The sequence below is a fragment of the Podarcis tiliguerta genome, assembly GCF_965153285.1.
Source record: "Podarcis tiliguerta genome assembly, chromosome: 5".
Lineage (NCBI taxonomy): Eukaryota > Metazoa > Chordata > Lepidosauria > Squamata > Lacertidae > Podarcis > Podarcis tiliguerta.
In genome coordinates, this window is record NC_139538.1 from 4,608,243 (window position 1) to 4,678,292 (window position 70,050).

General features: G+C 48.8%; 3 protein-coding genes across 4 annotated transcripts; 1 reads left to right on the top strand and 2 right to left on the bottom strand.

Moving 5' to 3' along the window:
- Positions 1 to 3,313: 3,313 nt before the first annotated feature.
- Positions 3,314 to 31,827, bottom strand: PDE6D (phosphodiesterase 6D). The gene is made up of 5 exons (XM_083442474.1): positions 31,602 to 31,827; positions 10,094 to 10,182; positions 6,837 to 6,962; positions 6,499 to 6,604; positions 3,314 to 4,071 (listed from the first exon to the last, which is right to left on the bottom strand). The coding sequence occupies exons 1-5, from the start codon at positions 31,652 to 31,654 to the stop codon at positions 3,990 to 3,992; spliced, it is 456 nt and encodes a 151-aa protein (XP_083298600.1). The 5' UTR covers positions 31,655 to 31,827; the 3' UTR covers positions 3,314 to 3,989.
- A 4,874-nt stretch (positions 31,828 to 36,701) lies between these two features.
- On the top strand, positions 36,702 to 53,878 carry COPS7B (COP9 signalosome subunit 7B). Of its 2 annotated transcripts, none has more exons than XM_083442422.1 (7): positions 36,702 to 36,840; positions 43,554 to 43,730; positions 44,616 to 44,691; positions 46,770 to 46,858; positions 48,473 to 48,675; positions 48,787 to 48,892; positions 52,505 to 53,878. In XM_083442422.1, exons 1-7 carry the CDS (start codon positions 36,787 to 36,789, stop codon positions 52,661 to 52,663), a joined length of 864 nt encoding a protein of 287 aa, XP_083298548.1. In that variant the 5' UTR covers positions 36,702 to 36,786; the 3' UTR covers positions 52,664 to 53,878. The 2 variants fall into 2 exon arrangements, with proteins under 2 accessions (XP_083298548.1, XP_083298549.1); XM_083442423.1 differs by lacking the exon at positions 36,702 to 36,840 and adding an exon at positions 42,254 to 42,407.
- A 4,368-nt stretch (positions 53,879 to 58,246) lies between these two features.
- On the bottom strand, positions 58,247 to 69,118 carry NPPC (natriuretic peptide C). Its single transcript, XM_083441243.1, has 3 exons — positions 68,816 to 69,118; positions 66,817 to 67,210; positions 58,247 to 58,874 (listed from the first exon to the last, which is right to left on the bottom strand). Exons 1-2 carry the CDS (start codon positions 68,906 to 68,908, stop codon positions 66,854 to 66,856), a joined length of 450 nt encoding a protein of 149 aa, XP_083297369.1. The 5' UTR covers positions 68,909 to 69,118; the 3' UTR covers positions 58,247 to 58,874; positions 66,817 to 66,853.
- Positions 69,119 to 70,050: the final 932 nt, after the last annotated feature.

Genomic DNA, 70,050 nt, shown 5'->3' on the forward strand with positions numbered 1-70,050 from the left:
AGGCTAGCCAGAAATAAAGGAGGGACCCTATTCTTCTCTGCAAATCAGGAGTCCGGCTCAGATAACGCAGGCATGCTTTTCCAATGAGAACATGACAATTTCAATGCAGGTGTAAAAGCTAAGGTGAAGGACTGCCTCTATTATCAGCCTGTGCAATTTTTAGTCCTGAAAACCCCACTTTTGTGAGTTTCCCCACTGCTATAACCAAGTAAAGTTGCCTTAAACATCACAATAGTGTGGTTATTGAAGATACCCACTACAGCTCCAAACCCTCCCCCCCCCCACTTGATTGATCTGACCCAAAACATATGGTGCAACTTGTTGAGGCAACTTGGAATTCTGTCTGAAGTCCTCCTAAGCTGCCTGACCCAAGGCAGAACAGCATTTCTGTGACATCACAGCAGCTAAGCCAATGGCAGCCAGCTGGGTTGGGAGAGTTCTGTCGGCAGTGGCTTGAGCCGAGGGGACAACGCGAGGCAAGGATGTTCAGGAAGGCGAGTGCTGGACAGCCAGAGGCAGTTTAACAGCCTTCATGACTCTTGTGGGCCCTGCTCCTAGCAAGTCAGGATGCATGTGTGAATGCACAGAAGACATTCCAGATTAACTAAGATTGCTCTAAAGTTCGGAGCATAGACCACGTGGGGCTTGGTGTGGCAGCTGGTGGCGTCCAAATTCCATTTCTCGATGGAAGAACGTAAAGCCGGTTGCAGATGTCCCGGTCGCTTTTCTGTCCATCTTCCTTGCTTTTGCTGGATCAGACCACGTGGTCCAGCTCTGCCTTTCCAACGGTGGCCACTTAGATGCCCCAGGGAAGGTCACTCAGAGGACTTAATGGAGCCCTAGCTGCCCCCTCTGTACATGCACACAGATGTTATTTCTGGAACTCACCCAGTGACCCAGCCCCACAAACAGCTGCTCCCGCCTGAATCTCTGACGGGACTGTTGCAAAGGCAGCGCCATGGCAACAGCGTGGAACTAAGGCAGCCCTCTAAGGAGGCAAGTCGCCCGGGGAAGCAGTTTCTATAGGAACCGACGAGAGCAGGGGAGAGTTACGTAGCCACTTCCAGAAAGCCACAGAGGAGCCCGCAGCCCGCCTCGCTGTGGCGGGATAATCAGGCTTCAGAAGGCGGAGGGCACACAATGCACCACAGAGACACAACCGCTGCTATGCAAGACCCCCTGCCTTCATTTCTGCAACGGGGGCCCTTGGAGATACGCTCTGTGCAATGGGGGGGGGGGTGTTATGGTCTCAGTGCTCTGCCCCAAGTGGCTCGATGCTATCTGGGGACAGGGCTGTTGCACTTTTGGGGTTTCCCATTGGGGTACCCCTCTCGGCCACTGTGACAGGAGACTATTCTGTTCTTGCAGGTCTAAAAAAAATAACGTTTTCCTGCATGTTTCCCTCTAGGCGCTCTGACCGCAGCTGCGCCTGCCCCCTCTCCACCCACTGGAGCGCTTACGCTATTTGGAGCACCTCTAGAGTAGGATGCCTTTCCCCAGCACAGCTGAGCCTGTTTTTTGTTCCACCACCTGAGATGTGGGGGGAGAGAAAAAAGGCTGGAGGAGCTATGTTTGTCTTACTACTTCAATTTTATTGTTTCAACTGGGTTTTTTTTTTTAAAGTGTCTAATGCTAAAGGGGGGAGAAAAAAGCAGCCTAACAGGTGGTTAAAGCGTGTGCCAGTAGCTGAACTGCTGGGGTGCCACAAAAATATTAATTAATGGCCCAGGGGAGTTCACACACACACACACAACCAGCCCCTCATTCCACAGCCTGTCCAAGTGTGTCTGCAAAAGGCAAAGCTCTGATCCGCCCCCTTTCTAGCCAGCCTTCCCCAGCGCCGAAGAATTCCACATTCTCCCTGCAGCATGTGAGATCAGCTTTTTCAGATTCAGAGAAAGAGGACTGCTTGCCCTCACAGGAGGTCAGTCAGGTATCCGCACAAGGCGATGTGCCAAGTTTACGTACAGAGATGCAAGAGACAAACGGCTCTACCAATGGGTCGTTGAAAGTTTTCAGATAAAGAAATGTGCTTGTGCTTAGTTACCGGCGCAACTGATACCAGCGTACCACCCTTCTCGCCCTCCTTAGAAAGCTGCCTGGGGCCTACAGAACACGGAAGGAGGTGAAGTCTGTGGGCAAGGCAGTGGCATTTCCCAAAGGGAAAGGAAGAAGAAGCTGTGGCCATTAGGGCTCCCGGCTTCCTGCCCTGAGCATGGCTTGTCCTTCAGAAAGGAGCAATGGTCCACCTTACATCTTACCTGGAGCTGGGACTGAAAAGTAAAAGCAGAAAACTTCAAGCTGAGAAGCCTGAGTTCAAGGGCTGGGCCAGATTGTCACTCCACAGCACTCGGCAGGCCTCAACTCCTGCTGGGAGTTGTGGCCCCTAAGTCTCTGGAAGGCCCAGGCTGCCCAAGACAGACCTAATATGTTTGCTCTACCTGTCCTGTTTCTTTCTATGCTCTAGGCAACGTGTCCCAATATGCATCCACCTTCTCAGGTGGAAAGTTCTCCAAGGCACTGAGGTCAAGCGATGGCCAGCCTTCCACGGACACAGGAAGCTACCCTGGTCTATCTGGGGGAAAACAATGCCGTCCAGGGTTGCAAAGACTGCGGAAAGAATAATTGGGTGCACTCTTCCCACCTTGGATCAAATCTATGCTTCCAGGTGCCATAAGAAAGCTGCAGAGATAGCGCAGGATAGTGCGCACCCCGGAAATTATCTCTTTCTGCTTCTGCCTTCTGGAAGAAGGTCCAGGGTTATAAAGACTAGGACCAGCCGCCTGAGAAACAGTTTCTATCCAAATGCGATTTTGGTTTTAAACACAGCGTAAGGAAGTCTCTGTGGGAGTATATTGTATTTAATTATGGGGTATCAGAGTTTTTAGGCTAACCAGGCTGGGATAGCAGGCTTGTTGGTGTTTGAATGTCTGATGTAGATTTTTTCAATTTCGTTGTTCTGTATGGGACATTGATAATAAAGATTATCGTATCGTACTAGTTCTATATCCTCTGCACTGACTAGCAACAGCAGCCCAGGGAGTCTTTTCCCATACTTACTTGGAGATGCAGCCAAGAACTGAACCTGGGGGCTTCTGGATGCAAGGTTCTGCCGCCCATCTTCAACCTCTCTGGTATATGAAGGAGCAGTTATCCTTCCTTTGCAAGTCTCCCCGCAACCCTCCCTCCCTTCACACCCTGCAGCATGCCAGTCTCCAGCCTGCAAATAGTTTTTTATGTCCTTGTGTTTGGACTCAGCTGGTCAAGGAGGGGATGAGCCAGAGAGGATTAAAATCTCGCCTGGACCTCCGAGTGCTAGGAATGTTTGCTTTTTAATTCAGAAATGTTTTATTTTAATTACATTATGTAATAATATCAGTCTATTTTACAAGTTTAAGGAGCAAAGGGGTGCGGGAGGGACGTGATGATGTTTGGGCCCCCTATGTAGAAATAAAGAGATGGAATGAATTGAGAGAGAGAAAAAGACAGAGACAGAGAGATAGGAAGGGAGAAGGAGCGAGAGAGTTAACTTAAAACCGAACTGACAAACAGAACAATGGAGAACTGAAGCGTTTTTTCCAGCCTGCCAGGAGGGGAAGCTTGGGTACTAAGATACAGAGACATACAAAGGATTTTTTTAAAAACCTAAACATAATTTACAGTCTTGATCCTTCATGCCCATTTGGGTCTCTAATAAAACAGAGTCCTCAATCCCTCTTCTACCCCCCACCCCATTCTGAGCAGATGATGACACGCCGTGTTGCGGCTCGGCCTCATCCAGCCAGAAGAGCAGAGAGAATGGGCCAAGGCTGCAACTCGCGCCGAGCTGGTCCCCGGGCTCAGCGCCTACGGGAAGAGAGAGACAGAGAGAGAGAGATTCTTCCACGGGGCACTTTTTTGGATGTGGGCTGGGGATTCGGCACCAGGAACCAGGTGAGAGGGGGGAAGAACTAAACCAGGCCCGTGCCCCGCCCTGCCGGGGCCTTCTTTCAAACGTAGAACAGTCTTACTCTTGACGTGCTGACGAGGAGGTCGTCGTCGTAAAACTTGGTTTCTATGATAACGTTCCCACTGCAAAGAGAGAAAGGGGAGAACAAGAAGCGGAGAATCAAAGGGCTGCTCTTAAAACTGCAAGCTAGAGGAATGGCTTATGAAACTGATGGACTATGCTGAAATGGTGAAATGAACTGCCAAATTAAGAGGACATAAGGACAAAGTGTTTAAGGAAGAATGGAGACTACTGATGGATTATCTACCAAATTGTCACTCCTATATGAAGTTGCGGGCAGGATTTGAAATATAAGCAGTGGACTATTGAAAGATCTAACGGTGGCGGGGTTTAGACAATAAAAATATACGTGCTATAGGTAAAGGTAAAGGAGCCCTGGACGGTTAAGTCCAGTCAAAGGCGACTATGGGGTTGCGGCGCTCATCTCACTTTTCCGGCCGAGGGAGCCGGTGTTTGTTCACAGACAGCTTTCTGGGTCATGTGGCCAGCAGGACTAAACCGCTTCTGATACTGTGATGGAAGCCAGAGCGCACAGAAACACCGTTTACCTTCCCGCGGTACCTATTTATCTACTTGCACTGGCGTGCTTTCAAACTGCTAGGTTGGCAGAAGCTGGGACAGAGCCACAGGAGCTCACCCCATTGCGGGGATTCAAACCGCCGAACTTCTGATGGGCAAGCCCAAGAGGCTCAGTGGCTTAAACCACAGCGCCACCTGCATCCCGTCTATGTGCTATAAAACAGCTAGGAGCAGAAAACAAACATCAGGAAAGGAGGGGTGGGGAGTCAAGAAGAGATTTTGTATGCTGAAAAGAAAAAATGGTACGTGGTGATAAATGCTTTGAAATATTTTTGGAGACTTGGTGTAAAACAAACCTACATGCTGGGAGGCAGAGATGCACTGGGGCTAAGCAAAACCTGCTTCTGAGGTGCCTTCAGGCGAGGGAGCTCCCAGGAGAGCTAACTGGGGTGGGTGGAAGCCTTCTGAAGGCTTCTAAAGCAGGTGCACACATCCCACTGCAGAACATAGGAAGTGTCAAAGATATAGAATCATAGAATCATAGAGTTGGAAGAGACCACAAGGGCCATTGAGTCCAACCCCCTGCCAAGCAGGAAACACCATCAGAGCACTCCTGACATATGGTTGTCAAGCCTCTGCTTAAAGACCTCCAAAGAAGGAGACTCCACCACACTCCTTGGCAGCAAATTCCACTGTCGAACAGCTCTTACTGTCAGGAAGTTCTTCCTCATGTTTAGGTGGAATCTTCTTTCTTGTAGTTTGGAGCCATTGCTCCGTGTCCGCTTCTCTGGAGCAGCAGAAAACAACCTTTCTCCCTCCTCTATGTGACATCCTTTTATATTATTTGAACATGGCTATCATATCACCCCTTAACCTCCTCTTCTCCAGGCTAAACATGCCCAGCTCCCTTAGCCGTTCCCCATAAGGCATCGTTTCCAGGCCTTTTCCAGACCATTTTGGTTGCCCTCCTCTGGACACGTTCCAGTTTGTCAGTGTCCTTCTTGAACTGTGGTGCCCAGAAATGGACACAGTACTCCAGGTGAGGTCTGACCAGAGCAGAATACAGTGGCACTATTACTTCCCTTGATCTAGATGCTTTACTCCTATTGATGCAGCCCAGAATTGCATTGGCTTTTTTAGCTGCCGCGTCACACTGTTGGCTCATGTCAAGTTTGTGGTCAACCAAGACTCCTAGATCCTTTTCACATGTACTGCTCTCAAGCCAGGTGAATACAGCACAAGATATTATGGGCTGTCCCGTGAATCCGCTGGATGAAATAGCAGAAGAACGTTGCCTCAGGAGAGTAAGGAAAATTCTCAGGGATGATTCACACCCTGGCCGGCACTTTCTTGATCTCCTGCCCTTGGGCAGAAGATACAGAAGCATGATTAGTTGCACCAACAGGGTAAAGAACAGCTTCTATCCGTGGGCTGCTGAATGAAGAGAGAACAACAGGGCAACTGACTTTCGGATTTGGTGGGTGTGCGTCAGTAAACGAGGGGAATTAAGACGAAGAGAGCTGAGTGGGGCGTGCTCGTGTAATCTCACTGTATACAAGTTGTACAAGGGACAATAAAGTATTTCAATTCAATTTCAATTTCTAGTGGGTGGTTCAGGGTGCCCAGATCCCTCCCTAGGCTCTGCAGAAGCCAATTCATCTGCCGCACAGGGCACTGAGCTCAATGGTCTGGAGCATAATTCTGACCCCTTCAGCCGCAGAATAGCTTTACACTGGCACCACTGAAATTGACATGCTTTGTCAGTCTAGCCCGCTCCACACTCCAGGCAGCCCTTGGATCTCTCTTTCTGCAGTGTGTGTTATATGCAGGGCTTTTTTCCAGCCGGAACTCAAGTCAGCACCTCTCAGGTGAGCGCCACTGCCATTCTAAGGGAGGGAGGGAGGTGTTCATGGTGAGTTCCGGCACCTCTTTTTCAAGAAAAATGGCACTAGATATATGTGACAACTCACGTTAGAACATTAGCGGTCATCATCTGTGACTCAGGAGCGGCCTCTATCAAGGACTGCCAAGTGTTTGTTGAGTTGGGAATCACAAAGCCAAACTCAAAGAACCATTCTGTAAAGGGAAGAAGGGGACCGTTATTCAAATGCTCCAATTCCACCTCTCTCTCTCCCCTCACCCCCGATATCACCCACCTAAGCAACAGACTGGGAAGCAAATCTGGACTTCTACCCTACAGGTCATAAGCTTTATCTGTTGCAGAGAACCATTTCTCCCAATCTAAGATCTGCTTTTCCTTCCATATTGTTAGACATCACCTACAGCTACTCACAGAACAGAACATTACCTTCTAGACACTGTCCTTTGAAATACACTTTCTGTTCCAGTCGGAATTTCTCCATCTGCTCAGTCGAGGAAAAGTTTAGCTCCCGAGATACAGCCTTGCATTTCAGAATTTTCTTAGGAACTCGAGCTAGCAGAGAGAAAGGGGGAAATTAGATTATCATTCCGAGTAGTAGGACAAACCCTGCTCTTGCCAAAGGCAGTGACGTCCAAAAAGAGGAGAAAAACACACGTCCGACTTTTGTGAAGCAAACACGTGCAACAGGTTATAACTAGGGCAGTCTGATGCAGAAAAGGCCTGGGCTCTCACACCTCTAATAGTTGTGTAGGAAAGGAGAGTTGGGGGTTTGTTTGTTTTTTAGCAATTAAAGGTACAGGAGCCCTGGGCCTCTTTCGCTCCTACCCACCCCAGCTGTAACATCAAGCACTTTCAGACAGACCACTCATCTGATCTCCTGCATCAGGAAAGTGACCAAGAAAGGAACCATAAATGACTAAATGCCACAAATGACTGGTGTGTCATAAATGACTAAATGCAGTATGTTGGTCAAGCAGGCTGGGCTTACACTACACACACGAGACAATCAGGGCTACGGCTGGGGGTTATCTGGTTTTCAAAACTGTGATATATCAGCAGCTAAATACCACAATGTGCTGATATGTTACAATGTCCGGAATGTACCTTGGCTGCTTAGGGGAGGAAGAAGCAGGCGAGATACAGCCCCCAGCCCTACTGAGCAAGCCCCAATACCTCTCCGGGTACACGAGGCTTCCTTAAACTGCTCAGCTGGGGGGGCAGGAAGGTCCCTGGCCACCATGATGTATTGCCAGCTCAAAATGACTGGTATTGTGATCTGAACGCCATATATACTGGTTTCACACAATTTACTAACATATAGCCCAGCTCTAAAGAGGGCAGGCGCTACTAGACATTTTTTGGCCCGGCTGCATCACATAATTTTTTCCTAAGACCATGGTTTTCAAAGGGTGTTTGCAGCAACCTCAATGCCCCTTGGAAACTTATGATTGAGATCAGCCACCGCTGACAGACTTCTCTGACCGGCAGCTGACCTGTCATGGCTCTCCCGAAGCATGCGGCCACAGGGGAGATGCTGAGTGTGTTCCAGGAAAGGGAGAGGGCAGGAGGCAGATTGGACTTCTGAAATAGGTGATGTTCATTTCTGACTTCTAGTTGCTTAAGGGGTACCATAGTTCCAGCCTTGTCTCCGTCTGGTCCTTTTCCTTTCTCCACGGCTGATTTGCACATGGGCTCCAGTCAGTGGACTTCAGGGGTCTAAAGGGTAAAGGGACCCCTGACCATTAGGTCCAGTCATGACCGACTCTGGGGTTGCAGTGCTCATCTCGCTTTATTGGCCGAGGGAGCCGGTGTACAGCTTCTGGGTCATGTGGCCAGCATGACTAATTCACTTCTGGCGAACCAGAGCAGCGCACGGAAACACCGTTTACCTTCCCTCCAGAGTGGTACCTATTTATCTACTTGCACTTTGACATGCTTTCGAACTGCTAGGTTGGCAGGAACAGGGACAGAGCAACGGGAGCTCAGCCCATCATGGGGATTTCAACCGACCTTCACCCTAGGCTCTGTGGTTTAACCCACAGCACCATCCATGTCTAGTAAAACCCAAATTGGACCCTGCAAGCCTGAAGGCTGCTCATGCCTGTTCCAGGGGCCCTTTCTTGGTTCATGTGGGGAAACAGGAGCCCCCAAAGGTCTGTTCAGCGACTCTCTGGAAACTGCACACTCTCTAGACCCTTCCTGCGAATGTTCTGCAAAGGCGGCAGCATCATATCAGAGAATTGGATGCAGAAGGCGTTCGCTGAGGACAGAGATGATTGGAACCACTGTAACAAGGGTCACTTCAGGGCACGAGGGCTTCCCTCCACAAAAAGCGCTTCCATGAAGTAAGCTGCTTATAGGTCTCTGCATCTAACCACTGAACCTGCATCTTTTTCAGGGTACAGGGGTCTGGGCCACCAAACCAGGCTTTCCATACTCAGCACATGCTGAAAGAACAGACCCAAGCCTTGCAAACCAGCACACAAAGTGCTTAAAGCTTCGTGACTCAGAGACGCCACCAATCAGACTCAGGCCACAGAGGGTCAGGAGGGTTTCAATGATGTGTTCTTGATGAGCGCTGCATCAACTGGGATTTTGACAACGTAAAGAGGGAGAGGAATGTGACTACCAAGTTCCAAAAGGGAGAGCAGTCCCGTGATTCCAAAGACAAGAAGCCAGCATGGGCAAAAAAGGTATTACTGAGTTATCTTTGTGGCTGAATCCATTCCCTGGGGCGGGGGGGAGGGGGGGAGGCGTTAATGACTTCTTTTAGCCTTTCAACTGAGGCATGATTCAGGAGGTATCAGATCCGCTTTTAAGTTATTAAGGTTAGGAACAGTGATTTCCCGCAAAAAGCACTGCATAAAAAGGGCAAGGGATCTGCTAAAGTGGATCGGGGGGGGGGGGGGAGAGCAAAGCAAAAAGCCAGATTAATGGCTTGCCAGTGCACTGGCCCCCATCTGGCCTCACATTTCTAGACATGTCCACAAATATCCTTAGCAAAGCACAAAATGCTAGTACAGTAGGAAGGGGCAAAAAGGCCCCGGAGAACAGAAGGAGCCAAATTTTCCCCTTTTCGAAGTAGCGGCAGGGGTGGGCTTTCTCAAGCAGTAGAGAGTCTACCCTTTTCCTCCCTTTTTAACTGGCTAGAATTTCCTTAGCCAATGCTGGCTAAGCTCACAAAGCAAGAGTTAGGATTGCTTCACACTTAAAGCCAAAGTTGGTGTGTCTTCCTAGATATACACCCTTGCTCAAGAACTGCATCATCCTGGAAATATCTCACTGAATGACAGCGTACCTCACCTTTTGGGAGTAAAAAATTTAGATGGCATGCCAATCTAAATTGCATCCGTGTATATAAGACGACCCACAATTTTGAACATAATTTTTTAATAAAAAACCCTAGCCCTATACACGGAAAAGAATGGTATATGGAAGTTTATTTAATATTTTTATTAAATCTACTACTTCCTTACATTTTAAGGCCCTCCGCCGCATATATATATCATGATATAGTGAGATATTGTGATATTTAGCTGGTGATATATCGTTATCTTGAAAACCAGATATCGCCCAGCGCCAGACAGCACCCCATCAAACAGTGCTGAACCTGCTCAGTATTTCAGGATCCTTCACACACAAACCACTGGGAAGTCCAGCCACACACCAAGGCTCAACAGTACCTTCGTGCTCTACTCCAGGGACGGAGAGGTCTTCTGTTCCTTGCCAGAGAATTTTCCCTGTTTCTGCATCACGGAGATTCATCCAATTTCTGTTTGGAAGGTAATTAAGGAAAAAAGCAGCAGCATTGCGGAACGATACCGAGCACGCCTTTATTCTAGGGTCAAAGTCCTCCTGCGGCACCAAGAATCAAATGGACCAAAACTGAAAATGAACAGCAACATTCAGCTCCCATGAACAAAGGAAACTTCCTTATGTCAGGCTCCCATATCCATCTAACCCAGTATTTTCTTTTTTGGCATGGGGTTCAGGGAAGGAAACGGCCCCACGCTGGCTGCCCGGTCCTTATTTTCAAACTGGGGATGCCAGAAGTGAACATGGGACCTTCTGCATGCAAACCATGTGCTCTAACTCTGAGAACAGTCCTTCTCCACACAAGAAATCGTGGGTGCTTTGACTTTTGGAGAGTGCTCTCCCACAGCAGCTGAGGGAAACCGAGCAACATTCCTGTTGCTCCAATTACAAGCTGCTTTTTGAATTATTCTTTAAAGTATTTCTATGAAGCCACCTTATACTAAGTTCAACTAAGTTCATCTAGACCAGCGGTTCTCAACCTGTGGGTCCCCAGATATTGTTGGACTACAACTCCCATCATGCCTAGCTAGCAAGGCCAGAGCTCAGGGATGATGGGAATTGTAGTCCAACAACATCTGGGGCCCAAAGGTTGAGAACTGCTGATCTGGACCAATACAATTCAACTCTGACTGCAGCCACTCTCCGAAAGCTGCAATCTTTTTAGCTCAAGATGTCAGGAGTCCTGGCATCTTCCGCGTACGAGGCAGGGGCTCCATCACTGAGCTTGCAACCTCCCAGTTCCTACTCCCAAAGGTTCAGCAGAAGGCTGCTGTTTAGGGAAGCACCAGTGTTTAGTGAATAGGATTTACACCACAGAGCTTGGCTGCTCTCTCTTTGGCAGCAGAAACATCTTTCAGTAGCTGCAATTCTTTTTTAGAAAAAGGAAGAAAAGAAAACAGCAGTCGAGAAGAGCGTGAGCAAATTGGGCCTTGTGTACACACGACTGACCAGGAACAATACGCAGAGGGGGAAATCATTCAGAAGCAGGTGAGGAGGAATGACAAGCAGAGCAGGTGACGCCTAGCAGATCTAGTTAGCTGCCTAAGTAACAAGGAAGAAGGTCGGCAACTGAAACATGTCCTGCGGTGCAGAAATCAGACATCTTGAACCAGAGCCACATGTACGGTTATCTCCTAATGTGTTTAATTGGTTTAGCCAGTCTTCTACCTGAGCGAGAGAAAGGCTGCCTTTAAAAATAGATTCTTATCTCAAGAAGAGCAGCCGGGACCTGTAGGCAGAATCCAGAGAGCATTAAGCATCATTAAGTCACTGAGGCCACGTTAGTATGGATATTTGAAGGAAGACTGTCAGAGGAGTTTGGAGGAGGAGAAAATTTGCACCTGGGAGTAGAGAAAGAAGACAAACCTGGCAAGTGGAGGAAGAAACCACAAAGCAGAAGCAGAAGCAGAAGAAGAAGAAGAAGAAGAAGAAGAAGAAGAAGAAGTTTGGATTTGATATCCCGCCTTTCACTCCCTTTAAGGAGTCTCAAAGCGGCTCACATTCTCCTTTCCCTTCCTCCCCCACAACAAACACTCTGTGAGGTGAGTGGGGCTGAGAGACTTCAGAGAAGTGTGACTGGCCCAAGGACACCCAGCAGCTGCATGTGGAGGAGCGGAGACGCGAACCCGGTTCCCCAGATTACGAGACTACCGCTCTTAACCACTGGCTCTCAAAGCAAATGCAACATTCAACCCAGAAAAGGTGTCTGGCTACAGACAAAGGTCAAGTAACCTCCAATTCCTCAAGAACAGACTGCGATGAGCAGCATAAGGCAGGGGAATTCTCCTGCCTCCCAAATCAGCCATGTCTCACTGCAGTGCCCTTCCAGGGCTGACATTTAACTTGGTTTGTGCACACACTTATTATTGTAAAATCTCCCCCCACCTTTCAACCACAGGGACTCCCAAGGTAGCCAACAGAAAGAAAGGCATAAAATCAATACGAAACACAGCTAAGTTTAAACAAAGAAAACAGTCAAAACCATTCGGCAGCAGCGATGGATTCCCACTGAAAGCTAAAGAAATAAACAGATTCTTTGATTGTTTCCTAAAAATCATCAAGCAGAGGACCCAGTGAACTTGTCGTGGGAGAGGTCAGGTCTCACCCCTCGAGGATACTCATCGTGCTTCAGAAGATGGAAGAACTCTGACCAGGATGCTGAATGTATTAATAGGTGACCTGACCGGCTGAAACACAGAACTGGGCCTGTGAAATGCAATTAAAGAGAACAGCAAGCAGAGAACACCAATGCAGCCACCACACGAGATCATTGATGGCCTAAGTTTTGGCAACATCCTCACCATCAAAAAGAAAATGTCCAAGGAACCGTGGTGCAGTGGTTGAGGCTTACCCAGCTGGTGATGTTTGCAGCCATGGGTTCAAAGCCCATGTTCTCTTTGGCCGAAGGGGATCTGGAAGATACACCAGAAAACTTGCCAAGGGGGACACAGCTCAGGGACACAGCATGTGTCCCTGAGCTGTGTCCCCCTTGGCAAGTTTTGTAAGAGGTCCCACATTCGATCCCAGGCATCTCTAGAGATCCCTGGAGCCAGCAGCAGGAAACACCTCTGCCTGAGTAGCTGGGAAGACGCTGCTAACCAGAAGCAGGCAGCAGGGAGGCTAGGGTAAGGTACCTTTCAAATGTTCAGATATTTTATTCTGTACATGTAGTAAATCGATTCAGAAGTACAAACTTTTTCTTGCTTTGTGACTCACTCAGTTTGCATTTCTCTAAAGAACCTTTTTTCCCTGGGATACGAAGCCTCCGTTCCCACGTCTCCATTTAATGCAGGACAGCTGAGGTTTTGTTGCAACCCACATTCAGCTCTGCATCCAGACAGGCCAAATTCTGGGGTAAGAAGTGCTTAATTCTGCAATCCAAACTGAGCAAGTTTGCTTATTTATTTACTGCAATTTGGCACTGCTTTGCATAATGTATTCTGACTCCTCCCCCCCCAATGGTTAGGAACAAGGAGCTAAGCCAATCACTCAAAGCCCATCCCCAACAACTTGAAACTTTTCCTGCTCTTCTAAGACTCAAACTCACATTCGGCAGCACTCTGCAATTCTTTCCACTGTGTTAATTTAAGCCTGGAAGGAGCATGGACAGGCCTTGTCTGACCACAAGTATGGATAGACTGCTTAACCCTTTCCCAGCTCCAAACTGTCCTCCCCAAGGTGCTTTTTCAGATCAAGGGCCCTCCATCTCTCCTCCCTGCCTGGGAAGTAAAAAACACAGGTCAGGGAGGAGGCATTGAGATGGAAAACCAAGTGGAGGAGGGGTTAAGTAGTCTCTCTTCACTCAGCCTTCTGCTATTTGGACACAGCTTACTTAGGATGCTTTGGGTATAAAAAATGCACAGGAGAGAATTGCAGAATCCTACATAATCTGTTAATTTAAGATCAAGATTTCAGCAGGCATGGCCCCCAAACATTTAACAATGGGATCATCCATGTGTCTACTTCAGTGTTTACCAAACTTGGGGCTTCAGCTGTTTTCAGACTACAATTCCCATCATCCCTGACCACTGGTTCTGCCAGCTAGGGATGATGGGAGTTGTAGTTCGAAAACAGCTGGAGTCCCAAGTTTGGGAAACACTGGTCTACTCAGGCTCTCGAGAGCACAACTGCATCTCCAATGTGCTGGCAGACGAACAGACTAGCTGGAAAAAACAGAGATCACTTGAGTCCTGAAAAGATTAACAGCCACTCCCTTTTTGCATTTAAGCCTGAAGTGCCACATATTTTTCCCCCAGACAGCCCAGGGAGTTGGATGGAAGAGGAGGGAAAATATGGGCTTCCAGCCTGCAGTGCATTTGTACCAAGTCCCCTACCCTGCACAGCAATTTCTGCAGCCATCACTATTAAACCACTAACATTATTAGACTGTAACGGGAGGCCAAGCAGAGAGCAACAGCGAATGCTGCAACAGATGGATTTCAGGAGGGAATTGGAACTGCTCCAGATGCATCCATTGTCCTTTAATTGCTTATTTTCTTCCATTTCCCACTCCAGGGCGAAATGAGGGCTCAGCTAAGAGTGCTGCTCCCATCAGACACTTCAGCCTGAGATATCTGCCCATCACCAATTCTGCATAAAGACACCCCTAGAGCTTGAGTGATAGACCCAAGAAAAGGAACGTATTATTGACAGAATGGTTCTCCCAAAGGGGAAACATGCCCAGGCAGAATGAGACCTCAGCACTCAGGATGTCTCCAGAGTCTATGGAAGCCCAAGAGTCCCAAAAAGGTTCCATCAAGCTACTGTTGCTGAAGCTCATTTAAAGGGAAGGAGCTGCAGAATGGATCCAGAATTGCGCCCCCCCCCCACTGCATTCCTGCTCCTCCAGGGATAGTGCAACCCTGTCCACGGCAGATAACTGACCCGATTTCTCAGATCTGGTAATAACTCACACACAGGGCCTCCGTCTTGCCAGGATTCAAGCTCAGCTTACTTTCCCTCATTCTGCCTGGCAAGGCATCTCCTGATGCAGATGTTATGGAGAAGAAGAGCTGTGTGTCATCAGCATACTGATGGCAGCATGTCCCAAAATTCCTAATGACCACTCCCAACGGCTTCCTGTAGATATTAAATAGCATTGTGGATAGAGTGGTTTCTTGTAGGACCCCACAGTGTAACAAACAGGGAGACATAAGGCACTCTCTCAGTGCTACTCTTTGGACTTGGTCATGATCGTGATTGCGGGAGGAAAGGGATGCTAAGCACAAAATAGCTGTTGGTGTTCATGCTCTTTACTGAATGCCACGATTTCATTTCAGCAGAGAACTCACAACACAAGCAATGTGCAGCCAATTAAGTCAAGGGATTTTAGATCCATCATCGCCCGTCTTTCAAAGCAATTCCCCATTGCACTTCTTCACCAACACCTGCCCTCCTTCCTAGGAGCTCAAGAGAGCGCTCCACGCTCAGTGACTGGTCCAAAGCCACTGGCCAAATTTCATGCCCTCTGGGGTCCAAGTCCCACGTCGAAAGGACTTCCATGTCAGAAAGGAAGGCAGCTTAAAACCCTCTCAAAGGGTTCAGAGAAGGAGATTCACGGTTCTCTGTATTCTGGCCAAGCTGCATACCCTTAACGCTCAGCCAAAATAGAAGCCACAGTTTCCCAGCCAGCCCCTGTTAATCCTGGCACAACTCATCTTAGATGAATATGGGGAAAACACAACATGCAAAGTAGCAGAGCTGGGAGGGAGGGAGAGAATCAAAGAGGTTTGTGCAAGAAGCCTAGATGACTGGGATTTTTCCAGCCTTGCATAAGTGAAGTGGAAAGATGACGTAAAAGTAGGGAAAAGTTGTTTCAAAGCCTTAAGACACCAGCCTCAGAATTTTGAGCGTAATATAGTCCATTTCCTTAGTGGCAGCCTCCAGCGTCAAGGAGCCTGGTTTCCAACCTCAGCTATGCATTCAATCCACCATTACTCTCTTCCTTGCAGTTTCCAGGAACACCCCCTGCTCATTTCCTGCATCATGCACTCAACATCATGCCCAGCTTTGTACCCTCACCCTGGTCCTCTTAGAATCATAGAATCATAGAGTTGGAAGAGACCACAAGGGCCATCGAGTCCAACCCCCTGCCAAGCAGGAAACACCATCAGAGCACTCCTGACATATGGTTGTCAAGCCTCTGCTTAAAGACCTCCAAAGAAGGAGACTCCACCACACTCCTTGGCAGCAAATTCCACTGTCAAACAGCTCTTACTGTCAGGAAGTTCTTCCTAATGTTTAGGTGGAATCTTCTTTCTTGTAGTTTGGATCCATTGCTCCGTGTCCGCTTCTCTGGAGCAGCAGAAAACAACCTTTCTCCCTCCTCTATGTGACATCCTTTTATATATTTGAACATGGCTATCATATCACCCCTTAACCTCCTCTTCTGCAGGCTAAACATGCCCAGCTCCCTTAGCCGTTCCTCATAAGGCATCGTTTCCAGGCCTTTGACCATTTTGGTTGACCTCCTCTGGACACGTTCCAGTTTGTCAGTGTCCTTCTTGAACTGTGGTGCCCAGAACTGGACACAGTACTCCAGGTGAGGTCTGACCAGAGCAGAATACAGTGGCACTATTACTTCCCTTGATCTAGATGCTATACTCCTATTGATGCAGCCCAGAATTGCACTGGCTTTTTTAGCTGCCGCTTCTTTAGCTTCTTAAGGCAAAGGCAGGCAGCCCAACCCTGAGCTGCTTGGGCTTCTCAGCCTTCCCTCCCTGCATTGCCACAGAGATTTTCCAAGGCTCCTTCCAATCCGTTTCAAAACTTCGACATTCCTGGCACCGGAGAACAAAATCAGAGACTCTGGCAGAACAAGGACGCTGAGGAGTTTCTCCAGGAAGCCAGCTGAAGACAAGAAAGCTACTCCAGAAAGTTGCAGCTATCCTAGCTGGCTCATATGCCCGCTTCCCTCCAGAAAGGTTCAAAGGCTACAGCCTGACCAGAAAGAGGAGTGGGGTGTTTAGACATTATGCTCCAACAGAACTATTAGAAAGTGATAGCAGTGATATGTATGTGTACATGCAGGAACATTTTATAATGCGATCAAACACATGGTGTTGTGCAGTTTGCCGCAGACAGAAATGCTCTACCAGAACAGCAAGTATCCAACTAAGCCTTGAAAGAGGATAGGCAAAATCTCAACTCTCTATTCTCCAGTCAGGTGTCGCATAGATTTTCCCACTCAATACACCCACTTTTCAGATAGCAGACTGTATAGCGAAGCTGGCACCTTCTAGCCTCGAGGTACATGTGTTCTTGGGTATGGTTATACAGTGGTACCTCGGTTTACAAACTTCATCCGTTCCAGAAGTGCGTTCTTAAACCAAGGCGTGCTTTCCCTATTGAGGCCTCCAGCTGCCCGTGCCCTTCCACCGTTCAGATTCTGTTCTTAGACCGAGGTAAAGTTCGCAAACCGGGACACTACTTCTGGTTTTGCGGAGTTCGCAAACTGAATCATTCGTAAGCAGGACTGTTCTTAAACCGAGGTATGTCAAATCCACGGGGGATGGGAAAGAACAATTTCAAATGAGGAGATCTTTATTGCTTTCCATTCAAGAGCATTTCCCTTCCTTTCCTAGCAAGGGGATTTGTGGATAAAGTATTTTTTATCAAGCCTCCCAGAGTGGTTGGGGAAACCCAGCCAGATGGGCAGGGTATAACTAATAAAATTATCATCATTATTAAAGGTGAATGCAGCTTCTATGACCTGCCAGGTTGTGGCTGATCCTGGCCCAGAAGATGCTAGAAAACCGATTCCAGAAAGACTCTGTGTTGATCTTGCTGCAACAGAGTTGTGGCACTTCTTAATATTAACAGATATGGTGTCACATAAGCGTCTGTGGGCTAGAAACTTCACCAGATGCATGAAACGCTGTCCTCAGCTGGTGCGTGCACACTCACACACACACTTAAAAGTGTGTGTGTGACAAGCTGCGAGGCCAAAGGCCATGGCATATTAATAGCTGCTGTAGGTCTATGCATAACCCAAATGTATGCAAGATAAGAAGAGAGTGACACTTTCACAACAGCAGCAATTGACAATAATATTCTCTTTCCTGTTACTCCGCGCTAATGATTATCGGCAAATCAGATTTATTCAGTTCAGGCTTTATTGAAGGAGGCATTCCCTTCACGTTGCAGCTTTTAAATGATCAAAAGCATGACTAGAAAGATAGCATTATCACCAATTACTGCTGTTGTGAAGAGGTCAGTATTCTGATCTTGTTCACTCTGCGACTGCAGCTTCCGATCTTTCCCGGAAAGACCATCGAAAGGGAGGCCACTGCTGCCGGTTCTTTTCTCTTTCTACACGTTTGTGATGTATTAGCCAGCCAACTGCAGAGAATGCTTCATCATGCACCTGATGAAGCGGACTGCAGTCCATGGCGCTTCAGTCCGTCAGTCCGTGAAGCGCCACAAGACCCTTTGCTGTTTTTAGAAAACACCAAGAGATTTCCGTTTGGTAGCAGCACTTATCTGGACTGGGTCCTATGTCAACTCAGAGAAAGTACAAGCTGGTCCTGGGCCCTTTGAGGAAGTGTTGTGGCTCCATAGTGCAGCCCATGCTTTGATGCAAAAGGATCGCAGTTCAATCCCCGGCATCTGCAGGAAGAGCTGGGAGACGTCCCGCCCAAACCCCAGATGAGCTGCTGCCAGCCAGTGTGGACAGAACAGAGCTGTATGGGCCAATGGTCTGACTCAACCCAAGGAAGCTTCCTAGGTTCCACATCCAGGATCAAAAGACAATCTTCCCTGCAAGAGTATTGTTGGCCCAGAAATGGAAGCATAGAATCATAGAGTTGGAAGAGACCACAAGGGCCATAGAGTCCAACCCCCTGCCAAGCAGGAAACACCATCAGAGCACTCCTGACATATGGTTGTCAAGCCTCTGCTTAAAGACCTCCAAAGAAGGAGACTCCACCACACTCCTTGGCAGCAAATTCCAGCTCTTACTGTCAGGACGTTCTTCCTAATGTTTAGGTGGAATCTTCTTTCTTGTAGTTTGGATCCATTGCTCCGTGTCCGCTTCTCTGGAGCAGCAGAAAACAACCTTTCTCCCTCCTCTATGTGACATCCTTTTATATATTTGAACATGGCTATCATATCACCCCTTAAACTCCTCTTCTCCAGGCTAAAGGAAGAAGAAATCCCAACAGAAGCAAGAAGAAATCCCGACAAAAGAAGAATGGGAGACGAAATTAATGGACTACGAAGAACTGGATAAAATGACATGAAGGATTTGAAACCTGCGGCACCAGAGATTTACAGAAGATTGGAAGAAATATCCGAACTATTTGAAGAGCAACTGTAATCAACAAATTACACTAGAAGAAGTTTTGTAAGGAGGAATATATGAAATATTGCAAAGAAGAGAGATGTTAGTTATGATATTTAAACGTAATAGTAAAAGTTAGAAATGTAAATTAAAGGGAAAAGATTGGCAAATTTTCAGATGTGATTGATGGAAGTCAAAAAAATAGATATAAAAGTATGTTTAATAATTTTTGAAAATGATATGCTAAAAAACTAATATTTTTTTTTAAAAAAAGACAATCTTCCGCGGAAGAGGCAGACCATGACGTGCCATTCCTCCTCCTTTTGTTCTTATCGCACGGCACACATGAACCACTTTGGATCTGCTGGCAAACACTCAGCAGGATCTTCATCTCCAGAAGCAGCGAGTGCCCTGCTCCTGAACAGCAAAGCAAGGATACTGGCACCCTCCCTGCCAGGCATCCTCAGCGCACCTGGGAGAGAAAGCGTGGCAGAACGCCAGTCTCACCAGGGAGAGCTGCTTGTGTCGCTTGCCAAGTGGCACACTGCTACCATGGCGATAGGTGCCAGAGGAGGGAGGATAGGCATCATAAAAAATAAGATGGGTAAACATGAGCCAGAGAGCCACCGCAACGCCAGGCAGAAATGGGCGTTATCTTACACAGCCAGATGCTGAAGCAAGCAGTTTCAAATGTGGGCTTCTGACAGCTGGAATTGCTTTTCCCCTCCACAAAAGCAGGGATACCCTTCTGGGAACATGTCAAAAGGAGTGGTAATACTGCGGCAGGGATGCTAATAAGCTTGTGCGGATCGGCATTTGCACACTGAGCAGAATCTGAACTGTTGCACACTTCCTTCGCCCAGCTTTGATGTTTCCTCTCTCTCTCTCTCCTCACACCCCATTCCCAGAAGCAGACTAGCCATTTACATGAACACATTTAGCAATGCAGAGTGGTTGAAGTTCGGCACTTTATCCTGCTAAAGCCGTGTATTAAAAGGATGGTTCCAAGAGGATGAAATGCACACACACTTAACACGCACCTTCGATCAATTACCCACAATAAATCTGGATTCCAGGCAAGCCCAGAGAATGCAGATGGGCCTCCCGTCCTTAAAGATTTAAACTTATTGAAATTTCACAGCGGACTCACACTGAGCCCTGGGCTGCTGCAGCATCTAATGAGCAAAATAAAAATTCTGATCAGGACTGAGGCAAGCACTCCCTGGGAAACCTATGCCAATGCTGCAATGGGCTTCTATTTGCTGACGAAGCACCAAGGCACGACAAGCTGCCTGCCCAACATTCCCAAGGAAGAACATCAAGCTGGACCGTACAGCACGGCTGTGCGTGCTTTGCACTTAAAAGTATTAAAATACTATGGGAAAGTAACCAAGTTGCTTTCTTTATTTTTATGGGCTGTAGCTCAGTGGCAGATGCATTCTGTAAGCCCCAATGCCTGATCTGTTGTGGTGTTACAGTGAGCATGAGTTCTTCTCGCAAGAGCATCAACTCCTGGGCTCTGCCTCTGATGTTGCAGGCCCACCTGCTGCCTCTGACTCAACTGCTCTGGTGTCAGAGGGTCTAGTCCAGGGGTCAGCAACCTTTTTCAGCCTTGGGCCAGTCCACCATCCCTCAGACCAGGGGTCTGCAACCTTTAAGACAAAAAGAGCCACTTGGACCTGTTTCCGAAGAAAAAAAAACTGGGAGCCGCAAAACTCGTCATTATAAAAATAACTTTTTTGTCACTTTTTTTATTATTTCTTTGTTTGACCCCTCAGAATTACTCCTCCTCATAGAAATAAATGTTAAATTAACAAGTTACCTTTTTGTGTGTGTGTGTGTTCTTCACTCCCCTTCAAAACAGTGACTAGTGTACATGCCCCTTACAATGTAGCGGGAAGGTGACGTCGGGACTAACGCACGCACCGCCCCCATGCGACGTCACAGCCAGTACAGCGCCCGCCACAGTGGGGAGTGTCGGGGCGCACAATGCGCCTCCTCCCCTCGCTAGTAACTGCCCCGGAGCCGCGGCAAAAGTGTAAAAGAGCCACATGCGGCTCCGGAGCCGCAGGTTGCAGACCCCTGCCTCAGACCATGTGGTGGGCCGGACTATATTTTGGAAAAAAATATATGAATGAATTCCTATGACCCACAAATAACCCAGAGATGCATTTTAAATAAAAGCACACATTCTACTCATGTAAAAACATGCTGATTCCCGGACCGTCTGCGGGCCAGATTGAGAAGGCGATTGGGCGGCATCCAGCCCCCAGGCCTTAGGTTTCCTACCCCTAGTCTAGTCTGTCCTGAGGATTTTGGGGGGACGGACTAGAAAGTGAATTCTATGTGAAATTTAACCCCTCACTCCCTTAGGCTGAAACTCCTGGTCTTTGTAAGCACAGATCATCTGAGTGGTATCTGAGTCTTTTGTGAGAAAGGAACAGAAAACTCTTCCTGCAAGGCGGGATATTTGGTGGATGAAGGCACACTATTAGGGCTGCTCTATGCTTGTCTTAGGGCATACTACTCTTAATTTTACATACAACTTCAAAAGCATGCTTGTGGCACTAAAGGAAACCTGCATAGCCCCCCAGAACTGCACCAGAAAAAACCTTCCCAGTCTCAGGCCTCGTTTACCTAGGCTATTTTGGTTTAACTCATCAATACTCTGTGTTTATAGATACCTAGGTATGAGTTAGGAGTGATTAGGAGTCCAGATTTGTTCATGCTAAAGTACACAGCTGGCAAACAGGAAGTCCAAATGGTGGCCAGCACAACACCCAGCACAGCAGTATGTGAATCAAACTTCAGAAACAGAGAATCATAAGCAGCAGTCCAGGGAGAAGTAAGTACCTGCACAAACTGCCCTGTTCCAGTGGGCAGAAGAAACCCAGAACTGACTAGCTGGACTGTGGGTGCCAGAGACACTGAGCCTTATGCTCACACTAAACAGCTGTCTGCACATCCCCCACACCAGTCCTCATATCCAGCTAACCTGAAGCTCATTTTCTGAAGCCTTGACAGTGTTTTGCCCCCAGTTTAACTTCCACTGCCAGACATCACCATAGGGCACCTTCTCTCCCACTGGACTAGAGTCTTGCTTGCAGCTACAGGAGGTATGCATGTGGAGGAGGAGCTGAATCTATGTGCTTCATTTCCACCTGAAAACTTAAAGACTTTTCATCAACACAGCCACCTCAGTCTTTGTTAAGCAAGGCCTAACCAATCCTTTCCTCAGCTGTTGGCTGCTGTGCTCTAGTGAAACATTTAAGAGGACTTCCTTTTTCTTGTTATTGGCCAAAGCAGCAGCCCTAGGAGACTCAAATGTCAATATTCTGTTAGATGGAATAATAAATTCCATGGATTGGAATGACACCTTGAGGTCTAAGCCTGAGCTCCTAGGCAACACACTGGAAAGGGGCTTCTGGAAGTTAAGAAGCTGATTGTTTCTGCTGCTGCCCTATTCAGAGCGATAACAGCCATCTGCAAGGGAGGAAGAGAGAGGATGTCAGGGACTGAGAGAATGGTCCCTGAGCAGAGTAGGCACAGAGGAAATGGGAGACAGATGCGATGGGAACTAACCGGTGCCAGAATGCTGTTGGTCACTGAAGGCTCAAAAGCAAGGTGCGTTCCTCGAACCTTTGTTTGTGGAACAAGCCATTCAGAAGTTTGAACTGACACTTCTCCGCTCTGCCTTCAAAACGGCACACGGCACTTGCGCTGTAGTCAGCCTTAGCTAAGCGCACACTGTTTCTACAATGTCCAGGGGGAATGGGGCATCTCCCGGGCATTGCTCTAGTAAGCCATTCACAACCAAGGCAGGCTCTTCCTGTCCTTAGAACTAACGACACACACAGAGACATTTACCAGTAGTCCTTGCAAGGTTAATGCTGCAGGTGTTAAGCATTTCTGCGAGAGGCAAAACAATACATCAAGAGCAAGACAGCTCCCAAGAAAGCGACTGCGCACTGTGGTACTTATTTATGAACCAGCCCATATCAGACGTTTCTGGTGCCATGCCAACCCTGCTGCCTTACACATTCCTGAACAGCGTGGCCGTTTGTTCCACGTACTACAGACTGAGAGTTGTGAAGGAAACAAGAGCGCGGAGAGTCCCCCTCTGCCAACAGCCCCCTGGAGAAGCCAGGAGCTAGAGAAAGAAAAGCCTCATTCTGCAGGAGGAGGAGCACAGAGGGGAGTGACTAAGACGCTGGCAGGATCTCACGCCCCAGCTCTGGCTGGCTTGCTCCAAGTCTCATCCACAGAGGGAAAAGGCTTGCCGTGTGCAAATGCTAGCCACAAATGGAAATATGAGGGTGGGGGCCTGTGGCCCTCCAGATATTGTTGGATTACAACTCGCATAAGCCCCAACCAGCATGGTGAATGAATGGTCAGGTTTGGTAGATGTTGCTGGACCACAGGTGCTCTATCCCTGTATTACATTTTAGCCCCCCACCCGAGTGCTCTGTCACTCTACCCTCACCCACCCCCAGAAGATCAATTTAAAGAGCTTGAAAATTGCAGGTGGGAGTAATTGGAGAGCTCACTTATGCTTCTCACACAAGCCATCTGTCCACCGTCATTCCCCAGAGAATTGCAAAGTACTCCAACCGAGCAAATGCTATTCAGCTTTACCTTCAGAGTTATTCACGTCCCCTTTCCCCTCACAACACAGATTCTATTTAGTAGTCATTCAAACAGCAAACATGCTCAGTTTGAAGTGCACTTTGGAAAATATTATTTACACCTTCTAGTACAACTGCGATCAATATCAACACATTATGGTGCACATGTTTGAAGCACCTCGAAGCTATTAGCCTGCACCCAAGCAGACACAGGGGTGGCTTTAGGATGAAGCAGCCTGTCTGCTCAGGGCACCGGAGTTTTTGCTCTACATCAAGAAGCAAATGCAGCCTTGCAAAGAGTTTGTGCAAGAGGGTTGTCCACTCCCCTCTCTCCAAGCAGCACACCGGCCACAGCAGGAGACGAGTCTCATTTCCCAACCACTGTGGGCACAGCTTAATTTTCGGGAATGAGGGGTGGGGCAAAAGAAGTGATTGCAGGACCCAATACAACAGTATGTGGGGTAGAAGAGGCAGGGCAGAAGATCCTGGAAACATTAGGAAGGGGGTTTCTCCTGTGACCAGGTGAGAAGCATGAAAGGGCTAAGAGACACAAAGTGAGGACCTCTGTCTCGGTGGCCACAGAACCACACTGCATGGGCCACATGTAGAAATGGAATGCCACTCAAATATCCAACCCTAGCTGCCAAAGTACGAAGTTCAAAGCTGGCAACTACCGGTCATCCAGCCACTTCTTTGCCTGCCTTCGGCATTCCCTGCATGGCCTTAAACCTCCTCAGGCAACTCAAGTGAGCAACTCTGTGTCCTTGGGAGCGAGGAGCCGGCAGAATCTGCTTAATCCAGTTTTTGCTAATATTTTGGGAAACAGCATTATCTGCTTTATTTACCAGGCGTATGCTCATAGCAATCATCAGAAGCATTTCCGTCGGGCACTTTAGTGGAAGACTTATGTCAGATTAAAAGCTCAGCTTTCCAATGAGCTGCTCTTTGGCAGGGGCTTGCCTTGAAATTCAACCACAGCCGAATCCTCTGCTTTTCAAAGGAGGGGGCATTGTTCACTTAAAAAGTCCAATCCTGCACAGATTCAACCCCCGCCCCACCCCTACCGGGGGGGTGAACCATGCAACTCCCATTTTTTTTCCACTGCACTCCCCAGAAGGATGTGCCAAGGTTCTGCCTGCTCTACCTAAAAGCTTCCCAGAATTTCAAATAGTTTTTGCCATCTCACAGGCATGTTGCATACAGCAGTCACAAACCAGAGCGCCCTATTCAAAGAAACATTCACTTACCACACAACCCATATATTCAGAAACAGCTCAAATGGCATGAGCTGAATGGAAGCTCCTGCAGCCAATCGGAAGCCGCGCCTTGGTTTGTGAACGGTTTCAGGAGTCAAACGGGCTCCCGGGACAGGTTAAGTTCGAGAACCAAGGTATGACTGTATAAGACTGAAGCTTTTTGTTCAGTGTACAGGCACAAAAGATGAAACAAGGAAGCACCATAGCTCAGTAAAGGGTGCACACGGTTCAAAGGCAGATGATTCAAGGTTCAATCCCCTGGTCTCAGTACTAGTCTGAAAGACCTCTGCCCAGAACCTTGGATCCAGAACCAGACCAGGAATCATATCAGGCAGCTCCTTACATCCATAAGGATGTTATAGTCTTGGTGAATACTGAATCCCAAATTTTGTGCCTGAAAATTCAAGACCCAGACTGCTGAAAGTTGACAGACAAGCTAAACATGAAAATCAGCACTCACTAACACATGCCTGAAATATATATATCTATTTTTGGGTTATCACAGAATTCAATGTGAGCTGGTGAGCAACTGATCCAAATTAGATTGTGCCAAAATTTCAGGTGTGTGTGCACAAACATCCATGGTGGTGGTGGAGTTAAAGGAGATAAAAGCGGATCAAAAACAGCTGTGGAAGAGAGCCGAATGTTTTAAAAGATGACAGCTGTACGAGTGGTTATGTTCCCAAATGCATTCTGAGAATCTCAGTCTCTTCATCGAGGAATCCTTGGAAGACTGTTTGGATTGAGGCGCCTTTCCTTGCAGCTTATCGGCAGTCTAAGTAGCACATATGTCAGTCCTTTGATAAATGTCTCTCCCTTGCCCTCACACCCAGAAAGCATCGGGATCATACCCACAGGTGCCTCCGTCTCCCTTCTACTGTGTTTGAGGAACTTAAAAACACAATCATGTTATTTCCCTCCCAGCACGACTTCTTCCACTTTGGTTTTCTTCCAGTGGGGGCTACTTCCAGCGTTGGGAGAAAGAGGCAGGGGAGAGGCAGTTTCGGGGGAAGGCACAGAACTCCTCTTCCCAGCTTCTCACACTGTACTTTCAAACCCACCTTTGTAGGGATTCTCAGCAGCAACCAAATTCTGCTATATGAGTCTGTTGCCAACACTTCCCATGTTGGCCTTAAGAGGCTGACCTGTGGATCCAGAAACTGTACTTTGAATCTTGACTACACCATGAACAAATCAGCAAGTCACATTTGGTCAGGCTCACCATCTAATTGCAATAAGGGGATGCTATCAGCCTACCTTATAATCCTGTTGTAAAGCTCACCATAATATACAATAGTCTGCATGAAGCACCTGAAACGCTAAGTAGCACTATATTAAAGCTAAATATTAATAGTAGTAGCAGCAGCAGTAGTAGATGTATTTATATTGGAGGATGCCCAACCATTTCCCCATGCAAGCCAGAAGTTAAACACACAGTTATACAGACTGATAAACACATACATAAGTGGTTGCCTGCCTGAGGCTGTTGGCTGAGGAATTCCATTTTTAGGAACCGATTCAGTTGTCAGTCTTGTTTAACATCTGTAGCACACAGAGCTCACGGCTATACTTCGAAAATAATTCAGGATTTACACACAGTAGAAGATAGAAGTATGGGGATCACGCCCTGGCCAGATGGCTATAGGTGCAGCCTATGTATCTTACAGAAGGCATCCCAAGCACCACCATCCACAGAACACCAGCTGTATGTAGGAGTGACAACGTGACCCACATTTTGGAGGGAAGATTGGTCAGCAGGAAGAAATTTAAGATGGCTACAGAGTCATTTTACCAGAAATCTCAACCAGGTGCACAATCAGATTCTTCAGGTCACTTGGCAGGACCATACAGAGAATTGAGTTTCCACAAGGCGAGAGAACTCGACCCAGGGCAGCCTGCTCACCTGGCTTGCACAGACATAGCCGGAATACGGCAGTCGGAAGCAACGTCCAGGCTGAAATCACTGAAATGACTGGGAAAATCCAGATGTATGGCAACCCATGTTGGAAGTCTACATTTTGCTTTGCTTTTCTTTCTTTCTTTTTTTTTGAGATTCTTTTCACTTTTTGAAATATGGCAACCCTAAGTAAGATAGCAATCAAGTATGAGCTGGCTGTAGGAACAGTCACTTCAACAGCTACCAACCCACAATCTGACCTATTGGCAAGTTATTTGCTTCCTTATAAAAAGGAGCAAATTTCGATTCACACACAGCTGTTAATCAGACCTAACACACACCAGGGCATCATCCCATGCACAGATCTGCTCTCAGGAGGCACACTGTTGTGGGTTAAATTGTGCATGTGGCAGTGGGACAACATGAGTGGCTGCCCACAGGCTGGTGAACAAGCAAATGACCACACAACTATATTATTTTACATAATTTTTATCTCCACCCTTTAGCCCCCACCCATCTCCTACCCCACTGAAAGGCTCCCATACTCAGGCTCAGAATACTGAACAAAAGCACACAACCAAACTGTCCTCAACTCTTCTGAACTCACATTTTCTCTCTTAGAGCAAAGCCCAACCAAACAGACCCAAAACACCACATACACAAATCACATTAAGTGAATATTTACATCCATGGAGTCTGGGCCAAACTATTCAAGCCCAAGGTTTATTCCCACAGAACATCGCTGCATTACTACTGTTACAGAAAGGAAATCACTGTCCAACATGACTGAGTCAGAGGGTGGATTCCCTCAGCTATGTCTATATTCATCACGTCTTGAAAGAAAACTTCCTGAGCGACGCAGAAGTAAATAGAAGCAACTGCGAGAAAGTTTAGAGGACAGTGGCATCAACCACACAAAGAAGAGTTCTGGAAATCCCAGAGCTGGGAGAGTAGTACAATAATAGGCTCTCTCTGAAGTCTCCCACCCAACATTCCCGAAACCTCCTGCTTTGAAAAAGCCTCCACTGGGGGCAGAGGGAAAAGAGAAGAATCAAGCTTATCCTATCCTTGCTAATGTCACTTGCTTCCAAAGAAATTGGGTGAGAGAGGAAAAAAACCAAGGGTGGCTGACACCACTTAATTTCTAGAGGGAGAGAGAACTGTCAAGGCTCATAACTGCTTGGAACTTGCCTCATGTGACCTGGAAGCTCTTATGTCAGATGTGTGGCATGCTGCTGTTTAGTGGTACAGTACTCTGCCTGCTTGCAATTTCACATTTCAGAGCGACGAGCTCTGGCACCAAAAAGGGGAAAGGATGGGAAAGGACGGATGGACAAGCACAAAGATTTAAGGTAGAAGTGAGCAACCCACGACCTTCCAAAAGTTGCCGGGCACCAACTCCTGCCCCAGCTAGCATGGCCAAAGGTGAGGGAGGATGGGAGCTGATGTCCAGCAACTGCAGCGGGGACACAAGTGCCCACCCCTCATCTAAGGCAAGGGAGAATGTGAAAGCTCAGTGAACAGCCCATGCTTCAGCACAGCTGAACTGCAGAGAATATACTGGTGGCTTTATCTCTTCTTTCAGGGCATGGCTTGCTTTCCAAGAGGACAGCGTCAGACTCAGGCTTCCTATCAGAAACAGCTTTGTTGGACAGCTCCACCGAAGCCAAAAGGACCAAGGTGAGCACACTGAAATGACACCAATCCTGACATGGAAAAGCCACAGCACAAATACAGAAATCACAGAGGAGGAATCACATCAGGAAACTTACAAAGTAAGGCTTTGGCATTAGCAAGCTCTCACTGTTAGGAGGGGGGGGGGGTGGCGGATGTGAGAAACTTCTCTCAGGGCCCAGATAAAGAAGGTTCCCTGGCACTATTTTCAAAGGACACCTTGCTGGCAAGGAACTCAAAATGTGGTCTTTAAACTTTCATCAAGCCTTCAGTTCTTGCTGACTATGAATCTTCTCAATCTATCTTATCCACACCTCCCTAGCTCTGAAAAAAATCAGGAAACAAGGGATCATAAACAAGGGCTCAAGAAATTGGTAACCATGATGCAGACTCTCATGTAGTATCCTGGGGCCTACATGACAAGTTACAGCTTTTTCCTCTACAAGCTAGTTCTTAGTTCTCATAACCAGAAGAAAAACAATGAGCCACTTCTGCTAAAAACTGAGGTCTGGCCTTGCAGGTGAATTTCACAGAGTTACTAGATTGCCCTAACATTATACTAGTCCATCAACTGACCAGTATACTGGTCCATCAGCTGAAGATCTTTTGCAAAGTTTTACTTCTTGGTCACCTGGAACAAATTCTAACTCATCATAGGTGACCAGGTAGGCGGCTATTTAGAAGCCTAGCTGACCATGCATCCAACCAAGTTCCTAAAAAAGAAAAAACCAAGAACCCCATATATACTGCAAAGTGAAATAACTATTGAAAAGTCAGGGTAATTTCAAGAGCAGTTGCAATGAAATGTGCCTCTGCCAGCTGGGAGTGCATCAAAACTCTTAGAGACATTAGAGAAAGGCCGCAAGAGTTTCTCAGGAAAGTTATTTACCCAGCGTTACTGAGCCACTCCCTATGGATACTGACTTCTGCCCTGGAGAAGAACCATTCCACTCCTCCAATTGTCCTTTTTCCAATTGTGAACACCAAACAAAAACAGACTGCCACAAACACAATTGGGCTAGAACACAGGTTGTGCAAAGCATACCAATCAAGTACAGGAGTCCTTAGATAAGGCTTTGCTTCAGCCAGAAAACCTGTGTTTGAAACTTCCCACAGTTTAGTAAGCTCATTTGAGCCCACTTTGCGTGTGATAACAGTCCCCAGGCTGCCCAAATGTGCTGTGTTCATACACAAAAGCAAACCAGAGAGGCATGCCGTCCACCTCTTGCATTCTTGGCAACACAAACCATACTGGCCAGAGTTCCCATTGGAGACGAAGTACTGATCCCCACAAATGCCTCCTTCTACCAACTACAGACACTCAGTTCTAATGCATGGCACCTCCCTGAGCTGGAAGTCTGATGGCTTTATACCACCACCATTCAAAACAAGTGGCACCAAAGACAGCAGGGAGGGAGAAGCTTTTGCCTGCATGTCTAACCAGGCCCACCAGTTCTCTCCTTTCAGCTGCACCCACCTACTTGATACCTAATATCACACTTGGCGCTAGGCGTAACCAGTGCTCCTGTTTTTCGGGAAAAGGTTCTGGCTCTTATCATGAAGGTAAGTGCCACACTTTTAACATTTGCGGGGAAAGGTGCTGGTACTGCATACCCTTGAGTGCTGCCAGCAAAAAAGGACTGGGTGTAACCTCCTGGGGCCTCTGGATTTTCGCATCGCCAGCAAAAATAAAGTACCTGTTTACATGACGCTGACACAAAAGCTTTGTTCATATACCATGTAAAAGAATGGATTTCCCCTCTTGCTGCCCGTAGCATTAGAATTTCACTCTGAAAATGACTGATCTGCTTGAATGATTCTTCGACTTGAAAACAGAGACCATGTGTGGTGTATTGTTGCCCAAGAAAAATATTTTAATAAAAACGCATTATATATCTATATGGTGCAAGGTGGCACGCAGATAAAGATGTGCCTGTGACAAAGTGCATAGCACTTTGCAAACACTGGCAGTCAGCTGACTGTCGTGCAGGATGTTGTAGGCATGCTTTCTGCATTTTTCTCTCTCTCATAGGCAAAGAAACAAAGGGGCAGGGAGAGAAGTGGCCATAGCTACTAATAGGTCCAGCCTAGGCACGCTTACTCAGAAGTCCATTCCTGTAGGTTTGATGGGGCTTACTCCTAAGTAATCATACCTAGAACCGCAGCCCGAGACAGCTCTCATTTGAAAGTACAAATTACCACCTCTCAAATCAGGCCGAGTTGGGCCCATTTGCTCAAGTGCTCTGGAAGCCCTTTCCTGCAATGCACCCATTCGTGCTCTTGGCACACTATGATCTGGATTATGTGGGTTAATCCCGCAGAGGCTCCCATCTATAGAATCTTGCAATGGAGGGCGATAGGGCCGGAGCCGCAGCTTCTGGCTCTTTCCAGATCTCCAGTTCTTCTCCTATACAGCCTTGCAAACTTGCCAAGCTCCAGGGCCCGCTGGCGCCAAGCCACAAACAGACACGTCAATGTGCTTCCGAAGCTTACTGCAGACCCCTTTCCAGCACACTAAAACTGAGGAGCATCTGTAACAGAGGGAAAGTCCCCATCTCACATTGCCCATAGAGAGTGCAGAAGGAGGAAGGCTTGCTGCAGACATAAGACCATTCCCAAACACCCCCAAAGACACAAAACCGGCTACTGGCACTCTCCCCGTGCCAGAAACACCTTAAATCACACCCAAGTATATTCCACTGACTCGCTGAACACCCCCAACAGGCATGCCACATTCAACCCAATACTTGCACACACCTACAAGGGAACATTTACACACCCAGCTCCCCACGCCCCGGCCAAATAAGTCCTGCAAGTGCATATCCCTGCAAGCACACCACCCCATCTATGGGTCTTCTTCTCCACCAGCTAGGCGTACCAGACACAGGGCTGCAGAATTGGCTGGGACCCCGGCGGTCATCTAGTCCAACCCCCTCCAATGCAGGAATCTGCACACACCGTAGTTACAACTCTTGACGAATATCACGCCCCCACGCATGCATTGCTTCCCCCCTCCCCGCGCTAAAACCGCCTATAATAATATTTAGCCATTACCGTATTTCCCCGTCTGGCGCGCCCCCCGCAATCTCTCTACCGTAATTACCCCCCCTTCCCCGCCCCCCCCCCCCAAGCCAGGCCGGATACAGCTTGAACCCCCTCAGGATTTCCTTGGCGCGCTCCTCCTCCTGGCCCGACATGGTCCCGCTCCTCGCGGCTGGGCTGGGCGGCCCCCGGCCCGGCCTTGAGCTCCCGCTCTCGCTCCCTCACGGACCTGGGCGGGGGCGTCGGAAGGAGGCGAGAGCGCGCCGGCCCGGACCCCGCTGCGCCCGCCGCTAAGCCGACAGACCCACCAACCAACCAACCCGCTTTGGTCCCGGCTGGCCCCGCCCAGCCAGCCAATCGCCCCCCCGCGCGCGCGACTGGCAACGCCGGTGACCAATCCGCGGGCTTAGCGGCGGCGGCGGTGCCCCCGCCTCCCTCGCCGCTGGTCGCTAGGGCAGGGACGCCTGACTGACTGACTTGACTGACTGCCCGCCTGGCGGAGGGGGAAGACGGGTGTCGCCGCAGGACAATCTTAGGCGGAAGGCGGGCGCGCCGTCCTTCCCGCGGGGAAAGCGGCCGCCTCTAGGTGAAGAGCGCCCCCTGGTGGCCCGACCTGCATCTTCGAAGACGCGAGTCGCGCTAGACACGCGGGGATCTTTCACACGTTATGCGCGCATCGCGTGTGTGGCTTTACGGTAGTTGTGACAGATTGTGTCCTGTGTTGGTTTCTTTTCTTTCAAAGCAGGGGCCACGCTTTTCAGAATAAAAATTTACTCCTGCCACAAAATATATATATTTTGATAAGCAATAGATTGGAAAATAAAAAGGAACAGCTTCCAGCTGTGCTGGATTTATAACATAGAACACAACTGTTTTATAATACGATCATGGGAAATCCAGAAAGTACAAAACAATGCAGCTACATGATAACATGAATCATATCCAAAATATAATTATGAAGAAGTTTCCTCCAGCACTTTGTTCGAACGGCGATTCTGGATCCCAACTTGGATTGTCCTCACGGCTTCATGCTCTCTGGCTCTCATTTTGAAAAAATATATCTACACATATTTTGCAAATAAAAAACATTTCATTTGACTATACTACTCTTAAATGTTTTTTAAACCTTTTTGTGGGTTGCGGGGTCAGCTATATTGGCCAATGACAGCAAAAGAGCAGAGTCCTGTGGCATTGGAACAGGCTAGCAAATTTATGTTTTATGTATAGCAGAGGCTTCAGCGGACAAAGCAGCTGAATGTCAACCCACAAATTGAGAAGCTCAATAAGATTCCTTTAGGGCAGAATGGAGAAGTGCTTTCTTACCTTATTTGTGTTAACACAAGCCGTCTTAGTAACCCTGAGTCAAATGATCACCACAAATTGTTGCCATGCAGCCGGGTTCCGATGAAACCATCACAGGCTGTGCTTTTTGCTTCTCATAAGCGTTCAGGTCTAATCTTACAGTTTTCTCCTCTACACCCAATTTAGGAATGGGAGAATCCATCCACTTGGGTTTCTCTCAGTTTCTCATTTTTCATTTTTCCATCTCATTTTCTCATCTTAAGTTTCAGCTCTTCACATTTCCACAACACAACCAATCTTTTATTTTTCCCCTGCATTGCAGGAAGTTGGACTAAAAGCCTTCCAACTCTACGATTCTGATTCTCTGAAAATTCATTGGTGAATTTCTCCCAATATGCATGGAATCATAGAAATCTAGAGTTGCAAGAGACCCCCAGGTTCATCTAGTCCTTGCAATGCCGGAATCTCAGCTAATGCATCCATTAAAGATGACCACCTGACTTCTACTTAAAAACCCCCAGGAAGAAGGCAAGAGGTGATACCATAGCCCCCTTCAAATATATGAAGGGTTGTCACCTGGAAGATGGAGCAAGCTTGTTTTCTGCTTCTCCGGAGGGGAGGACCAGAACCAATGGATTCAAATTGCAGGAAAACATATTCCAGTTAAATATTAGGAAGAACTTTCTGATGGCAAGCGTTGTTTGACAGTGGAACAGATTCCCTTGGTAGGGGATGGACTCTCCTTCACTGGAGGTTTTCAGAGATTGAGTAGCCATCTGTCATGGATTTAGAATCATAAAATCATAGAATCCTAGAGTTGGAAGAGACCACAAGGGCCATCGAGTCCAACCCCCTGCCAAGCAGGAAACACCATCAGAGCACTCCTGACATATGGTTGTCAAGCCTCTGCTTAAAGACCTCCAAAGAAGGAGACTCCACCACACTCCTTGGCAGCAAATTCCACTGTCGAACAGCTCTTACTGTCAGGAAGTTCTTCCTAATGTTTAGGTGGAATCTTCTTTCTTGTAGTTTGGATCCATTGCTCCGTGTCCGCTTCTCTGGAGCAGCAGAAAACAACCTTTCTCCCTCTTCTATTTGTTAGCTGTGGCTCCTGCATGGCCAGATGGTGGACTTCAATTCTATGATGTTTGGTCATCTTTCCTACCTTAAAAAAAAATAAAAATCCCTTTTTATTTTTGAGTGTGGTGCATGCAGCGTTTTTATACTGTCAAGCCATACATCCCACCCTGTTGGATTTGCTCTTTCACAGAATTATAGGATTGTACATTCAATGCTTGTAATTGATTTTTTTAAAAAAATGATAATATACATATTTTTTTATACTTTGTGTGTGTTTCTGTATATCTTTATTTGTAGGAATATTTATAAACTGCCACTTAAGATAAGAATATCAGCAGGGTGTACAATCAAATAATAAAAACATCACAAGATTATAAAACCTTAGAGCACAAGTGAGCCCCAACACACACGTTTTAGTGCCAGAGGGAAAAGCTTTTTCTTGCTGTTGAGATGTATACAGATAAATGGCAGCAACTCCCCCCCCCCCCCATATTTACCTGGACTGAGAGTTATGATAATATACATCTTTTTTAACCAAAAAAAGTCATGGCAGAATTCAAATGGAAGGATATTGAGCTTTTGCCCTTCAAGCAAGCCAGAATTCCATTTCTCACATAGAAAACAGGCTTGTTGGCCCCCTGATGTTTTTACCCATTTACCCTGTTAGCAGGTCATTAAAAGCAGACAGTCTTCAAGAGCTGAGGGAGCTGTAGCAAAGCAGAGATACTTCAATTTCATCTCTGAGAGACCGATCAATGCTTGTTTTTGTCTTGCAACTGCTGGTCGATGAGCATCCATCTTTTTACTGAGCGAGGTTACCTTAGGAGCCCCGGAAGTCCTCAGAGGGTGCTTAGCCGTAGGACAGGACCGAAGCTGTTCTCTGAAATTAAAGGGATCAAGGCAGGGCAGGGCCCAGGCAAGACACTTTGCTGCTCCAGTTAAAAGGACAAGGTGGTCCCCTCCCTCCTGCCTAATCCCATGTGCAGGATGAACTAACTGACAGCTTAATCTTCCTTCCTGCTGGGATACTGTCCTGCACCACCTGCATAGCTGTTAACTTACAGATTTGAAAATAAGGGACCAGCAGCCTCAAAAATAAGGGATCAGCAGCCAAAATAAGGGATTTTCAGAGCACAGCTATGTTCAACTTCTGAGCCCCTCCAAGCCAAAGGCAGAAAGCCCAGCCAGCAGCCAAGCGAAGCCTCAAGCGGTGGTTCCCACAGCGCAGCAACCCGGCAAAGGGGATGCAGCAAGGGAAACCACCTTCACCTCTCCGCTGGGAAGCGCTGAGCAAAGCTGAGTCCCCAGGCAACGCGGCCGATTTGATCGGCACAAGGCATGCAAGCTCCACCCCCCAGTCGTTCTTAGACTCCTTATTGGGTGAGCAACGCAGCCAAGCAACACAGTTGGAGCCTCCCTCCTCCCTGGCCGGCAGGGAGGGAGGGAGAGGAGCTGCTTCCTTTGAAACCCGGGAAATTTAAGGGACATCATCAATAAGGGACAGCAGCGGGACACGGCACTGGGATAAGGGAGTTTCCCAACAAATAAGCGACGGTTGACAGCTATGACCACCAGACCCCCTGTTGGCTCTGCAACCGATATTCCCTGAACATAGGACACGAACTGCCCTTAAGAGTTTGATACTGCTCTTTTTCGTTGCTGCACAACAACAACAACAACAACATTTGACTGGATTGCCCCAACCACACTGGGTGGCTCCCAACAAAAAATAGTAAAAACTTCCCTAAACAGGGCTGCCTTCAGATGTCTTTTAAAAATCACACAGCTGTTTATCTCCTAGACATCTGCTCGGAGGGTGTGTCACAGGGCAGGTGCCACTACCAAGAAGGCCCTCTGCCTGGTTCCCTGTAACCTCACCTCTCGCTCCAACATTTCTCTGATGAAAATAGGAATGTCCTATTCCATAATAAATAATTTTACTATTTATACCCCTCCCATCTAACTGGGTTGCCCCAGCCAATCTGGGCGGCTTCCAACATATATAAAAATAAAAATAAAAAATACAGGGCTGCCTTCAGATGGCTTGGGGATCGGATAATTCCATATTCTCCAATATTTCTCTGAGGAAAATAGGGACATCCTACCATACCCTCCAATATTTCTCTGACGAAAATAGGGATGTCCTAAGCAAAGCAGGACATTCTGGGATCAAATCAGAAACTGGGACGCCTTCTGTAACTCTGGGACTGTCCCTGGAAAATAGGGACACTTAGAGGGTCTGTGAGGGAACCGCCAGAAGGTCCTTGGAGCTGGACGTCAGTGTCCAGGCTGAATGATGGTGGTGGAGACGCTCCTTCAGGTATACTGGGCCGAGGCCGTTGAGGGCTTGAAAGGTCAGCACCAACACTTGGAATTGTGCTTGGAAACATACTGGAAATCAATGTAGATAGACCAGTGTTATATTGTCCCGGTGGCCACTCCCAGTCACCAACAAATATCCACAAAAAAATCAGCCCAATTCCTCCACAATCGCTTCCTCCCACCCTCCTTTCTCACTCTATACAAGCCTGAAAGTTCTGTGCAAAGGCTCCTGAGATTGCTAGCTGTTTTCCCGCTCTTTTTGCACGATTTTTGCAGTTCTCTTACCTTTTGGGGCTGCTTTGAAGCTTAAATCGATTTATTTCCCGGTGCTTCGCATATACGTGGTTGTACATGAGTCAAAGTGGGGGAAACGCCTTCACATCATTGTTATAATCCAAATTTCTAAGGAACCATTGCAAGAAGTGGAAGCGGTCTCCCCCCCCCCCCCATACATTGAAACCAACATTTTAGCTTCTTTCTGGACCTTCCCACTGCTAGCTGTGCCCTGCCCTCCACCTTTTAAGGCTGGCAACATTGTGGACATCACCAGACCGTGATTTGAGCCACGGGGGTTAGGGGGAGAATGGGATGCTGCCCGTCTTTGAATGTCAAGAAATTTGGTGCTGCTGTTAACCTGGTAACTCAAGGTTTTCTTCTAACAACAACCATACCCTAAACCGCGCTCCTAAATCCACTGGTGTGAATGGGCTTAGGCCTCACGGGGCTCCCAAGAGCATTTGCACAGCAAGATTCTCGTTGCATGCCTTTACTTTGAAGTTAACTATTGGCTTCAACGTGCCCTCCTCCCACAGGACTGTGCCTTACCCCACTTAATTTGGAAGTAAGCCCCACGAAATTCAACAGGACTCATGGTTAGGGATGGGGCTGCTAGGCCGCAACCCTATACCTATTTACCTGGTGAATAAGCCCCGTCGAATGTAGAGCACCCCTTATTTTTGCTTCCGCTGGGTTTATCTGTGCTGCATTACAGGTGCTTTTATTGTGTGCAAAAGCCTTTAAAAAGTAATATGGGGAGGGTTCCTTTTTTTTAAAAAAAAAAAGCAAACATTTATATCATTACATGTTGTTTCAGATTTCTGTGAACTGCTCTGGCGCCTGGTTTTTTTTTTATGAGGGTTGGTGGCGGCATGATAAATATAACAATTATTATTGTTATTATTAAAACCACATTATTATTACTTATTGAAATACAGCCTTCAGATGTGCAAACTCCGGCAGAGTATTAAGGGAGGAGGACCGGGCGGGATGGCTATGCTAGCAATATGTATAATCATAATGAATATTATGGAAGCAGCCCAGAGGGGCTGGATATAATTATAATTATACTTATTTGGATGCCTTCACCTGTTGATCTCAGCGTGGTTCACAGCATATAAATACAATATATCTATAACTATACACTATCTATATCTATGTATAGTGGTGTGGCGGGGATGGGGGGGAGAGGTTTATTGTTTCGTGCGCTTGTTTTGTATTTTTTTGGTTCTGTATTATTATTATTAAATATTATTATTTATTGTATGCTCCAAAAGGGGGATTTTCACCTCTCCCCCTGAGGGCGGACAGATATTTGTTTTTTGTTTTAATGAAATTCATACATTCTTGATTGTATATATATATATATTATATGCTTTCGTAGATTTTCACGGGTACAGGAATGCAGGTTTTGGTGTCCTCGGGTGTCTTCCCGTGTAAAAGTTGGGGTGTCTAGGCGACGTTTCGACGAGGTCTCACTCGTCATCTTCAGGCTGGTGCTTTCGGCTTCTTGTTACTGGAACAGAGCAGGATCTCAGTGTTTGAGTTCCTATAAATACTGTTGAGGAGGTGTGGTGTATAGCCTCCAATGTTCTGGGCAGAGAGGAGGTTCCCAGGCTAGTGTGCCTTTTCTTCTTTTGTTCCTTAATTACTTGAGGGATATCTTGAGTGATTTCTTGAGTGATTTCCTGAATCCCACTTAGGTGGGTCATTAGGTGTGGATTAGTTGCTAAAGCCTTCGTGTCTTGAACTCTTGAACTTTGTGAAGAGTTTTTCTGAGAAGATGGCTGTACTGCACTTGGTTGTGCTCTGGCTTGGCTTCGTGTATAGGGGCGAGCTGTGGTTTTGTGGCCTGTGCCAGCCAGATCTGTGTAGGGATTGCAGGGGGGTGCAGCATCCGGAGGTGCCACCCTGGTTTGGCTACTGGATGGTGTCTGTAATTTATCTGTGGAGAGGGTCTGGGTTTGGGTCTGGTGTGGTTGATTGGTGATGGCGTTCTGTGTGCCTCTGGATCTGGTGTCAGATTTTGTGGGGAGGGCTAATTTCCAGATGTCTGGCAAGCGGGATGTGTCGTCACGCTTGTTCATGTTGTGAGGGTGTTTCTCTATCTCGATGGCTTCCATGATTATTCTCTTGTGGTGATGTTCCATGTTAAAGAGCAATTTGGAATCTGCAAAATTAATTTCGTGTCCTGTTTCTTTCATGTGTTGGAAAAGAGAGGAAGTTTTTTCTTCTTTTTTGACGGCATTCTTGTGTTCTGCGATCCGTGCATTTATTCGTCTGTTTGTTTGTCCAATGTACGTGGCTGGGCAGACTTTGCAGGGTATTTCATAGACCCCTTGGTTTTCCAACTGAATTTTATCCTTGGGGTTTCTGAGGATATTGGCTATTTTTTGGTTGGTGCAAAAGGCTGTTTTGATATTGTGTTTATGGAGGATTTTGCTAATTTTATCTGTAGTGCCCTTGATATAAGGAAGGAGGGCTATGCCATTGTTTTCTTCTGTGTCTTGGTTTTTGGGGGGTGTTTCTTTTTGGATTAGCTTCGTAACCCTGTTTTGCTGGTATCCATTGGCAATTAACACATTTGAGAGATTCTGTAACTCAGTTGTCAAGTGGTCTTCGTCAGCCAGGCGTTTGGTTCTGGAGATGAGAGTCTTGGCTACGGAGTTTATTTGTGCAGGGTGGTGGTGTGATTGTGCATGTAAGTAGCGGTTGGTGTGTGTTTTTTTCCGGTAGATAGTGTGTCCTAGGGAGCCATCAGGTTTTTTGTAGATTAGGACGTCAAGGAAGGGAAGTTGGTTGTTGGCTTCTATTTCCATAGTGAATTGTATTTTGGGGTGTAGGCTGTTGAGATGTGTGAGGAAGCTATCCAGTTTTTCCTTCCCGTGTGGCCAAATTACAAAGGTGTCGTCAACATATCTGAGCCAAAGTTTGGGTTTGTGTTCTGACTTGTCTAAAGCATTGGTTTCAAAGTGTTCCATGTACAGGTTAGCGATGACCGGTGAGAGGGGTGATCCCATAGGTGCTCCTTCTATCTGTTTGTATCTTTGTCCATTGTGGATGAAGTACGTGTTGGTTAGGCAGTGGTTGGTCAGGTCCAAGATGTATTCGGGGGGATTGTATTTGTTTTGAATGGCTGTCAAGGCTTCATTAATGGGCACTTGTGTGAAGAGAGATACAACATCGAAGCTCACAAGTAGGTCATTGGGTTGTAGGTTTTGCTTCTTTATTGTTTCTATGAACTGGAAGGAGTTTGGAACGTGTGAAGAGATGGATTCTGCATAGGGCTGAAGTTGCTTGGCGAGAAATTTAGCGAGATTTTGTAGAGGTGAGCCTATGGAGCTGACTATTGGTCTGAGTGGTGTTCCTTCTTTGTGTATCTTGGGGAGGCCGTAGAGTTTGGGGCATCTGGATGATTTTTCTCTGGGGATGATTCTTAGCTGGATTTCTTCACTGATAGGAGAGGCTTTTACTTTGGATTTGGTGGTTTTTTCCAGATAGGTGGTGGGATCTGTTTTTATAGGTTGGTAGGTAGGGTCTTGGAGTAGATTTGATAGTTTTGCTTGGTAGTCCGATGTGTTCATCACAACAGTGGCATTACCTTTGTCTGCTGGGAGAATGATTATGTTGTTGTCTTTCCTCAGGTTGGTGAGTGCTTTCTGTTCTTCTTTGTGTAAATTGCTTCTGGGTGGTTTGCTGGAGCAGAGGATGTTGGTGACTTCAAGTCTGATTTTATTGGCTTCATCTGGATTGATTTTGGTTAGGCTAGCTTCGACTCCGCATATGATGTTTTCCGTGGGGATGCGTCTCGGGGCGACTGCAAAGTTGAAACCTTGGAGAGTACTTTGGTTTCAGTTGAGGTGAGGATCCTGTCTGATATGTTATGTACTGTTTGTTTCATGGGTTGTTGTGGAGGGTGGCTGGGCTTCTGGCGTTTCTCTAGTTTGTGGAGTTTGTTGGTGTGTGTGTCTGTCTTGTGTGAGGTCTCCGTTTCAGCTCTCCAGACGGCTAGTTGTTTGCATTTGTCCCAGAGTGCAGGGTGGATTTTGTTACAGAGTTTGAGGTGAAGAGTGAGTAGATCTTTGTTGGTTTGGTTTAGTAGGTATCTTTTCTTGTGTAGTTCGTTTCTGATTAGAGATAGTTCAGTTCGTTTCAGGATCCTTTCGGTAGCTGGGGTTTTAGAGTGGAATTTAAGTTGGAAGCATGTGGGAATTAAGTTGTTGTCTCGGCAGTTGCGTAGGAACAAGAGATCACATAAGATGGTGGCTCTTCGGATTTCTAGTTTCTCGTAGGTTCTTGTCAGCTGGAAGGTTTCCTCCCCGTAGAGGTGAGATATTTGCTTTCGTAGATTTTCACGGGTACAGGAATGCAGGTTTTGGTGTCCTCGGGTGTCTTCCCGTGTAAAAGTTGGGGTGTCTAGGCGACGTTTCGACGAGGTCTCACTCGTCATCTTCAGGCTGGTGCTTTCGGCTTCTTGTTACTGGAACAGAGCAGGATCTCAGTGTTTGAGTTCCTATAAATACTGTTGAGGAGGTGTGGTGTATAGCCTCCAATGTTCTGGGCAGAGAGGAGGTTCCCAGGCTAGTGTGCCTTTTCTTCTTTTGTTCCTTAATTACTTGAGGGATATCTTGAGTGATTTCTTGAGTGATTTCCTGAATCCCACTTAGGTGGGTCATTAGGTGTGGATTAGTTGCTAAAGCCTTCGTGTCTTGAACTCTTGAACTTTGTGAAGAGTTTTTCTGAGAAGATGGCTGTACTGCACTTGGTTGTGCTCTGGCTTGGCTTCGTGTATAGGGGCGAGCTGTGGTTTTGTGGCCTGTGCCAGCCAGATCTGTGTAGGGATTGCAGGGGGGTGCAGCATCCGGAGGTGCCACCCTGGTTTGGCTACTGGATGGTGTCTGTAATTTATCTGTGGAGAGGGTCTGGGTTTGGGTCTGGTGTGGTTGATTGGTGATGGCGTTCTGTGTGCCTCTGGATCTGGTGTCAGATTTTGTGGGGAGGGCTAATTTCCAGATGTCTGGCAAGCGGGATGTGTCGTCACGCTTGTTCATGTTGTGAGGGTGTTTCTCTATCTCGATGGCTTCCATGATTATTCTCTTGTGGTGATGTTCCATGTTAAAGAGCAATTTGGAATCTGCAAAATTAATTTCGTGTCCTGTTTCTTTCATGTGTTGGAAAAGAGAGGAAGTTTTTTCTTCTTTTTTGACGGCATTCTTGTGTTCTGCGATCCGTGCATTTATTCGTCTGTTTGTTTGTCCAATGTACGTGGCTGGGCAGACTTTGCAGGGTATTTCATAGACCCCTTGGTTTTCCAACTGAATTTTATCCTTGGGGTTTCTGAGGATATTGGCTATTTTTTGGTTGGTGCAAAAGGCTGTTTTGATATTGTGTTTATGGAGGATTTTGCTAATTTTATCTGTAGTGCCCTTGATATAAGGAAGGAGGGCTATGCCATTGTTTTCTTCTGTGTCTTGGTTTTTGGGGGGTGTTTCTTTTTGGATTAGCTTCGTAACCCTGTTTTGCTGGTATCCATTGGCAATTAACACATTTGAGAGATTCTGTAATATATATTATATATATATATATATATATTAATATTATATATATATATATATATATATATATATATATATATATATATATATATATATATATATATATATATATATATATATATATATAATAATAATAATAATAATAAAAAAATGATGTTTGGCAGCGCTGAGTCTCCCCAGGCGGAACCTTCGTTCGCGGGGGAGGCAGTTCCCGGCCGGAGCGGAGGCGGCGGCGCACGCGCGCGACGCTCTTGCCGGTCCCTCTCCGCCTCCTTCTACTCCGCCGCCGCTGCCGCTGTCATGGCGGCCTGAGGTGCGGCACGGGCGGAGGAAGCGAGCGAGGGGGAGGGAAGAGATCTCGCCGGGCTGCCAGGTAGGGGCTGCGGCAGGGGAGGCGGCCCCGTGGCCAGGGCGGCGGCGCTGGTGGGGCTGGTGGTGGGGCGGAGGGTGGCCCTTGGGGGGCCTGGGGGGCGGGTTTCCCCCTCGTGATGGCGGCCTCCCTCACCGGACGGGGGCTGTGGGAAGAGGGAGCTCCCCAAGCACACCGGCCCTGCGCCCGTCCTTCGTTGCCGGAAAACGCCCCGCAGCGCCCGGTCCCGTTAAGCGCCTCGCAATAACGCCTTTCTCCCATTTCCCCTCCTGTGTGTGTGACCTATAATATATACGCATTGGGAGGGGGCGTGTGCAGCATTATTGTTATTTATTGTGTAATTCCGCCTTTCATAATATATATATATGCAGTGGGAGGGGGCGTATGCATTGTTGTTTATTAAGTGTATTTCGCCTTTCATCCAAAGATCTCAGGGTGGTTCACAGGATAAAAATATAGAATAAAACCACAAAGTACATAATAAAAACAACGTGTGTGTGTGTTACATATATGTAACACGCACACACATATTTATAATACATACAACGGTACCTTGGTTTTCAAACGCCTCTGTAGTTGAACGCTTTGGAACTCGAACGCCAAAAACCCAGAAGTAAATGCCTCGGTTTTTGAACATGCCTCGGAAGTCAAGCAGGAAACGAGGCTTCCGTTTTGAGGTTTCCGCTTTCCGTTTTCGAACGTTTCGGAACCCAAATGGACTTCCAGAACGGATTATGTTTGAAAACCGAGTACCATTGTGTGCTCCAAAAAGGAAATTTTCACCTCTTCACCTGAGGGTGGACGGATATTTGTTTGTTTGCTTTAATGAAATTCATACACTTCTTGATTGTAAAAAAAACAAAGCATATGAAAGAAAGATGGGACAGTAGAATCAAGGGGAAAGTTCACAGCCGTACTTTAAAAGCAATACTCTTCAGCTACTGTTTCCCAACCTTCCACAAGTGTGTATGCAGTTGTGTTTGGAGTTGAGGTGCTGCTGCTTTGTGCATTAGTAAACTTCTCACTTCCGTTGGATTACCTTTTTTAGAGGAAGAAGCAAAGCTGGGACACATTTGCCACCTTGGCCACACTCATATTCTTTCTTAGCAGTGCTTGAGTAGTGATTTATCCCCCTTTTCTCTTTGAAAGGTAAAAGCGTCTAGAATGGCAGGGGAACAGAAACCGTCCTGTAATCTCCTTGAGCAGTTTATTTTATTAGCCAAAGGCACCAGTGGATCAGCTCTGACTGCCCTCATCAGCCAAGTTCTTGAGGCCCCTGGGGTTTATGTCTTTGGTGAGCTGCTGGAATTAACAAATGTGCAAGAGGTGAGTGTGACCGATTTCCTGGAGACTGGTGAGTGTCAAACCATAAACGATGCTGCTGGATTGCTTAACTAATTTGTTTTAAATTGCCATCTCAAGTTTTGTGGAAAGTGAAAGCAAACTGCGCAGGTAATTTTCCAGGTTGTACTGGGTAGGTGGGTGAGTGGAGTGTGGGAGCTCAAGTTTTCTCTTGTGCTCATTATAACTCATGCTCGTTGTTCTAAATTGTGGTTGAGCATTACATGTAAGCCTGCCGTATGATTTATGGCTTCAGAACAAGCCAGGGCATTAACCCAACTTCAAACCGTGGCTTAACATCTTAACTTGTTCTGAAGCCATCAACCCTAGTCTCTTGGTCCTGACAAAATGGCAAGAAGTGGCATATTGGAAGGTGCTGTGGGTGCCTGGCCAAAGTACTTGGTTCATATATTGGCTTATACAGACCTTGATCCTGCAACAGCCTGCAAAGTCAACACAGTCTGTGTGCCAGAAGATTCTGTGAAACAATGAATATGGAATCTCTTTTATTTAGGGCGAACTTCAGCAGCACAGTACCCATCAGACACTTTGGACTACATCATTCATTAGTTCCAGTCAGCATGGCCAATAGTCAGGAATGATGAGAGTTGTGGTCCAAACCTCTAGAGGGCACCCACTTTGGTGAACGCTGCTTTAGCAGTACCATTTTCAACATTTAAGGTTGAACCTGGAAAACAGGAAGCTCCGTTGCTGAAACATCTGGCCTTGACCAGTGCTGTCTCCTTGATTTAAGCACGCTCGCAATAGTGTGATTTGATAACCCTTGGAATAGTCTCAATACTTGATTAGCCATTGGATCAGTATCACTCTAATGGGTCTCTTCCTTTCTTTTTTCTTTTTTCTATGCAGCTTGCCGAAGGTCCCAACGCTGCTTATTTTCAGCTGCTGAATCTCTTTGCCTATGGAACATACCCGGACTATGTAGGTAAGAGGCAGCTGCAATTCTAGAACGCATTTTAACACTACTGTGTCTTCATTGGCTTTTGACATCTCCAGTTTCTTCCTTGGCCAAGTTCATGGAAGATCTCAAAATCTGCCAGATCTGTCTGCCTTAGTTCCTTCAGACAAAATTTCTGTCCTTTTCAGATGGAGCTCATCTCTAAAACTGTTTATTGATTTTATTTCTATCCCTATTTGTAAGCCGCTTTGGGATTCATTTGAATGAAAAGCAGTGTAGAAATATAGCATGGCTTAACATACCATTTCTCCCCATTTTTTTCTCCTGTTATCGTGCAGTTCTGTTCCCATTGCCTCCCATCTCATTTCCCTGACTGCTGGTGATTAGGTCATCAGTTGCCTGGCTTTGCACTCCTTACTCTGCACTGCAGGTCTTTTAATTGTCCAAGAGCAGAGCAGGAGCTGCGCTTCAGGTAGCTGGTTGTCCTGTTCAGTTTCTATCACAATTCCTTTCTCTTGCTTCACTTCCATTTCTGCTCCCCTTTCTATCTGCATTCTGCTTCACTTCCCCTGTGATCTCTTCTGAGCCCTGCACCTTCCTTTTCCTACTAATTTTACCCTCCCTTCCAGTTTCACTGTTGACTCTGAAGTATTTCATTGTACAGCATGTAACATTTCAGGCACTTTATAAATAGTATTAATTCATTCTGCTCTGCACTAAAGAGGTAGCAACATGTGAAACTGCATTAATGCATCATACTATGGGTTCAGCAAGTCCTCAGAGGTCTTTCTAAGCCTTGTTGCCTGAGATCTTTCTAACTGGATGTTGTTGGCTTTTGACTTCAGCAGATATATGCATACAAAGTATTTCTGTCGCTCCAGCAGTTCAAGACATAACACAGATTCACTTCTCAAGGCTCACTGACTGTCTAATGAGCCATTGCCATAACAACTGGCTTGGTTGACCTTGTACCTCTTAACTTATCTCATACCTGGGGTGATTTCTGCCCTTGAAAGAAATTAACCCATTCCTTCGCGTCCAGTTCCTCCAGCAGAGCATGTGAACTTGGGTGGCTCCAAATGTTTCATAGGAAGTTACTTTATCAGTCCAGCTGAACTGATTTGCTGTGACTTGCACTGGCTCCCAGTGCCAGGCTGCTTCGCTATCCAAAAGTTTTCCAGCTCCCCTATTTTGCAGATTTCAAGGACATTCTAAGAATAATGAGATTTGAAACTTTCTTGTTACCAAATCTGCCTTGTCAATAAGTTGTGCCTAAACTTGATTCTCATCCAAAATTTACCACCTGAGTATTCTAAAGTTGCCATACATTCTGCATCAAATCTTTTAAAGGGACAATCTTTGCAAAACACACAGCACTTGCGTAGTTCTCACATGCTCAAACCAGCTTATGGCAATTGGTTCTGTGAGGGTGGGTATCCTACTCATGGTATTTTGTGATTAAAACACTGGGATACTGTGAATGGTGGTCCAAAATGGATTTATTGGTGAAGCACAATGGGGGGAATAGAAACTGTTCAGAAACCTTGTGTGATATCAGTGCAAAATCCATGGATTCTGGCAGGCAATTCATACCCAATGGCATACTGCCTGTTCCACTCCTTTGTTTTGTTTTTTTAAAAATGGAGAGAAAGGTGTGGATGCTGGAAACAAAGTTCTGCCTTGTGCAGGTTTTCACTTGCTTGCAACTTAAGGAGAGTTAAGGCCGCATTGCTCTGGTTTTCTCTTTTTGGTTATAGATATATGAACTCAGTGAAGTGACAGTCTGTGTCAGCCTTTCTCAACTTAGTCCCCTTTAGATGTTTTGGACTCCATTGATCATTGGCCATGCTGGTTTGAGTTGATAGGAGTTATAATTCAAAACATTTAGGAAGCTTATTGGGAAATGCAGACTCTGCTTTTCAGAGGTGCGTATTCTGAAAACCACCCCATGCTTCTCCATTTGCCAGTGCCCGTAGGGAAGTGGGAGCATTCTTCTGTGCAGCAGAGAATGTGGCTCAAGGTTGTGTGAATGAAGTCAGCAGTGTTGAGTAATTCAATTGAAGCACATAACCTGAAGTTTTTCTTTAATTCAATTTCTTGGACAGCAAACAAGACTAACCTGCCAGAGCTAACAGGGGCCCAGAAGAACAAGTTAAAGCACTTAACTATTGTCAGCTTAGCTTCCAGAATGAAGGTAAAGTATTGGCACTAAGACCAGCCAATTTGAAGGCAAACCTCCATATATGTGTGTTCGCTCGCACACAGAGTGTGTAAATGTGTGTCTACACATGCATGCATATATGAATTTTTGGGAACTTTTGACATCTCCTGTTCATCTTGAGAGCCAAAGGGTGTAGAATAGACTTATGGGACATGAATCCCTGGTGCTTTCAGGCAGCTTTTTAGCAATGGGGGAAGCAGAAAGAGCAGCTGCTGAAATGAAACATTTATGCCTGAATCACTTTGGCTTCCTTTGATCAGTTATCAGATGGCTTGATCGTTTATCCTTTGCCATCTCTCCCAAATCATAATTCTGTGGTGTAACTCAAGGACGGCTAGGTATCTGTGTCAACTTTAATTCTCCCTAAAAAATAGGAATAATAGTAGCCCTGTATCCCATTAGGTAGAGGGATGCAGGTGGCGCTGTGGATTAAACCACAGAGCCTAGGACTTGCCGGTCAGAAGGTCGGTTGTTCAAATCCCCGTGATGGGGTGAGCTCCCGTTGCTGGATCTCTGCTCCTGCCAACCCAGCAGTTCGAAAGCACGTCAAAGTGCAAGTAGATAAATAGGTACCGCTCTGGCGGGAAGGTAAACGGTGTTTCTGTGTGCTGCTCCGGTTCAGCTTAGTCATGCTGGAAGTCATGACCTGGAAGCTGTACGCCGGCTCCCTCGGCCAATAAAGCGAGATGAGCGCTGCATCCCCAGAGTCGGTCACAACTGGACCTAATGGTCAGGGGTCCCTTTACCTTTACCTATCCCATTAGGTATTTCTGGAAAAAAGCAAGAACTGGAGCAGTTTCTTCATTGACTTCAGCAGATAGGTTACGACAAGTAATACCAGGCTAAGCTTGGCTGTAGTGCCACAAGTACTGCTATTACAGCACACCCTTCATGCATTTCATGGATGGGGCTTGGGTAACGTTTTGTCTTCCGGTTGGCAGCGCATGAGTAATAATGGAAACTGCCTCTGAATCCCTGGTGCTCCCCAGTAAAGCATGATGTGTCCTTGCTGTGTTATATCTAATATCCGCCATATTCTTTTTAGTTCCGGTTCTCTCAAACCTTTTCAACCTAGGCCTTCCTCTTAAATGCCCTCTGCCTTTGGGGAAGCCCCACTGCATGCTAGCCACTGATGGCTTAGTCCCCACATTTTTGACCTTCGTCTCTGTCCTACAGATACTCTGGGTGAGTTCAACATACTTGGGGGTTTGTATGTGAGGAATGATGCCTGTGCAGGCAACAAGATTTCTCCCTTTCACGCCCTAAACCTGTTTGGGGGTTTTCCCTAACCCTCCAGAACAGATTTTTTTCTCAGCTGCTAGAAGTTAGGTGGCCATCTGTCACGGATGCTTTAGATGACATTCCTGAATTGCAGGGGCTTTGACTAGATGGCCCCCGGCGTCCCTTCCAACTCTGCATTTCTATGATTCTAAGTGTGAAGCTGGCAGATATCCTATGAAACGGTGAGCAGCGCCCCAGACTGCACCTAGAAACAGAAGCATGTTTTAGTCTAGGCTCCAGGGTCTTCCTGCTGGTCTCTGCCCCCTGAACGGCAGCTTCTCACCTGGGCTCCCTCCTCTCCCCCAGTGTATTCCTTACTCGGTGTTGCTGAATGACCTGGAGATGCGGAACCTGCGGGAGCTGGAAGACCTGATCATCGAAGCCGTTTACACCGACATCATCCAGGGGAAGCTGGACCAGCGCAACCAGATGCTGGAAGTAGACTTCTGCATTGGCAGGGACATCCAGAGGAAGGACATCAGCAACATCATCAAAACGCTCCACGAATGGTAAGCTGCCCCCCCCAACAGGGTTTCCCAACTTTTGCACTCTTTGGTTTAGGCAGAGCCCCACCTCCCGCCATCTCTCTGACATTGACTGCGCAAGTATTGTGTTTACAGGTGTGATGGGTGCGAAGCAGTTCTGTTAGGAATTGAGCAGCAGGTGCTTAGAGCCAACCAATACAAAGAGAACCACAACCGAACCCAGCAGCAGGTAGAGACAGAGGTAGGTAATGGGCCCCCCGTTTATTTCTCCATTCTCTAGGGCAAGCAGCAAGCAACAGCCCTCGTTTCCAAACGAGTAAATTCAAGAACGTTGAGACTTTTCCTCTGCAACCTTCACTCATTCCTGTGGAATCTTCTCCTGTTGGTCTAACCAGCCTAGAGGATGTCCGTACTTTAGCTTTGTGGGAACTAATGCTCAAAATCAACCCTGAAGTTTATCCATTCTTCTCAGGATGGCTCCTGTGAGTCTTCTGGCCTCTAGAGGGCAGCATGCTACTGCCTAAAAAGGAACAATTCGTAATCACTCCTCTTAGTTTCTTCCTCTCAAACCTTTCTCAGCACTTTATTTTTCACATTATTTGGTCAATTCAGTCCATCTATCACCTGATAAACTTAGCTCAGTGCAGATCCTGGGAGCTCACGACCAGAGTTCGCAAACGGGGGCATTTGCAAGGGCGTTTAAAGGGGAGGCCAAGAGTTCTGTCTCTGGGTGTGCATAGGACCAGACATTTGGAGAGTGAGGGAGCTGCTGCAGTGACCTGTTAGACGTGTGCCATGTTTGTCATTCTGCCAGAGAACAAGCAACGGCACACTAGTAGCAAGTGCAAGCTGGTTGTCTTGCTGGAAGAGAAGGTGTAGCAACTTGAGGCCTGCCTAGCCACACCTCAAGCAACAGGACAACATGCAGAGTTGCTTGATAGAGCTGAGTTGACTGAGATTGAGTACCAAGGTAGATGGGGTGCCCCCAGGGTAGAGAAAGATTGCCCATTGCAAGAGTCTAACCCAGGCACCCCCAAACTTGGTTCTCCAGATGTTTTGGGGCTACAACTCCCATCATCCCTAGCTAACAGGACCAGTGGTCCGGGATGATGGGAATTGTAGTCCCAAAACATCTGGAGGGCCGAGTTTGGGGCTGCCTGGCCTAACCCCTGGAGGAATGCGACACACAGAAGTAGGACAATCACAAACCACACTTTGTCATTAGAGTTGCAAAATCGCTTCCGTACTCAATTCTGGGCCAGAGGAGCTAGGACAGCAGTTGCCAACCTCAGAAGACACTCAGAAGGTGGCTGTGAAAGATACAGTGCACAGAACGATTATTGCCAACCCCCCTCCCCACCCAGAGCAGAAAGACAGGAGGAGATGGATTTGGGGGAGCCTTCTTCCATTCTTGATCTAACCCCATCAGATCCAAGGCTACTGACTGTGGATGCTTCTTGCTGATAACATACTTGCTACCTTCTGTGGAGACGACACCAGAGAAAGGGAATTGCAGCCCAGCGATGACAAGCCGGGAGGAAGGAGTAGGAAGTACTCAAACCATACGTTTCCAGCCTTTGTAACTTGTCCCAACAATATCAAAATAAGCTCCAGTAAACAAGAGGGGAAGACTTCGAGAACAGCAGAAGCAAACCTCAGGACACTCCAAGCAGCCTTTCATAGAATCATAGAGTTGGAAGAGACCACAAGGGCCATCGAGTCCAACCCCCTGCCAAGCAGGAAACACCATCAGAGCACTCCTGACATATGGTTGTCAAGCCTCTGCTTAAAGACCTCCAAAGAAGGAGACTCCACCACACTCCTTGGCAGCAAATTCCACTGTCGAAGAGCTCTTACTGTCAGGAAGTTCTTCCTAATGTTTAGGTGGAATCTTCTTTCTTGTAGTTTGGATCCATTGCTCCGTGTCCGCTTCTCTGGAGCAGCAGAAAACAACCTTTCTCCCTCCTCTATGTGACATCCCTTCATATATTTGAACATGGCTATCATATCACCCCTTAACCTCCTCTTCTCCAGGCTAAACATGCCCAGCTCCCTTAGCTGTTCCTCATAAGGCATCGTTTCCAGGCCTTTGACCATTTTGGTTGCCCTCCTCTGGACACGTTCCAGTTTGTCAGTGTCCTTCTTGAACTGTGGTGCCCAGAACTGGACACAGTACTCCAGGTGAGGTCTGACCAAAACAGAATACAGTGGCACTATTACTTCCCTTGATCTAGATGCGATACTCCTATTGATGCAGCCCAGAATTGCATTGGCTTTTTTAGCTGCTGCGTCACACTGTTGGCTCATGTCAAGTTTGTGGTCAACCAAGACTCCTAGATCCTTTTCACATGTTTGGAAGGCACAGCCCATGGAATGATTCCTGCTACTCCCTAGAGGAGGAGGAGACAAGTCAGGGTGATACTACCGAGGGGAACAGCGGCAGTAGTGTGTGGAGGAAACAGGTTGTCCCAGAAGATGTGCTGTCTTCCAGGTGCAAAGATTCACAATGTGACGGAGAAGTTGCCAAGTCTTATAAAACCCACTGACTACTACCCCTTCTTTCTGATTCATGTGGGTGCAAATAATACTGCCACACACAGCACACACTATGAGACACTGGGCAGGGAGCTGAAGAGACATCACTCCTTCCTGTTGAAGGTCGTGGCCCAAGAAGAGAGAGGAAAATACTTGAGTAAACCACTGGCTGCGCAGGTGGTGTCGTCGGAAGTATTTGGCTTCTTGGCTCATGGTCTCTGCTTCCTTGAGGTCGGGCTTCTGGCGAGAGATGGGCTGCACCTCACAGCAGTTGGCAAGAATGTGTTTGCCAAGAGTCTGGAGAATCTAATCAGAAGAGCTTTAAACTAGATCTTGAGGGGGAGGGAAAAACAATAGGAACAGCAAAAGAGCACCTGGAAATGGGGATAATGGCTTCATTGAAACTGAGCTGGTGCTCCGGAAACCTGTTAAAAGGCAAGAAACTACAGGAAGGAAGCAGCTGCAGGGAACAACTCATGGTTTCAGTTGTCTACACAAATGCACAGAGAATGGGAAACAAACAAGATGAACTGGAGCTTTTAATACAGGACAGCAAATAGGCAGTACTGAAACCTGGTGGGATGAAACTCATGACTGGAATGTAGGAATTAAGGGGTATAACCTGTTGAAAAGGAATAGACCAAACAGAAAGGGAGGAGGAGTAGCATTGTATATAAAGGATGTGTACACCTGTGAAGAAATCCATGACATGGAGCATGAAAAGCAGATTGAGAGTACTGTATAGGGGCAAAAAAATGTAGGAGACAGAAACAGCAGTGACCTTACTGTGGGTGTCTGCTATAGACTGCCAAGCCAGACTGAAGACTTGGATGAGCAGATTACCAAACATTCAAAAAGGAAAGAAATAGTAATCATGGGGGACTTCACCTTCCCCGATATCTGTTGGGACTCAAACTCTGCCAAGAGTGTAAAGTCTGGCAAATTCCTCCATTGCATCGCTGACAATTTCATTTCTTCTTCCTCTAACCTCTGCTCAGTGTCCCGCCGCCAATGCCCTGGCTCTGAGCCTTCCTCCTCTGGGGTTCCCCGGCTGGTGCCTCCCACCACTCCTCTTCGTCCAGCCAGTCCCTGACACCAGGGTAGGTGGCTGGTTGGTTCAGCCCAGTCTGAGGCCGCTTCCAATGTCCCTTTGAGCTCCCTCTCCTCCCCGTTGGTCTCTGGCTTGCTGTGCCCCCTCCTGCACCTTGCCTTGGGACAGAAAACTTCCGTCCTCCGCTAGTCCTTCAGAGGAATGGGGGTGCCCCACTGTTTCATGTTTGCAAAGAAACCTCCCCTCTGCCTCTCTCCTTCCCTGCAGGTCACAAACATAAAGAAGACGCTGAAAGCCACAGCCTCCTCCTCGGCCCAAGAGATGGAGCAGCAGCTGGCGGAACGGGAGTGCCCCCCGCACACAGAGCAGAGGCCGCCCACCAAGAAGATGTCCAAGGTCAAAGGGCTGGTCTCCAGCCGCCACTGATGCCTGCACGGCGGCAGCAGGGCGTTCCAGGGCCCCTGAGCGACTCTGGCTCCTCTTTCCAGCAGCGGCTTGTGAGCCAGTCTGGGTTCTTTCAGGCTGCGGGGGCGGGCGGCCCAGGTGGGTCCATGTTTGAACCGGCAAGGGACACTGCCAAGCTCGCAGTCACTCAGGGCAGCCCTTCAGCACCGCAGCTGCTTCTTTTTCTCCTTTTTATTTTTGAGGAACACAAGGGCACCATTTGCTCTCTGATTTGGGGACAGGAGGCAGAAGCCGGGCACAGTTCCCCTGGGGCTCCTGCAGTTCGCCGCGGCCTCCTCCCCAGGTTGCCCTGCACCACATTCCTTGGCAGCAGAGGTCCCCGGGCAGTGAGATTCGCCTTCAGGCTGGGAGAGGTGGCAGGAGGGAGGGATTTCTTCACTTCACCCCCAGCTCTGCCACATACCAAAGGTGATGCCGTGCCCCTGGCCCAGACACTGGTTCTCGTTGCTACCTTCTTACTTCCCTTGCTCCTTTACAACGGCGTTTTGTCTTAGGGTGCAACTCTCTACCTCACGCTGCAGGGGGGTCGGGCTGTGTTTACTTGCCACCTGCTCTGCTGACCTCCTCAGCCCAGGTAAAAGCCCCTTCCCTCTCCTGCCGGCTTTTTAAAGTCCTTCAGCTCCGAAGGGGAGGACGTTGGGGCAGGAAGAGTGGAGCCCGAGGGGGGAAAGCTGTTTTTTCCAGCTGCGGCTGCTGCCGCTGCCTCCTTCTCCTCCCCTTCTGACCATCCTCACAAGGGACGGGGTTGTTGCTGAAGTCGTGCGCTCTCAGTGTGTGTTCCACGGTCATAGTTCCCCTCCTCCCGAAGCCTTCTGAAGTGTGTTGCGTTAAGAGTCTCCCTGGGCGAAAGCGAGTGCTGGGAAAAGAGGTTCCCCTCTTGGTCTCCCAGCCCTGGGGACACTCCAGCGGAGGCAGCAGCAAGCAGGAGGGGGTCACCTCTGCCGGCCTCTGCCAGACTTAACAGAACTTGAACTGCTTTCTGGTTGTATTTGAACCCCGTGGACCCAACCTCCTCCACACGCCCCCCCCCCTTTTGTACATTTGTTGGGAGGCTTGAGAATTTTCAGCCTTTTGTATTTTATTTGATATTTGTTACAAACTTAATTGAAAGTGACTTTGTCATCAGAAGGATTGTTTTCTTTTCTATTAAAAAAAAAAAGTCAGCGTTGAAATTCATACCCCTGGCTGGAGGCTCAGTGTTTTTTCATTAAGTTGGTTTTAGACTTCAAATAGCTCTGGCAGGTAGAGCAAGGCACTCAGGGGGAGGCAAACGATAGAAATCTACGGCACAATCACATGTGTATACTTCTGGCCACCTCCCCTCAAAAAAAGGACATCGTAGAGTTGGAAAAGGTTCAGAAAAGAGCGAGTGATCAAGGGGGGGTTGGAGCGACTCTGAGATTCCCAACGAGCAGAGTCAGATACAGAGCTCCAAACTCGTGTGAGGCAGCCGCATCATCCTTCTGGGATCCAAAAGAGGCCAAACTGCAGCTGCAGTATATTTAGGGCCAGGGTAGGCTGCAGACCACCACCAGAGAGCAGCAGGGCCCTGTGGGGGGCAGTAGCAGCAAGCAGGGGGGCGGGAGCACCTCCCATGAAACACACGGGGCTCACGGCGGTGCAGTTTGCATACAGTTGCATGTTTTCAAAAATTAATTTATTTCTAAAAATGACATCCCACCTGCTGCACATCCTATGGGGAGGCAGAACGCTGGCTGGCTGTGCTCATGAAAGAACCACCTTCAAGCTCTCTAAGGCAATACAGAGAAATGGGTCCAGGTGGGCTTTGAGATCTGTGAGCCTCAGGCTTCCCGAGCTGCAGCAGGGGATTTCGACAGTGGAGACTGCAGGGATGATGTGTTAAGTGCCTTGGGTAGAAATCTGGGCTCCACAGACGATAACGAGCTCCACCACCGGCGCTTTCCATGTGGTGTTGGCCTCTCTCGATGCCAGCAGCATACCCTGCTGTGAAACCACCTGATCCTAGTGCCTCATGGGGAGTTGGCTAGCTAAATTGCCAGCGGGGTAGGAAAGGAGAGGTTGCGTTTTCCACGTGATGTCGAAAGGCACGTGCAAGCAGCCTCCTTGCTTCAGTACCTGGGCCTATCAGCAGCGAAGAAAACCCAAGAGCTCGGTTGGTTAGAGCGTGGTGCTGGTAACTCCCAAGCTTGCAGGTTCAATCCCGTAAGGGACAGCTGCATATTCCTGCATTGCAGGGGGTTGGACTGGATGATCTCCGGGGTGCCTTCCAGCTCTCTGCTTCTGTACAGTCTTTCTGTACAGAGCCAGTGTGGTGAGAGAGCCAGTGTGGTGTAGTGGTTAAGAGCGGTAGTCTCGTAATCTGGGGAACCGGGTTCGCATCTCCGCTCCTCCACAGCAGCTGCTGGGTGAACTTGGGCCAGTCACACTTCTCTGAAGTCTCTCAGCCCCACTCACCTCACAGAGTGTTTGTTGTGGGGGAGGAAGGGAAAGGAGAATGTTAGCCGCTTTGAGACTCCTGAAGGGGAGTGAAAGGCGGGATATCAAATCCAAACTCTTCTTCTTCTTTCCTGCCTACCTTAGCCACTAAGGAATCCAATGGTGCAATAATCCAATAAATACTCCCTCCTAAATATGAAATGTGGGACGCGGGTGGCGCTGTGGTCTTAACCACTGAGCCTAGGACTTGCCGATCGGAAGGTCGGTGGTTCGAATCCCCGCAATGGGGTGAGCTCCCGTTGCTCGGTCCCTGCTCCTGCCAACCTAGCAGTTTGAAAGTACGTCAAAGTGCAAGTAGATAAATAGGTACCACTCCGGTGGGAAGGTAAACGGCGTTTCCGTGCGCTGCTCTGGTTTCGCCAGAAGCGGCTTAGTCCTGCTGGCCACATGACCCAGAAGCTGTACCCCGGCTCCCTCTGCCAGTAAAGCGAGATGAGCACCACAACCTCAGAGTCGTTTACGACTGGACTTAACTGTCAGGGGTCGTTTACCTTTACCTTTTTAAATATGAAATACCTGGTTCAGCTTTGATCCCATCCCACCCATATTATGACGGTGGTGGGGAGCTTGTGGCCCCCAGAAGATGCTGGAGTCAATTAGAGTTGGGAGTCCAACGACAGTTCTCATGACCAGGTAGCAAATATGGCCCTCCAAATCTCCACTTATCCTCTGAGCTGTCTAGGCCACACCTCTCCCTGACATGTAGTCGCCCCACGCAGTATTTCTGCCTGGTTGGAAGGTGCCTTGAGCCATGCCAATGTCTCTTGCTTGTCCAGATGGCGGAAACGGGGGAACCAGCCTCCTGTCCAAAGGCAAAGTTGACTTTTGTTGTTCCACAGCTGGAGCCTTCCTTTCCACTGAGCCTTCTGACACGTGAGAGGGAAACCCATACCTGATGATCATCTGCCTTTTGTACACCCCTTAAAACCGGGACACGAAAGCTATGGTCCACCAGGTGTGGGCTGCACTACAGCTCCCATCATCCCTGGCAGCCGGTCATGCTGGCGGGGGCTGATGGGAATTGGAGTCCCACATTCATCTGCAGAGCCATAGGCTCCCAATCTCTGTAAGCCACACTGCACCCTCTAGTAGACCAGGGTGTCTGGATCTGTGTGAGATGAGCGGGCTGCAATTTGGTCCCTGGCAGGTGCCTGCTGCGCATCGTCCTGTGCAGGCAGCCAGGCACAGCGTGAGAAATCCTGGTGAAGGCAGGATTGAGGTCTCTGAGCTGCAGCCGGCCGGCTGGCTGCCTGCTCTGCCACACTGCTGCCAGTGGCCTCACTGGCGCCTTGCGACAGAGCCCAGCTGTGCTAAGGAGCCAGGCGCCCTCTGTTTCGTTGCCCCTTCTCCGCTTTCAGCCTCCCGGCCCAGCACGTTCACAGAGGGACATGCCAGCACCGCCTCCCCTCAGCTTGTCTTCTGCCCTCCTTCCCAGCCCAGCCGGATCACATGGGCGGAGCTGGATCACCTGTTGCAGAGGCCAGTGCTGGAAACAGGTGAGATTCTTCCAGCAGGTGAAAAGTGTCTGGCAGCTCAGGCAAAGCAGGAGGGAGCTTATGCACCTTTTAACTTTCCTGCAAGCAAGGCTTGCAGAAATTCCCTCTTTTACGCAACTATTAAAGGTGCAGGAGCCCTTGTCCTCTCTGTTCATCTAGCCGCCCAAATTTTATCTAGATAATTTATATGCCGCCTATTCTCAAGTCACAGGGCAGTTTGCAGCAGGCAAAAAGATGTTAAAGGCTCCATTGAAAACACTTAACAAATTGCTAACAGGAGCAACCAGGTCTCTCCCAATGCCTGCTGGAAAAAAGATGTGTCTTAACAGCCGCTTAAAGTTATGAAGAGGTAGTGCCAGAAGCGCCTCAGTGGTGGGAGGGCGTTCCACATGCAGGGAGCCACCACCGAAAAGGCTCTCTCCTGTTTTCACCACAGATCTCATACGAGGAGAAGGAAGAACTCTCTTGACAACCTCATCTGCCCAGGCAGAGCTGTACGGAAGAAGTTGGACAATGGGAGACTGAAGTTCTGCCATGTGCTAGGGGTAGGCAGAAGGCAAGTCAGGATCTACTGCAGGTTTTATGGCCAGAAGACAAATTATCATCTCCTCGCCCCCTTGGCTCACTTTGACAGGTTATTCTCCTGTGAGATCTCTGGGTGATTTGCAGGAGACTGGTGAGAGTTTCGGACTGAATTGTTTTAACAACATCAAAACCCACAAATTGGCTCTCCCCCCAACTGGTGAAATGGGGAAAAAAGCAAAGCAGGGTGGAATTTCTGTGCGTGGCAGAACTGTGAGTGCAATTAAAACCAATTCTCTGACTGCCTTAGCACCTGGGTCAGAAGATCCAGGAGTTCTGGTAAAGAAACCCAAAACAGATTCGACAATCCTGAAAACTGCTCACCTTTCTTTTCGTTCCACCGTAAAACATGCAGCGCAGGATTTTCAAGTGCTGCAATAACCTCCTAGTACAGGGGTTGTCAACCTTGTCCCTACTGCCCACTAGTGGGCGTCTCAGGACTCTAGGTGGGCGGTAGGGGGTTCTACGGCATCCGGTGGGCAGTAAGGAAATTTTACCATCAATAAAGATGCATTAGTGGGCGGTAGGTATGAAAAGGTTGACTACCCCTGTCCTAGCAGATAGCATTATGGGCAGCGGCACCTCCTGGGGCAATTTTCAGCTCTCAAATATTGTTTATTGATGGATTGAGAGCCGCTTTGGGTTCCTCACCTGCTTGTGGTCCAAAACAGAGGCAGCAACATACCGTCCTGCCTGCCACATGTATGGCTGAGGTTGGTTCCTGCCATGTACACAGGAGGTCCCAGATCGTACCCCTGGCATCTCCCACTGCAGCTGGCATTTCGAACGTGTGACTCTCTCATTGCTGTTGGACTGCAACTCACGTCAGTCCCAGCCAGCATGATGGGAACTGGAGTACAACCACATCTGGAGGGCCATTTATGTTCTGCATGCCCGTAGAAATTGTACCCCAATTTCCCAGATTGGTCCATGACCAAAAGCCCTTCCCATCAACACCACTTCTGAGAAAACTGGAGATCTTACTTCGTTACCAGCTACCAATTCTAATATATTTACAGCAGCTGAGGTCTTTTTCCAAAACCAACAACTATTTGAGGAGTAAAAAGAAAGACAGGTTACAAATGGTAAATGGAATGGTGTTTTTTTTTTTCCTTCAACATTTTCCAACTATTTAGGACGGGGAAAAGAAGTTACAATGCTAGACTCCTTTTCATTTAGTTACATAAATAAAATTTTTATAAATATCTCTTTATAAACAATATATAAATAGCTTTACAACATAAATACATTTATGCGTGACATGAATGTACAAACAGCTTCCTCAGTCTCTGGGCGTGGAGCGGTCCTTTGTCGTGGGTGGGTTGTTGGTGTGTAGGATACATATATGTGTGTGTGTATATATTGGGTATGATAGGAAAAGAGCTTTTGGATTTCAAAAACAAACCCACCCCGGACACCCCACCCTCACCACTAACACCCCCCCCCAAAAAAAATTTGCTGGTTCTGCTACAAGTCCTCGTACCAATAGGATAAGCCCAGCCAAGCCTTTTTCGGGTGCCATCAACATTGACCCTGCATGACGGTGAGGAGATGGCCAAGATATGTCCTTGGGATGGGGTGATGGAATGCAGAATAACCCTCGTCAGTTCAAAGACCTGGAATGAGAAAAGAGGTGATGGATTAGGAACTTCCCTGATCGCCTCTAGGTAGATAGGTTAAGAAGTAAGTTACACACATATATATAGACAATGCTATTTTCCTAGAAAAAAGGTGCTGGAGCTCACCGTTAACTTCTACCTTGTTCTCTTAGAATGGGAATGGCACCCACCTGCCTCCTCTTTGGCTTCCTTCCCCCACCCTGACTGAAAGCAAATCCAGCTTTTCTGATGCAGCACTACACATCTTCCAGGGGAGGCTGCGTGACGACAGCCTTACATTTCACTATATACAGGAAGATATGGTATCTCGTTTTGTATCTATATGTAACTGTAAATGGGACACAGTGTATTAATCAAGAAAAGTCGCAGGATAATACAAGAGCTTGTATCCAAGGTAGCGCTAAGTTAACTCTTATCTAGCAGTGTGCTTGCTCTACCGGGGAAATGTTTATCACCAGCAGAACATCGCAGTGCAAGAGAGTGCATTCAGCAGGCTACTGGCAACGTTGCTGCACAATAGATTGTGTTAACCTGTTGCGCAAGGAGTTTCTGCTAGTGCAGCCGTTGCGTTGGGACTCCTTTGAAGCACAGCATTATAATTCTAGCAGGCAGAGAACATTGGAAGCAGCCCAATAGATCATTCATCAAAGCAGTACAAGACCAGGACATAACAATATTAGAAGGATAAGAATGAAAGAAATTCCCTTCAAGCTAAAGATTTTAAACCTGCCATTACCAAGGCGGCGTCTCACATGCTCAGGGGCTAGAAATTGAACAGACAACGATCCTGTCCGTACACATGCCCACAGCTGCATATAAAAAGCAGAATAATGAGCAATAATTACACCAACTCATATCTATCGCAGTAGCTGAGACACTTAGCAAAGAAAAGACATAGCAAAGACGTTTGACCATCTAAACGGAGGGTTCTTTGTTGGGTTGCCAAGTTGTGGGGCTAAGTGGGCAGGTTTAAGATCCAGTTTTAAGTTCCCCCCTCACTGGTCCCATCCCACTTTGGGGGGACTTAGCACCAACCTCAGCCTGAGCCCCTGCTGAGCAGGGATGAGCAAATTGTGCTGGTTTATCTTTGGCTCAATCAGATATCCAGTGCATCTTAAACTGCTTAACCCAGCAGATCTTGCCATAGGATTGCCCCGCAAGAGATGTTCCTTTAAGTTGGTTAATCATCTGCCTGCGCTACTTTGCTTCACTTTTTGGAAGCTTCCTCTCTGGGGAAGGGCTAGCCAGTCCAAGCCCAGGTTAAATTCAAAGAAGCCTATGAAGGGAGAGGAGCAGGGACAAGCCTCCAGTTGGAGAGGCTACAGGCTGAGCCGGAAGATCTGCTCAGTCTTCCCAACTATGCTGAGAAGTATATCTATCTGTCTGTTACATGTATATCACAGCCTTTTGCCCAAGTGCTCAAAGTGGTGTGTCTGGTTCTCCCCACCTTCTCCCATATTTTCTCCCCACAACAACCCTATGGCAGAGGACAGGCTGAGAGAATGAGACTGGCACCCAAGGGCACCTGGCGAGCTTTGTGGCCAAGTGGGGGTTTGAACCCCAGTCTCTCCCAGGTCTCGGTCCGACACTCTAACCACTATGCTGCACTGCCTCTTTTGCTCTAACCCAGGGGTCCCCAAACTAAGGCCTGCGGGCCGGATAAGGCCCGAGGGACTCGTTTATCTGGCCCACAGTGACCCCCGCCGCCCGCTCTTACCGGCACTGCACTGCGCGGCTGCTCACTTCCAGGTCAGAGGAACACCGGAAATAGCTTCTGCGCATGCACAAGTGTTATTTACGCATGTGCAAGCATTATTTGCACATGTGCAAGCATTATTTCCAGTGCACATCCGGGTCAGAGGCGGCCCATGCACAGGCACATAAGCTATTTCCGGTGCTCCTCTGACCCGGAAGTGCGCCAGAAATAGCGTGTGTTCATGCGTATGGGCATGTGCTCCCCCACCCTTCGGCCCGCCACATGATCAGCGCTGGAGACACCGGCCCAAGGTGGCCCAAGGTGCGGTAAGTTTGCTGACCCCTGCTCTAACCACTAGACGACACTGGCTCTTGCGGCAACTGCGGCAACTGTTTCTAAGCTGGCACCTAAGCATATAAATCAGCATAGGCACACATCCCGAAGCTCTGTGTCCTCTGGCAATGCATTGGCGGCGCCCCCCATGTGTCTGTCTCTACATAAGAAAAACACAGCAAGGGGAGAGACTTGGAGCAGCCGAAACAGCATGGGGCGATCTGCAACCTCAGCTGCGCTTGTCTTCTCGAAATGAGCAAGTGAGAGCCACTCGCCCATCCATCTGAACCCTCATAATGAGCCCCTGGCCTGGGCGCTTTTCACGGTTTCCTAGTAAACCTGCTGCCAACGCCTGGGAATGCATATCTGCGCAAGAGGGATGGAGGAGGGAGGCTGAGCTCTTGGCGGAGAGAGGGCCAGCTCTGGGGAAACCATCAATGTGGTGTTGTTTGCAGCCGGTGCTCGGCAGGAGCAGGGGAATTTGCCCCCGGCCCTGGGTTCAAAGGGGTCGTGCGAACAGCCCTAGCTGGAAAGGAACCTGTTACTTGCACACCCTTCTCCCGGACCAGCAGCACAGACAGAGGGGTTCTCGGCTGCACAGCAGTTGTGGCTTGATAACTCTGTACACGGCGGATCCCATTGCATGGATGCCTCGCCATTTATGCTCAGAATCCTCTGCAGCTCTGAAGAGGACGTGATCCATCCCCGGTGGGTTCCCCCAGGAACCTGGGCTTTCCCCAAGTCCCGAGAAGACTCCTTTGGCACTGGGCACTGGGTCCACAGGCCCCCTGGGGTAACAAGAGGAGAAAACCCCACTGCTGGAAAACCAGTTATCCCAAAGGCATCAATGGCTGTGGCCTTCGAATGAGCTGGGAGGCAGCGCTGATGGGCAGGGGAGTTCCTCCTGTCCATTACTACGTAACCCAGCTATGTAACTCCAGGAGCGGCAAGGGTTCCCATAGTCCCAGCTGTGCAGTCCCTGCCCCAGAGGGAACCTCTGGCTTGGGCTATGACCCCCCTTTGTGGTGAGCATCCCTGTGGCCTTTAGCCCTTGCGTTGAAGTTGCTGAGGTCCTGCCAAGCTACAGTGGTGCCCTGCAAGACGAATGCCTCGCAAGACAGAAAACCCGCAAGACGAAAGGGTTTTCCGTCTGCAGAGGCGCTTCGCAAGACAAATTTCCCTATGGGCTTGCTTCGCAAGACGAAAAATGACGGGGGAAAAAATCGATTTTTTTTTTTTTTTTGCTCCAAAACCCCTTATTCTGAATCGCTAAGCTGCTAAAAGCATTTTAGCAGCAAAACCGCTAATCCCCCCCCCTAAAAAGCCGTTTTTAGCCCTTTTTTAGCCAATAGCGCTATTAGCGCTAATCCGCTAATAGGGTTGCTTCGCAAGACGAAAAAACCGCAAGTCGAAAAGACTCCCGGAACGGATTCTTTTCGTCTTGCGAGGCACCACTGTACCAGATAGCAGGCTGCTGAAACCAGAATCTGTGCAGGATAAGCACCACTGTCCTCATACTGTCCCTCCACTGCCCCACCCAGGCTGCCAACTAGAGGAGGAAACGACAGGGAGTTTTGACCAGGCAACGGGTCTGGCTGGTCAAGCAGCTCCTCCAGAGCAAGGCCTGGGGCACCCTTTCAGCCACGTGGGGCTGTTTGGCTGCCTCTCTAGGCCACTTGCCTGTTGGGATAGATGATCCTCTGCATCCCTTAAAGGTAAAGGGACCCCTGACCATTAAGTCCAGTCGTGGCCGACTCTGGGGTTGTGGCGCTCATCTCGCTTTACTGGCCGAGGGAGCCGGCGTACAGCTTCTGGGTCATGTGGCCAGCAGGACTAAGCCGCTTCTGGTGAACCAGAGCAGCGCACGGAAATGCCATTTACCTTCCTGCTGGAGCGGTACCTATTTATCTACTTGCACTTTGACATGCTTTCGAACTGCTAGGTTGGCAGGAGCAGGGACTGAGCAACGGGAGCTCACCCTGTCGCAGGGATTCAAACCGCCGACCTTCTGATCAGCAAGCCCTAGGCTCTGTGGTTTACCCCACAATGCCACCCGTGTCCCTTACAACGCTGTAATTCTGTGATTCCCCACTAGCCAGCTCCCTGGCCTCACCAGCCCCACTCTCAGACATGGTGACTGCGGCCCTGGATTCCCCTCATTTTCTGCACCATAGATGCCGCTGCTGCTACTGCCCTTGCCTTCTGCAACCCTCCCATTCACATGGATTGGATGCTGCAAGCATTTCGGGCAGAGCGTTTGCCCAAACCTGGCACGTTCCTTTGGCCAGCTGGCAACCTCAAGAGGCACTTGGGCATGTGCCCCATGATCTGCTAGTCTCTCCTGCAGATCAGCTCCAGCTCGTTCCAAAGGGGGTCTGCACTAAACTTTGCAGTGAATTGTAATGGGCCCCTCTGCTGCAGTTGGTTCCCCCCCCCCCACTCTTCAGAGACCCCCACCTCACATGGCTTCAAGTGAACACCCCGCTTTTTAAAACAGCTCTGCTAAAACTTCGCTTCCTGTGCCCCTTGAACAGCATTCACAAGGCCACACAAATAGCAGAAAGCTCAGAGGGAGTTCTAGCATCCTTGGTGCAAACAAATGTTCCGAGTGCGCAGTTAAACAATGGAACTCCCTCCCACTGGAAGCCACCGACCCAGGTAGCTTTAAAAGAGGGTGAGAGGGCAAGCAGTTTCTACACGGAGTTTAGCACAGTTGGTTGGGCATGAGTTGCCTAACCTCAGGGTCGTGGGTTTGAGCCCCATGCTGGGCAAAATATTCCTTTCAGGGGGTTGGACTAGATGACCCTCACGGTTCCTTCCAACTCTATGATTAATTTCAATGGGCAGCTGGATTGGAGGAAAGCTGTCAGACACCTTTCCAAACCTCTGCCCAGCTGGATCTTCACTGGGGAAGCAGCTGTATGACATGGGGAGACTGGTACGTTGGGGAAACGTACCAGGGGCTCTGCCCTCAGACAGCCCTTACCTGCCCATCTTCCTTCTTACAACCAGACTGAGTTGGCTCTGCCGCCACCTACTGGTGGCCTCCCTGACTTCTGACCTACCGGTCGCAATGGGCACCAGCCACCACTGTGTATGACAACCTTGACACTGACCCATACACTGTCTGGAACTGGGCCTCTCCAGCCCCCTATTTTAGTTTTCAGCTCTCAGCAGGTGCCTTAGCCATCTTTGCTATGCCGGCGGCAGGCAGGAGGCTCTCTGCAAGGCATCATGGGGGATGTATAAATAAATAAGGAGCCCTCCCCAAAAAATACCCTTTGGATTGTTTGAAGGCCTAACTATAGGAATAACTATAATTATTTGCAGTGCCTAATTTGAGAGGAAGCAGGTGTGAGCCAAATCTGAGGGCTGTCTTCAAGAAAAACAGCGCCCTGCTCCGCACATGTGGGGGGGCTGGCCAGTTTTGGATCTGAGGCATTTCTCACTGCTCCACACCCCAAACCCTCACTGTTTCGGCCTCGGAGCAAAATATTTAGTTATTTTGTGGTCTGCCTCTCGGACGCCTGCAGATAATTTATGCACTTGCCTTTAAGGAATAATTTGCTCAAATGTTCTCCTTCAATACCCAGTTCAAGAAGGACACTGACAAACTGGAACGTGTCCAGAGGAGGGCAACCAAAATGGTCAAAGGCCTGGAAACGATGCCTTATGAGGAACGGCTAAGGGAGCTGGGCATGTTTAGCCTGGAGAAGAGGAGGTTAAGGGGTGATATGATAGCCATGTTCAAATATATAAAAGGATGTCACATAGAGGAGGGAGAAAGGTTGTTTTCTGCTGCTCCAGAGAAGCGGACACGGAGCAATGGATCCAAACTACAAGAAAGAAGATTCCACCTCAACATTAGGAAGAACTTCCTGACAGTAAGAGCTGTTCGACAGTGGAATTTGCTGCCAAGGAGTGTGGTGGAGTCTCCTTCTTTGGAGGTCTTTAAGCAGAGGCTTGACAACCATATGTCAGGAGTGCTCTGATGGTGTTTCCTGCTTGGCAGGGGGTTGGACTCGATGGTCCTTGTGGTCTCTTCCAACTCTATGATTCTATGAATACCCCAAATTATTATACACACTCACATCAGAGGGGTGGATTTGGAGACAGTGCACCACTTGTGGAAATAGTGTTGGGGCTACATCGTGTAAGCCTTTTTAAAAAGAAAAAAAGTCCCTCGTTCAAACCTCACATTTACCAAGAACCCGCTATGTGGCCTTAGCTAAGCTTCTATATTTCTGCATCAGTCCTGCCTCCAAGGTGGGAACAAGAACCCTGGCCTAACTTAAAGGCTGGTTTTCAATATTATCCGGACATCAAAAGTGCTTTGAGAACTCGAAAGCGCCACATACTTGCATGTTTGATTTATGGCAAATTCATGCAAGTGATGGGTGGGGTAGGAGAGCTGGGGGGGGGGTCACATCTGGCAACCAAGGAGGCTTAGTTTGGTCAGAATCAAGTAAACACTTCCAGAATTAGTTACAGGTAGGTATCCGTGTTGGTCTGCCGTAGTTGAAACAAACAAACAAAAATTCCTTCCAGTAGCACCTTAGAGACCAACTACGTTTGTTATTGGTATGAGCTTTTGTGTGCATGCACACTTCTTCAGATACACATATTCTTCAGGTATGAGCTTTCATGTGCATGCACACTTCTATGCATGCACATGGAAGCTCATACCAATAACAAACTTAGTTGGTCTCTAAGGTGCTACTGGAAGGAATTTTTGTTTGTTTGTTTCGACTTCCAGAATTAACGTTCAGTATATTACTTCCGGTCAATGAACCGCCATAGCTGCTAGATCGCCGTGAAAATTTGTGCCCCAGGCTTTTTGGACTCGTCTACCCATGTGCTATCTGAAACCAAAGCAGCACATTGGTTGCCAGATGTGAAATAGATGGGCATTACTAGAGGGCTGTCGAGGGCGACTAGCCAGGGTGATTAGGCTCTGCCTCCACAGCTGCAGGCAGCAGTGCTTTCAAAGAATAGTTTGTCTGCATTCAAGCACAAGGCAAACACTCCCTTTCTGGGGTTTCCGGCAATTGGTATTCGGAAGCATTTCTGCCTCTGAACTTGGAGGCAGCGCATAACCATTGTGGCTAGTAGCCCTCAATAGCCCTCTCCTCCATGAAATGATCCAGCCCTCTCTTACATTTAGGTTGGTGCTAGCACCAGATTGAGGGCTGTGTGGGCAGTTCTGCTGCACAGGGCACTGAGTGAAGGGGGCGACCAGTTGAGAAGATCCCTAGCTGAGAAGATCCGTTTGCGGGTGCCAAATGTTGGCCTCGCACAGGGCACTATATTAGGAAAGATGACCAAAGAGTCTGCCCCAGCTGGTGGCCATTGCCAATGGCGGACCTCTCAAATTTCAGCGGCGCCCTGCGCATTGCCGTGCCTGAGGTTCCGTGCCAGGGGTGCCAACTTGAATAAAATATTGGGGGGGGACAGGGAAGCCCCGCTGCGCAGAACTGATCACATGGCACAGTGTGTGCGCACCATTTGAATGACGATGCCCTTCAACTTTGGGTCAGTCTGGCCCACTCAAATATTTTAGGGGAGGGGCAAAGACCCCCATGTCACCAGGGCTCCGTGCCCAGTGTGGCAGAGCTGGGAGCGCTCCTCTAAATTCTCCTCTGATATCACTGCCTCCTGTGTGAAGGAGTTCTGTAGATTAACTACGGGCTGCTGCGTGAAGAAGGAAAGGGAGAACCACGTGCGCTGCCTCGAGCTACTGGGAGGAAAAGGTGGGGTACAAGTGAAACAGACAGACAGACAGACAAACAGACAGACAGACAAGGAGGGGGTTTCAGGCGCTGAAGGTTAGAGCGCTCTCACTTTTGCGCTAGCGTTAAAACCAGCGCCGTCTCGGCTTGGGATGGACGGCAGCGCGCGCTGTCTACTCACCGCCGCTAGGTGTCGCCCGCAGGCCGCCCTCGACGGCTCAGCAGCCCAGGCCGCTAATGGTGCCGATGCGGTCCAGCTTGAGGCCGAAGCAGTTCTTGGTGGAGCCCTTCTTGGAGGGGCTTTTGAAGCGCCGCGACCCTCCGCCGCCGCCGCCTCCTCCTCCGCCGGCGTGGTGCTCCGGGTGCGCCCCCCGCGCCCAGGTGGCCCGCGACTGCTTGGTGTCGGTGCGCAGGTCCCGCATGAGCCTCGACGACGACGAGCCTTTGCCCTTCTGCTGCGACGAGGAGCCCTGCTTTCCTCCGCCGCTCCGCGCACCGCCCGCCGCGGGCCCCGACGACGCCTCCAGCAGCTCCGCCAGTTCGCGCCCCAGCGCCGCCAAGCTGCCCGACGGACCCTGCGCGGAGGAAGCGAGATAGAGGGGTCAGCGGAGTGCTGGATGGGGGCGCAAGTGGAGGGAAGGAGGGGCAGGGCAGCCCCACTGCAGCAGCAGGAAATAACAGCCCAGATGGTTTCTCCTCTCGGCTCAACCTGGCCGTCCCCTCGAGGAACCTCGGATTGTCCAGGGCTGCGGGGAGAGCGATGGCAGGAGGAGGAGGGCCGGGTCGGTGCGGGTGAGAACGGGCGCACTTGCGCACCCCAACAGGAGGAGATTCCTGCCACCCCAGGGAGTCCCCTCGAGGAATATCCCCCGTCCTGGGGACTGGGAGGACTGGCGGGGGCGGCGAATTGGGCGGGTGGCGTCCGGCCGTCCTGCCCATTTGTCAAGCCCACCTCGCCACCTCAGCCTCAGCCAAGAGGACTGTCCGGGTCACAAGTTTATTCGGGGAGAAGGAAGAGAAACGACAACGCGGAGTGGGAGGGGGCTGGAGGGGCGAGGAGGAAATGCCGGTAAGAAGAGGTTTTTCTTTGGGATCAGACCTCCCCGATCCGATACAAAGTAGCCTAGAGTTTCACTTGGAAGAATGGTTCATGGAATCGCAGAGTTGGAAGGGACCCCGAGGGTCATCCAGTCCAACCCCCAGCGATGCAGGAATCATAGAATCTGTGAATCTGTGAATCTGTGATTCTGTGATTCTGTGATTCTGTGATTCTGTGATTCTGTGATTCTGTGATTCAGCGCCTGCTTGGCCGGTGAAGAGAACTGGGGGTCTCCTCCAGGAAAGCTCCCCCCTTCCTTTTCTCTCTCCTCCGCCAGGGACAAGGACCCCCTCCCCATTTCCACTATCAGCCCTCAGATCTCCACAAGAACTCCCACTTCTGGTCCCCCTTCAGCGCTGCGCCTCCGAAGGCGCGCCCGGGCGCCTGGTGGGTCTCCCAGCTTCCCGCCCCGTCTGCTTCTCCTTCTAGGGGGGGTCGAATCTTCCGCTCTATTTCCCTAGCGCCTCACCCCAAGGAGAGGCTCCTCTCCGCGGGCAAGGAGCTCGGAAGCCGCCCCGTCGCCGCTTGCCTGGACGCCCTCCCCTCTCCCTCTCAGCACCACGGGGCGATGGAGAGCAGCCGGCGGCAGCTGGAGTCGCCGACCCACCTGCCCGGCCTGAAATGAGGACGGCGGAGAGAGTGAGGGGCGTCCCTCTCATCCAGCCCTTCCTGCCCCACTCCCAGCAGAAGCCACCCCGGGCTGGACCGTCCGCCCCGTCGGGGATGCAAGAGGCAGGGGTACGCGGGCGAGAAGGATCCCGCTTCTACAACCCAGGCAAGATCGCGCCCGCTGACTCCAGAAAGTTATCCGGACGTCAGCTCTACGGCTTTAAGGCAGGAGACGACAGCCACTCTTTCAGCCAACCACCCTAGAAAGCGGGGCAACTTAATCCGGATTAACGTTTCTGTGAGGACTCCGGCAGACCTCGCTTCTGCTCCTCTCCAGCCACCTCTCCTCACTTCATCCCGAATCTGCCCGCCCGTCTATCCTTTCCCTCCCTGTCCCGAAGCTTCCAGAGGTCGCCCCCGACGGAGAGGCAGCCCGGGACCTTTCCCGTCAAATCTCCCCGCGCCGCCTTACCTTCTGCAGGTTCTGGGGAGCCGGCTTCGCCTCCAGCGCCAGGGCGAGCAGGGCGAGGAAGAGTCCGCAAGCCACGACGTGAGAGATGTACATCCTGGACCGGGTGTCGGGAGAAGAGAAGGGAAGAAGGGGAAGGAGCAGAAGAGCGCGGGAAGGAGATTCGGGAGGCGGCGGGATGGGAGTCCCCTCGACGGCAAGGCGAGCGCAGCGGCGGAGGATCGACGGCCGGCGAGGCGCACAGGCTGCAGTCTGTGTCCGAGGGCGGCGCGTCTGCAGATCAACCTCTCTCTCTCCTTCGACGGCCAGAACCGATTGTAGCGCCGGGATGGCCCTCGGCCCTTTATAACCAACCTGCGGGGTGATGTCATCCTCCGCCTCACTCGCACGCGCGCGGGGGGGGGGGGGGGAGGAGGTGAAAGAGAAGCCGCGATCCCGGAGGTGGATTTCGCGCTTCTCACTCGATGGGGCGCACGGGGATTCTCTCTGGAGGGAGAGCCTTTGGGTTATTAACCTGCAGCGCGTGGTTAGTAGAATAGAATGGACGGGTGTATGTGTGCATGGAATACGAGTCGTGGAGGTGAAACGGCCGCGCGCGCGGGGGACTTTAGTGAGCAGGCGGGCACGTCGTGGTGGTGGCGGTGGGGCGCTCTGCTGAGATGCCACCCCCCAGCACCTGTAGGCTTGCAACGCGTGGGAGGTCAGCGCCGAAGACCCTGCACAGACTAGTGCAAACTTGCAATCTCTCTCACAGACACGTGTCATAATCACACGCGTACACGTGTCTCAAGAAATAACGCCGCTGCTTCCTACCTCCGGAGAACACATTGGTGGAGGTTGATTTAAGTGAGGGGGGGGGGAGGTTGTTTGATTTTTAGATCTAGGAGGATGGGACACACCCCAACACACATCAGACTGAAGCGTGCACACAGTTCTTCTCTTCAGTCTGAAAGCCCACGGGTGAACCATTTTGAAACGGAGTCTTGGGGGTGAGGCGGCGTAATTTGTCAGCTAGACCTGTCGCTTTGGGCGCTTGGGCTCCGAAGGCGGCAGCTTGCATCGCCCCCTCGGGGATCCGGGAGAGAAGGCGGTGAGATCCCCCTCCGCTCCTGACCGAGAAAGAGCTGGCGAGGCTGGGACTTCACCCACGAAAAGCCTCCCGCGCGAGAGACGCGTGAGACGGGCAGGTTCTTGAAGACCTGGCAGCCGAAACTCAGCATGCAAAGTAAGGTATGCAA

Bases quoted from the DNA above. Each gene is read 5' to 3' on its own strand.
- PDE6D (XM_083442474.1), bottom strand. From the start codon at position 31,654: ATGTCGGGCCAGGAGGAGGAGCGCGCCAAGGAAATCCTGAGGGGGTTC. The intron at 6,963-10,093 runs GTACTGTTGAGC...TCTCTCTGCTAG, and splicing joins CCCTGGAGTAGAGCACGAAG to CTCGAGTTCCTAAGAAAATT. The intron at 4,072-6,498 runs GTGAGTTGTCAC...CTCTCTTTGCAG, and splicing joins ATGACCGCTAATGTTCTAAC to TGGGAACGTTATCATAGAAA.
- COPS7B (XM_083442422.1), top strand. From the start codon at position 36,787: ATGGGATGCTGCCCGTCTTTGAATGTCAAGAAATTTGGTGCTGCTGTT. The intron at 43,731-44,615 runs GTGAGTGTGACC...TTTTCTATGCAG, and splicing joins AATTAACAAATGTGCAAGAG to CTTGCCGAAGGTCCCAACGC. The intron at 44,692-46,769 runs GTAAGAGGCAGC...TTTCTTGGACAG, and splicing joins AACATACCCGGACTATGTAG to CAAACAAGACTAACCTGCCA.
- NPPC (XM_083441243.1), bottom strand. From the start codon at position 68,908: ATGTACATCTCTCACGTCGTGGCTTGCGGACTCTTCCTCGCCCTGCTC. The intron at 67,211-68,815 runs GTAAGGCGGCGC...TCCTCCGCGCAG, and splicing joins CTCCCCAGAACCTGCAGAAG to GGTCCGTCGGGCAGCTTGGC.